This window comes from Salmo salar, chromosome ssa01, assembly GCF_905237065.1.
Source record: "Salmo salar chromosome ssa01, Ssal_v3.1, whole genome shotgun sequence".
In the NCBI taxonomy this organism is placed as follows: Eukaryota; Metazoa; Chordata; class Actinopteri; order Salmoniformes; family Salmonidae; genus Salmo; species Salmo salar.
In genome coordinates, this window is record NC_059442.1 from 76051982 (window position 1) to 76124070 (window position 72089).

Here is a 72089-nt window from a genome sequence, read left to right on the forward strand (position 1 = left end):
CAACACCTACTCATTCAAGGTTTTTTTTATATTTTAAATTTTTTAAAACAATTTTCTACAATTTTGAATAATAGTGAAGACATCAAAACTATGAAATAACACATATGGAATTATGTAGATTGCCAAGAATGTGCAAAGCTGTCATCAATGCAAAGGGTGGCTATTTGAAGAATCTCAAATATAAAATACATTTTGATTTGTTTAACACTTTTTTGGTTACTAGATGATTCCATGTGTTTTTTCATAGTTTTATGTCTTCACTATTATTCTACAATGTAGAAAATAGTAAAAATAAAGAAGAAAACGCCACCTAGCAATTTTATGAAGCCCAGATCGGTTTCCAATCTTCCAACCTAATAACTAGCTACCAAGAAGCCATTTATATCAAGTTACAGTAGCTAGTTTGTCTAACTATTTTAGCTGGCTTACCTGCTGGCAAGGTTGGTAGACTTTAGAAAAGCAAGCGATAACTAAATGTACTGTATAAGACTCACATTCCTTTCTATCTTTTACCCAGATTTTAGCAGAGATGCAGAGAAGCATATTTAGTTTCTTTAAAAAAAAATGACAGTCAGCTCAAGAGGTATGCTTAGATAGGCAGAAAATACACTTTTCTTTTTAACATAAAACTTCATGATTATGGCTCTAGATTGCAGGAATAAGCTGTTTAATTTTTTTTATTGCAAAATTCTCTAATTTATGGACGATGGACCTAACCCCCCCCACCACCCTTTGGACCACCCCCCCAGCCATCCTCAAGAAATTTGTGACCCCTTTGATTTTGGGGGTGCATGATGCCCCTGCCTGCCTTCCTGCCTTTGGAACAACAACTCCCATTGTTGGGGCAGAGACATGATCATCTTGTCATTATATACAGATCTCTTGTTACAGCCATTCGCAAATTGGAAAGGAAAGTTGGCAGGTGAACAGTGCACTGTTCAGATGCTGGCTTCCCCTAAAGTAAATTGATGTTTTGACAAAATTATATAATTACTCCTGTCCACTGGCATACCGGACACCCCCACAGCCCCATGCGCCCATCATCAACATTTATTTTTTTGTATACATAAATAACTTCGACAGTAATCTTCTAAAAAATCATTCATAAACCTTTTTTAATTTCCATATGTACTAGGAAGCTAAATGTTTCTTTATTGGGCTTCAAGAATGTGACTAATCAAAGTGCCTCAGGCCTCACAAAAATAAATAATTGAACTAATTGAACTGCTTAGGCTATTTGATGTGTATTTATTTATAAATTTTTTATAAATAGCAGATAAATCAGCCAACGTAAAACATTTAAACGTGTTAACCCTCGCAAGGCTGCAGGCCCAGACGGCATCCCCGGCCGCATCCTCAGAGCATGCGCAGACCAGCTGGCTGGTGTGTTTACAGACATATTCAATCAACCCTTATCCCAGTCTGCTGTCCCTACATGCTTCAAGAGGGCCACCATTGTTCCTGTTCCCAAGAAAGCTAAGGTAACTGAGCTAAATGACTACCGCCCTGTAGCACTCACTTCCGTCATCATGAAGTGCTTCGAGAGACTAGTCAAGGACCATATCACCTCCACCCTACCTGACACCCTAGACCCACTCCAATTTGCTTACTGACCCAATAGGTCCACAGACGCCGCAATCGCCATCACACTGCACACTGCCCTAACCCATCTGGACAAGAGGAATACCTATGTAAGAATGTTGTTCATTGATTACAGCCCAGCATTTAACACCATAGTACACTCCAAACTCGTCATTAAGCTCGAGACCCTCTCCTGTACTCCCTGTTCACCCACGACTGCGTGGCCATGCACGCATCCAACTCAATCATCAAGTTTGCAGACAACACTACAGTGGTAGGCTTGATTACCAACAACAACGAGACGCCCTACAGGGAGGAGGTGAGGGCCCTCGGAGTGTGGTGTCTGGAAAATAACCTCGCACTCAATATCAACAAAACAAAGAGATGATCGTGGACTTCAGGAAACAGCAGAGGGAGCAGCCCCCATCTACATTGACAGGTCAGTAGTGGAGAGGGTGGAGAGTTTTTTTTAAAGTTCCTCGGCGTACACATCACGGACAAACTGAAATGGTCCACCCACACAGACAGCGTGGTGAAGAAGGCGCAGCAGCGCCTCTTCAACCTCAGGAGGCTGAAGAAATTCGGCTTGTCACCAAAAACACTCACAAACTTTTACAGATGCACAATCGAGGGCATCCTGTCGGGCTGTATCACCGCCTGGTACGGCAGCTGCTCCGCCCATATCCGGAAGGCTCTCCAGAGGGTATTGAGGTCTGCACAACGCATCCCCGGTTGCAAACTACCTGCCCTCCAGGACACCTACACCACCTGATGTCACAGGAAGGCCAAAAGGATCATCAAGGACAGCAACCACCCGAGCCACTGCCTGTTCACCCCGCTACCATCCAGAAGGCGAGGTCAGTACAGGTGCATCAAAGCTGGAACCGAGAGACTGAAAAACAGCTTCTATCTCAAGGCCATCAGACTGTTAAACAGCCATCACTAACATTGAGTGGCTGCTGCCAACATACTGACTCAACTCAAGCCACTTTAATAATGGGAAAATTGATGTAATCAATTTATCACTTGCCACTTTATATCATTTATATTAGATAATGTTTACATAACCTACATTATTCATCTCATATGTATATACTGTACGCTATACCATCTACTGCATCTTGCCATCTTGACATATTAGATGTATCACTAGCCACTTTAAACAATGCCACTTTATATAATGTTTTCATAACCTACATTACTCATCTCATATGTATATATACTGTACTCTATGCCATCCTGATGTAATGTATCACTAGCCACCTTAAACAATGCCGCTTTATATGTTTTCATACCCTACAATACTCATCTCATATGTATATACTGTACTCCATACCATCTATTACATCTTGCCTACACCGTTCGGCCATCACTCATTTATATATTTTTATGTACATATTTGTATTCATTCCTTTACACTTGTGTGTACAAGGTAGTTGTTGTGGAATTTGTAGATTACTTGTTAGATATTACTGCATGGTCAGAACTAGAAGCACAAGCATTTCGCTACACTTGCATTAACACCTGCTAACCATGTGTATGTGACAAATAAATTTGATTTGATTTAAATAGAAGCTAAATACTGTAGGCCTATAGCTATCGATAGTAGGCTATACTATATAATGAAACAATTCATAGTAAATGTAACGGCTGTCTTCGTCGTCAGACGAAACAGAGAAGTCATCGTCTGAGAAAGTGGACCAATACGCAGCGGAGGATGTGTTCATCATTGAAGTTTAATTTACTAAAGAACACTACACAAAACAAAACAAGAAAACTGACAGCCAAACAGTACTGTCAGGTGCAAACACTAAACAGAAACAATTACCCACAAAACCCCAACGGAAAAACAGACTCCCAATCAGCAACAACACTCTACAGCTGTGCCTGATTGGAAGCCACATGGCCAAAATCAACTAAACAAACCAACATAGAAAAATGCACATAGAACGCCCACCCAATGTAACACCCTGGCCTAACCAAAATAACGAACAAAAACCCCTCTCTATGGCCAGGGCGTTACAGTAAACTAGTGTTTTGAGGGTGGACTGACTGTATTATTTGGCATTAACAGACTGGTTTTAAGAACAACAACTTTATATCCAAGCTGGGCGAGAGCAAGGACTGCTCATGCCATGCAGGTTCAGGTAGGTTATACAGGAAAGTTTTGTATTCTAAAAATCTTTTGGTTTCTGATAAGTCTGTTTCAAACATTTATTTTACAATCTGCAATGTTGTCACGATGCCTCTCCTGGTTCGGGCGGTGTTCGCCGGTCGACGTCGCCGGTCTTCTAGCCATCGCCGATCCAATTTTCATTTTCCATTTGTCTTGTTTTCCCACACACCTGGTTCTCATTTCCCTCATGTGTTGTGTATTTAACCCTCTGTTCCCCCCGTGGTATTGTTTATTGTAAGTGCTTGTGCACATTTGTTTGACTGGTGCGCGTCGGGTTATTGTGCCCATATTTTGTATTTCTTATGCCGTTGGTTTTACTATTAAACTGCTCCGGCTATTACCAAGTTCTGCTCTCCTGTGTCTGACTTCCCTGCCACCAGTTACGCACTGCTTACAGAATACCACACCAACCATATGGAGTCAGCAGGAGCAGGTGCCCCTGGTATGGGGAGAGAGGAGCGCGTCCAGGAGCAAGCGACGATGATCCACCGTCTTGGCGTCGCGATGGACCACGTCGTTCAGACCATGGACCGCTGGGAGAGACAGAGTTCATCCAGCGCCTCCACCAGCACAACCGGTGTTACCACTACTCGTCCCTGCTGTATCCGGTCCCAGTGGGATGCGTCTCGACCTTCCCAGGGAGTATGATGGGACGGCGGCACGGTGCCAGGGTTTCCTGTTACAGCTGGACTTATACCTGAGCACCGTTTACCCGGCTCCCTCGGGAAGGGAGAGGGTGTCCGTCCTCGTTTCGTGCCTCTCGGGGAGAGCTCTGGAGTGGGCTAACGCCGTATGGGGAGAAGGAGATACGGCGTTGGATAACTTCGAGGAGTTCACCCGCCGCTTCCGGGCAGTCTTCGACCATCCGCCCGAGGGTAGAGTGGCGGGTGAATGTCTCTTCCACCTGCGGCAGGGGACGAGGAGCGCACAGGAGTTCGCTTTGGACTTTCGGACGCCGGAGCCCTGATCGACCATTATCGCTACAGTTTGCGCGAGGACGTCCGTCGAGAGTTGGCCTGCAGGGACACCACCCTTACTTTCGACGAGCTGGTGGACCTGTCCATTCGGCTAGATAACCTGCTGGCTACCTGCGGACGTCCAGATCGGGGTCTGTCGCACTCTGGCGTCACCCCAGGTGAGAAGGCACCATTCTCACCCAGAGCCATTTGTTGCACAAATGTTTTTGTTCGTTACGTTTCCTGAATTTTCCCCGCATTCCCAGCATAAGGCGCTCGTCGATTCAGGCGCGGCTGGGAATTTTATAGACAGATCATTAGCCTATAGTTTAGGGATCCCCATCGTTCCTGTGGCAATGCCCTTCCCAGTTCACGCCTTAGATAGTCAACCATTAGGGTCAGGGTTGATTAGGGAGGCCACCGCTCCTCTGGGACTTGTGACGCAGGGGGGTCACACGGAGAAAATCAGTCTCTTTCTCATTGACTCTCCTGCGTTTCCTGTGGTGCTAGGTCTACCCTGGTTAGCTTGTCATAACCCCACTCATGGCAACGGAGGGCTCTCACGAGGTGGTCGCGAGAGTGCTCGGGGAGGTGCTTAGGGGTTTCCATAGGTGCTACTACGGTGGAAAGTCCAGACCAGGTCTCCACTGTGTGCATTCCCCCCGAGTATGCCGATTTGGCTCTCGCCTTCTCCAAAAAGAAGGCGACTCAATTACCACCCCATCGACGGGAGGATTGTGCGATAGATCTCCTGGTAGACGCCGCACTTCTCAGGAGTCACATGTATCCCCTGTCATAGGTGGAGACGGTGGCTATAGAAAGATATGTCGGCTGAGGCGGACAGGGCTTTTGGTCACCTGAGGGCTCTGTTTACCTCGGCTCCCGTGCTGGCCCATCCGGATCCCTCTTTGGCATTCATAGTGGAGGTGGCCGCGTCCGAGGCTGGGATAGGTGCCGTGCTCTCTCAGCGCTCGGGTACGCCACCGAAGCTCCACCCCTGTGCCTTCTTCTCGAGGAAGCTCGGCCCGGCGGAGCGAAACTATGACGTCGGGGACCGGGAGCTGTTGGCTGTCGTCATGGCTCTGAAGGCATGGATACATTGGCTTGAGGGGGCTAAACACCCTTTTCTCATCTGGACTGACCACCACAATCTGGAGTACATCCGGGCGGCGAGGAGACTGAACCCTCGCCAGGCAAGGTGGGCCATGTTTTTCACCCGTTTTGTGTTCACCCTTTCTTACAGACCAGGTTCCCAGAACGTGAAGGTAGATGCACTGTCCCGGCTGTATGACACAGAGGAGCGGCCCATGGATCCCACTCCCATACTCCCGGCCTCCTGCCTGGTGGCGCCGGTAGTGTGGGAGCTGGACGCGGACATTGAGCAGGCGTTGCGTACAGAGCCCGCTCCACTCGTGTCCCGCTGGGCGTCTGTATGTTCCGTCTGCTGTCCGTGACCGGTTGATCTATTGGGCCCACACGTCACCCTCCTCTGGTCATCCAGGCAGTGGTCGGACGGTGCGATGTCTGACTTGGAAGTACTGGTGGCCCACTTTGGCTAAGGACGTGAGGGTTTGTTTCCTCCTGCTCGGTGTGCGCCCAGAGTAAGGCTCCTAGGCACCTGCCCGTAGGTAAGCTACACCCCTTACCCGTTCCACAACGGCCATGGTCTTACCCGTTCCACAACAGCCACTGATCTTCCCCCATCACAGGGAAAGTCCTGCCGTCTCCTTCCTCTGCCCGGTCTCCCTACGGCTCTACAGATGGCGGAGGCCTTGTTAGCGCACGTCTTCCAGCACTACGGGGTGCCTGAGGATATAGTGTCTGATTGGGGTCCCCAGTTCACTTCACGGGTCTGGAGGGCATTCATAGAACGTCTGGGGGTCTCGATCAGCCTTACCTCAGGTTTTCACCCCGAGAGTAATGGGCAGGTCGAAAGTGTGAACCAGGATGTGGGCAGGTTTCTGCAGTCCTATTGCCAGGACGGGCCGGGGGAGTGGGCGCCGTTTGTGCCCTGGGCAGAGATGGCGCAGAATTCGCTCCGACATTCCTCCTCTAACCTCTCCCCTTTTCAGTGTGTATTGGGGTACCAGCCGGTTCTGGCACCGTGGCATCAGAGTCAGACCGAGGCTCCTGCGGTGGACGATTGGTTCAGGCGCGCGGAGGAGACTTGGGAAGACGCCCATGGTCACCTCCAGCAGGCCGCGCTGCGCCAATGGACCAGCGCGGACCGTCACCGCAGTGAGGCTCCGGTGTTCGCACCAGGGAACCGGGTCTGGCTCTCGACCCGAAGCCTGCCTTGCCGGAAGCTGGGTCCGTGGTTTTTGGGGCCATTTAAAGTCCTGAGGAGAGTGAACGAGGTATGTTACAGGTTACAGCTGCCCCCCGATTACCATATTAACGCCTCGTTCCATGTGTCTCTCCTCAGGCCGGTGGTGGTTGGTCCGCTCCAGGAGTCTGAGGTGCGGGAGGTTCCTCCGCCCCCTCTGGACATCGAGGGGGCGGAGGACTCCGTCCGGTCCATCCTGGATTCGAGGCGTCAGGCGGGGGGCCTTCAGTACCTCGTGGAGGGGTACGGTCCGGAGGAGTGGTGCTGGGTTCTGGTGGCAGATGTGTTGGACCCTGAACTGCTGCGGGAGTTCCTTCGCCACCATATCGCCCTGCGCCTCGCCCTCCGAGTCGTCCACAGCGGCCTCGGCTTCACTTCCCCCCCGATCTGAGATACCTACTGCAGCCCTCATCCTCCACATACAACACCCGTTCTGACAGTCACATTCTGTTAAAGGTCCTCAAAGCACACACATCCCTGGGTCACTCCTCTTTTCAGTTCGCTGCAGCTAGTGACTGGAACGAGCTGCAACAATCACTCAAACTGGACAGTTTTATCTCCATCTCTTCATTCAAAGACTCAATCATGGACACTCTTACTGACAGTTGTGGATGCTTCGTGTGATGTATTGTTGTATCTACCTTCTTGCCCGTTGTCTGTGCCCAATAGTGTTTGTACCATGCTTTGTGCTGCTACCATGTTGGGCTGCTGCCATGTGTGGGTTGCTACCATGCTGTGTTGTCATGTGTAGCTGCAATGCTATGTTGTTGTCTTAGATCTCTCTTTATGTAGTGTTGTGGTGTCTCTCTTGTCGTGATGTGTTTTGTCCTGTATCTTTTTTTTCTTCTCCCAGCCCCTGTCCCCGCAGGAGGCCTTTTGGTAGGCCGTCATTGTAAATAAGAATTTGTTCTTAACTGACTTGCCTAGTTAAATAAAATAAAAATTACAGTTATGACCTAAAGTTTTTTAGGGGGGTGCCTATGTCATACACAACACACAGCACATATAAGGGTGAACCAAATATTTATGGGAATGCCCAGCAACCTCTGGGAACTCCTGTGACTTGACCCCTGACCTCAGACCTTTTTAAAAAGCCTGTAGAGCAGGGGTGTTAAACTCATTCCATGGAGGGCCTAGTGCCTGCAGGTTTTTGGTTTGTCCTTTCAATTAAGCCGTAGACAACCAAGTGAGGGGAGTTCTTTGATAAATGAAAGTCACTAATTAGTAATCAAGTACAAGGGAGGAGCGAAAACCCGCAGACACTCGGCCCTCTGTGGAATGAGTTTGAGACGTGCTGTAGAGCCAGTCGCGGAGGTTAAGACCCTTATTAAGCTCCTCCTGTTCCAGCGGTCAGAGGGGGTCAGTACAGCCACAGTACAGTAGAGTAGCAGTATAATCTAATATATATTACTGTAATAGTGGGGTCAATACAGTAGTATTGTCTTATATCATATTAGTACAATAGTAGTTATAGTGGGCCACCTGTGCTGTGCGTAGGATACATACAGTATACAGTACATTTGATGCCTCAATATCGTCACACCCTTTTCAGGAAGAAGATGATTTAATATTCCGAATAAAGGCAGTCCTATTTCTTAAATATTGACCTTCTTGACAACCAGCCATACAGCAATTCAACACCACTATCATGCCAGTCTCTATCCAAAAGCATAACAGAGTATAGCCTAATTCCATAGAATAGAATATAGTTAACAGTGTAATTTCAGATCCCTAAATAAAAGCAGTGAAGAATTAACCTGGTCCTAGAGCTGTTTGTGCTGTCTTGTCATTTGGCGTGACAATAACCATAGGAATTGGCAAAACAGCACAAAGAGATTTGGGACCAGGTTAGTGAGGAATGGGATGAGTGAACAAAATGATAGCATCCTGATGGGCATTTAGGCTAATGTTGGCAGTGAAGCAGAAAGCTCCATTCATTTATGGAAATGTTCCAGTAAATGTCCATTACTTTAGACTCTGGGTCCTATTCACTAGGCACGCAGCGTATGTAAACGTGCTGAAACGTGGAGGTACCATCTGGAAACACTGGGAACAGTCAAACACTCATTTTTGTTTTACGTTGCTCAACATTTTAAAACGTTTTGCTTTGCGTGCCCTTATGAATACGACCCTGTAGTACCCCGTAACAGGGGCTCACCATGAGTTGTGTTCCACCACAGTGTGTGTGTGTGTTAGGTCATACTGAACAGGGCTGGTACAGTGATGTGATTGGACTGGGGCTGGTTAAAGGGCTTAGGGGTTGAAAACACACCAGACCAGGGGATTGAATCCTCCTCTCGTTAGTAGCAGGGAGACAGATATTGGTGAGTATTGTTTTTTCACAACTTACTCTATGCTATAGCTTCAACTAAATTTGATAATGTATTTAATGGATATTTGATCAATGGAATATAAATATTTATTGGGTTTTCATTGATGAAGGAGGAAGGCTAGCTTTTGCTGGATACATTTTAGTTGATGTTGAATTTCCTTTATCTAGGCTACAAGTCACATACATATTGGTTAATTAAAGGGGAATTTTTTTTTTTTACAATAGGTTGATTGTTGAACTTGACTGATTCTCAGCATCTACTGACCTGCATTGTCTTATGTCAGATAGGGCGTCAATTCCACCTGCACTGATCGGTTGAGGGACGAGCGTCGCGTAGGAGTGATGCGATCTGACTTAAGACAATGACTGATCTGTAGATTGCTCAAGAAGTGTGATTTAAGGAATTTCTTTGTTTAGTAGCATATTCTGTTTTTTATTAAACAAGATAACACTCTTGTATGTTGTTTTCCATTCCCGTCTTTGATAATCTCTTTTCAGTGTCACACTGAATGACTGTGCTTCATAGTAACAGGATTTAGCGTTACAATTAATGTCGATCAAAGTCAGCGATATAATAATATACCCCTGCTTTCAGAGCGCTACTGCAGTAACCTTTGATTATCAGCTCTGAAGGTCTGGGCTGTAGCTGGCATTGCTCACTGCTCAGAAACAACTAACTAATTAGGGCCAAGAATGTTAATGATTGGGTCCAGCAATTACATAACAAAACACCATAACAAAGCAGGGTCCATAGGATGTTTGTAACAGATACACACACGCATGCATGCAAACCTGCACACACACACTGTATTTATTGTGCTTGAGTGGACAATATATTTCAGGGATGAATAGGCTACTTTATTCTATTTTACTCCACGTATTCCTATCCCATTCACATCCTGTCTTGAGCCATATTTTTGCCCCCAGAGTGGTGTGAAGTGTCTGAGTGGGCCATGGTGACTGCTAACCAGGCTCTGAAGGCAGTAGGCCTGTTCATAGCTTATCTACTGAAGTCCATCACAGACCTGTTCCTCACCAAGCCTTTGTGGGCCAGCCTGAAGGTTCTGGAGGACACTGACCTAAGGGCCACCGGAGGAAGTAAGAATAGAGTCCAGAACACTGAATGTTTTATATCCAAATTAATAGGTAAAATAGTTAGTAAACCAGATATGTTTGTTTTAGATTACAGATCTCCTGGCAGCGTTTGACCTTGTATGGGGTCTCGTCATAGATTTGGCGAAGTAGGCTATATTTAACCCTTCTCTGTCTCTTTCAGTTCATGAGACATATAAGGCCAAAGCTCTGTGGGAGAAGACTGGGGCAGTGATCATGGTGGTACGACGCCCTGGATGCTTGTTGTGCAGAGAGGTGAGCGCTGTGGTTGTGGTGTCTCCTCTAGACTAGCTTGTCTATTTTATACTTTCACACTCCTGACAGCAGCCAGACTCGAGTGCTGATGTTTGTCCATGCCTCTCTCTCTCTCTCTCTTTCTCTGTCTGTCTCTCTGTCGCTTTGTCTCTTTGTCTCTCTCTCTTTCTCTCTAGGAGGCCATTGAGCTGTCCTCTCTGAAGCCCCATCTAGAGGAGTTGGGGATCCCTCTCTTAGCTGTGGTCAAAGAGAACATTGGCCATGAGCTGGACGCCTTCAAGACATGTTTTACTGGGGAAGTCTATGTAGACCAGAAGGTCAGTGAATAACTCATGAATTTACTAAGTTAAAAGTAGTTAACATTAACATGAGACGATAAAGTACACAGTTCCTTGTAAAATACATGTTTCCAGCGTTTGTTCAGTCACACTGCACACCTTTGTGCAATATATGATATAACATTTATTTCATCACATCTTTTCAAATATACATCCAACTGTAGATGTCAGCAAAGTACAGTATCCTACCAATGTCACTGTATTCCTCCATCTAATAACCAAACCTGTTTTTCCTCAGAGAGCGTTATACGGTCCTGTGGAGCGTTATATGTTCCTGTCTGCGTTGCTGCGTATCGGGGTGTGGAGAAGCCTGTGGAGGGCCTATAGGAAGGGCTGCACAGGAAATATAATCAAAGGAGAAGGTCTTGTACTGGGGGGAGTGTTCGTCATTGGGCCCGAAGATCAGGTAGGGCTATACTGCTTATACTGGGCACTCTATCCAAGCTATAACAAACAAAAGTGGAGATATAGTTAGAACTGATTAGAAATAGCAAGAATCGATCTGCAAATATGTGACCTATTTCATATGCATTGGATGTTAAAAAGTGCGGTACTAAAATAATTTGCAGCAGGTCTGTATAGTCACGTGAGCATATACAGGTAACTGCTAAAATAAAGGAAACGTCAACATTTTGCGCTGACGGAGATGGCAGCATCGCGACTAGCTCTTAGGAAACTTTGCAGTATTTCATTTTTTCTATGTACTATTTTTTTTACATTATTAGCTCAGGAAATGTTTTGTGTCATTACATATACTGGAACTATTGGATATTAGAGTGGCGGTAACTCCCCAGAACTACCAGCATTACGACCAGGAATAATACTTCCCTGGAGCAGATCCTTTGTTCACTCTCCCCAGAGCAATTAAACTTACTCCAGAGGCCGACCCAAAACATTGCCGGCGTAGGAGAGGCACTCGAGGCGGCCTGCTGGTTCGACTTTGGAGGCGTGCACACCACCCACCACTTCCGAGTATATTACTCACAAATGTTCAGTCTTTGGATAACAAAGTTGATGAGCTTAGAGCAAGGATTTCTTTCCAGAAAGACATCGGTGCCTGTAACATACTTTGTTCCACGGAAACATGTCTCTCTCGGGAGACTCTGTCGGTATCTGAAAAGCCATCAGGATTCTCAATACATCGCGCAGACAGGAATAAATATCTCTCGGGAAGCAGAAGGGTGGAGGGGTGTGTTTCATGATTAACGACTCATGGTGTAATTCTAGAAACATACACAAACTTAAGTCCTTTTGTTCACCCGACCTAGAATACCTCACAATTAAATGCAGACCATATTATCTTCCAAGAGAATTCTCCTCCGTCATCGCCACAGCCATTTACATCCTACCTAAAGCCATTAACCTTGACGGCCCTCAAAGAACTTCACTGGACTTTATGCAAACTGGAAACCACATATGCTGCATTTATTGTATCTGGGATTTGAACAAAGCAAATCTGAGGATTAGGCTGCCAAAGTTCTATCAACATATTGACTGTACTATTTGTGCTGCTAAGACTCTCGACCATTGCTATTCAAACTTCTGCAATGCTTACAAGGCCCTCCCCCGCCCTACTTTCGGCAAATCTGACCACGACTCCATCTTGCTCCTCCCGTCCTATAGGCAGAAACTCAAACAGCAAGGACCCGTTCTTCGAACTATTCAACGCTGGTCTGACCAGTCGGAATCCACGCTTCAGGATTGTTTTGATCACGTGGACTGGGAAATGTTCCGGGTAGCTTGTGAAAATAATCTAGATGTATACACGGATATGGTGACTGAGTTCATAAGGAAGTGTATAGGAGATGTAGTACCCACTGTAACTATTAAAACCTAGCCTAACCAGAAACCGTGGATAGATGGTAGCATTTGCGTGAAACTGAAAGCACAAACCACCACATTTAACCATGGCAAGGTGACTGGTAATATGGCAGAATATAAACAGGTTAGTTATTCACTCCGCAAGGCAATCAAACAAGCTAAACGTCAGTATAGAGATAAAGTGGAGTTGCAATTCAACGGCTCAGACATAAGATGGATGTTTTTTTTAACTAGGCAAGTCAGCTAAGAACAAATTCTTGTTTACAATGACAGCCTAGGAACAGCTGGTTAACTGCCTTGTTCAGGGGCAGAATGACAAATTTTACCTTGTCAGCTCAGGGATTTGATCCACCAACCTGTCAGTTACTGGCCCAAAGCTCTAACCACTAGGCTACCTGCCACCCCAGGTATGTGGCAGGGACTACAGACAATCACGGACTACAAAAGGAAAACCAGCCACATCGCCGAGGCCGACTTCTTGCTTCCGGACAGGCTAAGCATATTCTTCACACACTTTGAGGATAGCACAGTGCCACTGACGCAGCCCGCTACCATGGAGGCTGTCCTTCTCTGTGGCCGACCTGAGTAAAACATTTAAACGTGTTAACCCTCGCAAGGCTGCTGGCCCAGACAACATCCATAGCTGTGTCCTCAGAGCATGCGCAGACCAGCTGGCTGGTGTGTTTACGGGCATATTCAATCTCTCCCTGTCCCAGTCTGCTGTCCCCACATGCTTCAAGATGTGGGGACATGTTCCTGTACCCAAGAAGGAAAAGGTAACTGAACTTAATTGACAATCACCCCGTAGCACTCACCTCTGTCATCATGAAGTGCTTTGAGAGACTAATCAAGGATCATATCACCTCTAGCTTACCTGCCACCCTAGATCCACTTCAATTTTCTTACCGCCCCAATAGATCCACAGACGATGCAATCGCCATCACTCTGCATACTGAATACCTATGTAAAAATGCTGTTTATTGACTATAGCTCAGCATTCAACAACATAGTACCCTCCAGGCTCATCATTAAGCTCGAGGCCCTGGGTCTGAACCCTGCCTTATGCAACTGGGTCTTGGACTTTCTGACGGGCTTGATTACCATCACCTCCACTCCACTGATCCTCAACACTGGGCCCCACAAGGGTGCGTGCTCAGCCCCCGCCTGTCCTCCCTCTTCACCCATGACTGCGTGGCCAAGCACACTTTCAACTCAATCAAAAGTTTGCAGACAACACAACAGTAGTAGGCTTGATTACCAACGATGAAGGGACAGCCTACAGAGAGGTGAGGGCTCTGGCACTGGGTGCCTGGAAAACAACCTCTCACTCAACGTCAACAAAACAAAGGAGATGATCGTGGACTTCAGGAAACAGCAGAGGGCGCACCCCCCTATCTACATCGACGGGACCGCAGTGGACAAGGTGGAAAGCTTCAAGGTCCTTGGCGTACACATAACTGACAAACTGAAATGGACCACCCACACAGACAGTGTGGTGAAGAAGGCCTCAGGAGGAAGAAGAAATTTGGCTTGTCACCAAAAACCCTCACTAACTTTTACAGATGCACAATTGAAAGCATCCTTTCGGGCTGTATCACCACCTGGTACGGCAACTGCACCGCCCGCAACTGCAAGGCTCTCTAGAGCCATTCCGCTCTGACATCGTTTGTCCATATGTATTTAGTCTTAATTCATTCCTACTTAGATTTGTGTGTATTGGGTATATGTTGTGTAATTTGTAAGATATTACTCGTTAGATATTATTGCACTGTCGTTGTCACGCCTGCCCTCGCTCCCCCTCCCTGGCACTCTAGGGTGCCAGGCAACCCGTCTTTACATGCATCTGGCACCATCACTCATTGGACTCACCTGGACTCCTTCATGTGGTTGATTGCCCCTGTATATCTGTCTGTTCCTCAGTGGTGTTCCCTGTGTCCTCATTAATTGTTGTTATGTGTTCCTGTCCAGACGCTGTTCCTGTTCTGTTAATGTCCGTCAGTTATTAAACCTTCACTCCCTGTACCTGCTTCTCATCTCCTGCGTCAATCCTTTCAGTCGGAACTAGAAGCACAAGCATTTCGCTACACCCGCAATAACATCTGCTAAGTACGTGTATGTGACTGATAAAATTTGCTTTGATTTGAAGTGTCTTAATAGGGCTTTGGGCCACCATGAGCCGCCAGAACATCTTCAATGCACCTTGGCATAGATTCTACAAGTGGTCTGTAGCTCTATTGGAGGGATGCGGCACCATTCTTCACACCATTCTTCACACGAGAAATGCAATAATTTGGTGTTTTGTTGGTGGTGGAAAACGCTGTCGCAGGCACCGCTCCAGAAATTCCCATAAGTGTTTAATTGAGTTGAGATCTGGTGACTGACACACACACACACACACACACACACACACACACACACACACACACACACACACACACACACACACACACACACACACACACACACACACACACACACACACACACACACACACACACACTTTAAACCTCCTATGCTCTCCTCCCTCTTTCAAAGTCACTGAGATTCTTCTTCTAGCCATGGTAGACAAAATAACAGGCAACTGGGCATTTTTATACATGACCCTAAGCATGATGGGATGATGAATGCTTAATTAACTCAGGAATCACACCTGTGTGGAAGCACCTGCTTTCAATATACTTTGTATCCTTCATTTATCTCAAATTAGGATTCAGGTCTAGCGCAAGTATGTATCAGTGGGTGTGCTTTTATTCTGCTATCATTTACGCATGGTGTGCTCTTCATAACTTATTCCTGCTTAAACAATGACCACTTGCTGTACTTCCACAGATACCAGTTTTGAGACCCATGTCTGTTGTCCTTCTCTTCCCCATGCAGGGAATTCTGCTTGAGCACCGTGAGAAGGAGTTTGGGGATAAAGTCAACCTGCTGGCTGTACTCAGATCAGCCAGGAAAATTCAAGATTGCTTGGCTACTGCGAAATAGTTTACACAAACAGTCCCCATACAGTCTTTTTAATTGTATTTTTAAATCATCACTGTATGTATAATACATCACTGTGTGTTTATTTCATGAAAATAACTCATTTATTGTCCTTTTGCCATTGAAATACTCAGTCTGATCATGTGGGCATGTCGATACAAATTTAAATATATTTACATACACTGCCCTAATTTGCCAGATAGGATCGTCTGGACTATAGAGCCTACCTAACTTTTAACGTGGAGCGATTCCAATTTTCCACTTAATTTGTATTTAGTGACACATTTCCCCCCCTATTTAGTGACATGTTCACCCCCTGGTTTAAAAGCACATGCATGAATGGTTCTTTATCCATTTAACATGGTAGTTTTGGTTCTTTTATGCAGGAATGACTTTCCACTCACATGTGTTAGCCTCTCATTGTCTATGAGTATGCACTTTTGTGTAAAATGTATAATCTATAGTGAATGTATTTGTGCTACTTCACAGTATGTCTGTCAGTCTCTGTGCATAGAATTTTTACTTTAAATTGTACTTTTTTCTGGCATCCATAATCCTGTAGGTGATTTATACATAATTGAAATTGACCCAGCAGACCCACCCCCAAAACCAGCAGAACCTTTCCCGTTTTCATTGTGCTGAACCTGTCCTGATCTCATCCCTGGAAATGTCCTGTCAACAGTGCTGTGTTGTCCTGTGTACTGGTCTCACTACTGTCCGGTTGTTGTCATGGGACTGTGTGGGTGTTAATGAAGGTCTGTGTCTAAACTCTGAATGATGAGAGCTCAGGGCTGATGCTTACACACGCAGTCACACTGCTCAATGGACAAAGATAAGGCTCGCTACCAGGAAAATGCATGAACTGTTACAAAGCATTTGAGAATAATAAAGTATATATTTATTAAACCTTTTACTGTTGTTTGTGGGTTTTATGCCTACCGGCACTGCAAGTTGTTTACTAAATGGTTGTGTCATGGTTTTAAGACATACAAATAAACAAAATGTTCCACCTAATAAAATGGTTGTCTTTATTTTATATTTTTTGACCTACACACATCTTTATATATTATATATCTTAATTTTTTATTCGGTTTTACCTAGGTCAATCTGTTTTTACTGTTAAAAAATAAGGTTGATTAGTTGATTTATACCAATAGTCCATGTTATCTTGTGCGATTAGTTTTCCCTGCAGTGACTAATCCATGTATCTGTTTCGACTGATGCGCCTACCGCAAATTGTGATAATTTGAACTGAGACGTTTCTACTGCACTCTTCTCCGTCAACGCAATATTTGTGAGTATCATACCTTTTTACATACATTATAAAAAATATTGTTAAACATGTTGTTGCGAGCATTCAGCCCCATAGTATTTAAATTAGCAAGCTAACTTGCAAATGTCATCATGCAGCCAAAATCTAGCTTGCTAGTTTAGCTAACTCAGATAGCCAGCTAGTAGTAAGATGGCCACATGTGAAGTCAACAAACAACAGTGTCATTGCTATTACTGACTTCTAACGTTACTTGGCCTATTTAATGCATAAATCAAAGAATAGCATACTGTAATTTAGTTAGCTAGTAAAGCTCACTTTATAATACTACTTTCCACTCAACATGATTGTCTGTAGTGCATCCTCAAGGTTGCTTTATCATTATAAATAGGCTAGCTAACGTTAGCTAACTATGCCAAATTGCATGGTATGAGTTGAGCTCTGCAAAATTGTCTTGATAGGGTTTGCATGAAAAGCCTAATAAAAAAATGCCACTCCGTTTGAAATAAGCTGTAAGACAAGAAGGTACAGAATTCAGTCAATATTTAGATCTGTAACTAGCAAACTTGACATTTCATCTTTGTCATGCTAGCAATAGGCCCTATGTCCTCATTTTCATTGTCAATAACAATCCGTTTCTCCACTCAGTCACTGTAAGCTTAACTACTGATTTATACAATGTAAACATTCCTTTTCACTGTCTATCTACATGGTATACAAGGAATCCACTCAAGTCCAGTTCATGACAGCTGTCAGGTAATCTTTATTGGCTGCTGTTATCATTAGGGTTTAGTCCTTTGTCCTCTCTGAGAAGTTAAAGTCACATTGCAGTAGTTAAGACTGTCAAGTCGCAATGAAGTGCAGAACAGAGTACCTATCTGGGATTGAATGAGCTGAAGTTGAGGGGCATTTCTCGAGTGAGTGCAAACCTTAAGTGGGTGATTGATATATGAATCGATGTTTGAAAATGAAATGAGTTTAAAAATAATGACCGTACTTGAAGGTTTTGTGTAGTCTGGTTTCATATACTAATAACTATGCTCAATTGACTATACTGATGATTTATTGTTGTGTAGCCTACTGCTTGTAACATTGTATGTTATGGCCCATCTTGCTTATACAAGGGGAAAGGGGATTAGCCATGTTAGCTGTGGTCTGAGGCATTAGTGTGTGTGTGTGTGTGTGTGTGTGTGTGTGTGTTGAAGTGTGTGCGTCACGCATAACTGTATAACCACATACTGTGACTAGTACAGTACAGTTTGATAGTCTACTTAAGATAAAAAGTAACAAACTGAGCAGCTCACATGGTTTGTTTACTTATCCTGCATAAGTCATGTATCAGTTTAATTTTGAGGAAATGGAAAGTAGACGAGCAGGTTTGCTGTCATTCATTTGACAACGCCTAATGAAATTTGAGCTGCCATAACACTGTGGTTTGATGTGGCCTATAGCCACAGTTCTAGGATCAGTTTACCCTCCATTAATCATTGCAACACTGAGCTTAGATCAGCATCTAGGAGCAACTGAATTATGCTCAGTTAGGACTAGAGGTCGACCGATTATGATTTTTCAACACCAATACCGATTATTGGAGGACCAAAAAAAGCTGATACCTATTAATCGGATGATTTAAAAATAATAATAATAATATATATATATATATATATATATATATATATATATATATATATATATATATATATATATATATATTTGTTTATTTAAAAAAAAAAATGTCTGTTTATTTTTTTTATTATTATTTTTTTTTATATATATACACTGCTCAAAAAAATAAAGGGAACACTTAAACAACACAATGTAACTCCAAGTCAATCACACTTCTGTGAAATCAAACTGTCCACTTAGGAAGCAACACTGATTGACAATACATTTCACATGCTGTTGTGCAAATGGAATGGACAACAGGTGGAAATTATAGGCAATTAGCAAGACACCCCCAATAAAGGAGTGGTTCTGCAGGTGGTGACCACAGACCACTTCTCAGTTCCTTTGCTTCCTGGCTGATGTTTTGATTGCTGGCGGTGCTTTCACTCTAGTGGTAGCATGAGACGGAGTCTACAACCCACACAAGTGGCTCAGGTAGTGCAGCTCATCCAGGATGGCACATCAATGCGAGCAGTGGCAAGAAGGTTTGCTGTGTCTGTCAGCGTAGTGTCCAGAGCATGGAGGCGCTACCAGGAGACAGGCCAGTACATCAAGAGACGTGGAGGAGGCCGTAGGAGGGCAACAACCCAGCAGCAGGACCGCTACCTCCGCCTTTGTGCAAGGAGGAGCACTGCCAGAGCCCTGCAAAATGACCTCCAGCAGGCCACAAATGTGCGTGTCTACTCAAACGGTCAGAAACAGACTCCATGAAGGTGGTATGAGGGCCCGACGTCCACAGGTGGGGGTTGTGCTTACAGCCCAACACCGTGCAGGACGTTTGGCATTTGCCAGAGAACACCAAGATTGGCAAATTCGCCACTGGCGCCCTGTGCTCTTCACAGATGAAAGCAGGTTCACACTGAGCACATGTGACAGACGTGACAGAGTCTGGAGACGCCGTGGAGAACGTTCTGCTGCCTGCAACATCCTCCAGCATGACCGGTTTGGCGGTGGGTCAGTCATGGTGTGGGGTGGCATTTCTTTGGGGGGCCGCACAGCCCTCCATGTGCTCGCCAGAGGTAGCCTGAATGCCATTAGGTACCGAGATGAGATCCTCAGACCCCTTGTGAGACCATATGCTGGTGCGGTTGGCCCTGGGTTTCTCCTAATGCAAGACAATGCTAGACCTCATGTGGCTGGAGTGTGTCAGCAGTTCCTGCAAGAGGAAGGCATTGATGCTATGGACTGGCCCGCCCGTTCCCCAGACCTGAATCCAATTGAGCACATCTGGGACATCATGTCTCACTCCATCCACCAACGCCACGTTGCACCACAGACTGTCCAGGAGCATGCCCAGGTGTTGTAGGGAGGTCATACAGGCACGTGGAGGCCACACACACTACTGAGCCTAATTTTGACTTGTTTTAACCTCTCTAGGGTCGGTGGGATGAAATCGTCCTACCTACGTAACAGCCAGTGGAATCCTGTGGCGCGTTATTCAAATACCTTAGAAATGCTATTACTTCAATTTCTCAAACATATGACTATTTTACACCATTTTAAAGACAAGACTCTCGTTAATCTAACCAAACTGTCCGATTTCAAAAAGGCTTTACAACGAAAGCAAAACATTAGATTATGTCAGCAGAGTACCCAGCCAGAAATAATCAGACTACCCATTTTTCAAGCTAGCATATAATGTCACATAAACCCAGAAGACAGCTAAATGCAGCACTAACCTTTGATGATCTTCATCAGATGACAACCCTAGGACATTATGTTATACAATACATGCATGTTTTCTTCAATCAAGTTCATATTTATATCAAAAACCAGCTTTTTACATTAGCATGTGACGTTCAGAACTAGCATATCCGGTGAATTTACAAAAAATGTACTAAATTACTCACGATAAACGTTCACAAAAAGCATAACAATTATTTTAAGAATTATAGATACAGACCTCCTCTATGCACTCGATATGGCCGATTTTAAAATAGCTTTTCGGTGAAAGCACATTTTGCAATATTCTCGTGCACGCGCCTAAGCTCATTGTCCTCTGATCGGCCACTTGCCAAAAGCGCAAATGTGTTTCAGCCTGGGGCTGCCTCGATATCATTCAGCTTTTTCCCGGGCTCTGAGAGCCTATGGGAGCCGTAGGAAGTGTCACGTTACAGCAAAGATCCTCAGTCTTCAATAAACAGAGAGAAGAAGCTCAAGGAATGGTCAGAGAGGGCACTTCCTGTAAGGAATCTTCTCAGGTTTTTGCCTGCCATATGAGTTCTGTTATACTCACAGACACCATTCAAACAGTTTTAGAAACTTTAGGGTGTTTTCTATCCAAAGCCAATAATTATATGCATATTCTAGTTTCTGGGCAGTAGTAATAACCAGATTAAATCGGGTACGTTTTTTATCCGGCCGTGTCAATACTGCCCCCTAGCCCCAACAGGTTAAGGACATTGCATCAAAGTTGGATCAGCCTGTAGTGTGGTTTTCCACTTTAATTTTGAGTGTGACTCCAAATCCAGACCTCCATGGGTTGATAAATTGGATTTCCATTGATTATTTTTGTGTGATTTTGTTGTCAGCACATTCAACTATGTAAAGAAAAAAGTATTTAATAAGATTATTTCCTTCATTCAGATCTAGGATGTTATTTTAGTGTTCCCTTTATTTTTTTGAGCAGTGTATATATTTGTAATAATGACAATTACAACAATACTGAATGAACAATGAACACTTTTTTATTTTAACTTAATATAATACATAAATAAAATCAATTTCGTCTCAAATAAATAATGAAATATGTTCAATTTTGTTTTTATAATGCAAAAACACCAGTGTTGGAGAAGAAAGTAAAAGTGCAATATGTGCCATGTAAAAAAGCTAACGTTTAACTTCCTTGCTCAGAACATGAGAACATATGAAAGCTGGTGGTTCCTTTTAACATGAGTCTTCAATATTCCCAGTTAAGAAGTTTTAGGTTGTAGTTATAGGAATTATGACGCGTCGACTATTTCTCTCTATACCATTTGTATTTCATATACCTTTGCCTATTGGATGTTTTTATAGGCACTTTAGTATTGCCAGCCTAATCTCAGGAGTTGATAGGCTTGAAGTCATAAACAGCACTGTGCCTCAAGCATTGCTAAGAGTCGCTGGCAAACGCTGTAAAGTGCTGTTTGAATGAATGCTTACGAGCCTGCTGCCTACCACCGCTCAGTCAGACTGCTCTATCAAATATCAAATCATAGACTTAATTATAATAAACACACAGAAATACAAGCTTTTGGTCTTTTAATATGGTAAAATCAAGAAACTATCATTTTGAAAAGACGTTTATTCTTTCAGTGAAGTACGGAACCGTTACGTATTTTATCTAACGGGTGGCATCCCTAAGTCTAAATATTCCTGTTACATTGTACAACCTTCAATGTTATGTCATAATTATGTAAAATTCTGGCAAATTAATTATGGTCTTTGTTAGGAAGAAATGGTCAACACACAGTTCACAACGAGCCAGGCGGCCCAAACTGCTACATATACCCTGACTCTGCTTGCACTGAATGCAAGAGAAGTGACACAATTTCCCTAGTTAATATTGCCTGCTAACATGCATTTATTTTAACTAAATATGCAGGTTTAAAAAAATACACTTCTGTGTATTGATTTTAAGAAAGGCATTGATGTTTATGGTTAGGTACATTTGTGCAACGATTGTGCTTTTTTCTCGAATGCGCTTTTGTTAAATCATCACCTGTTTGGTGAAGTTGAAGAAGACTGTGATTCGATGGCAAATTTTAACAGGCACCGCTTTGATTATATGCAACGCAGGACAAGCTAGTTAACCTAGTAATATCAACCATGTGTAGTTAACTAGTGATTATGTGAAGATTAAATATTTTTTATAATATAAGTTTAATGCTAGCTAGCAACTTACCTTGGCTCCTTGCAGCCACAAGGTCCTTTTGATGCTGCACTCACGTAACAGGCGGTCAGCCTGTCACGCAGTCTCCACATGTATTGCAATTTAATCGGCGTTCAAAAAGGCCGATTACAGATTGTTATGAAAACTTGAAATCGGCCATAATTAATCAGCCGACCTCTAGTTAGGACACACCTTCAACTTCACAGTAATTGATATCGCTTGCCTCACCCAGACAACACTGACGAGAGTGAGAGTTTTACACACACAATGAAACAACTTTTTCCTTTTTTTGTCAACAATACACATTTAAACTACATGTCCCCAGACTGTCTCTGAAAAGAGAATAAAGACGTCTTTAGCCTACTGTTGGAACCTCAGTCACTGCTTCCTAACAGTCATTGGTATGTGCACCCCATGCCATCTTTCAAACGCAAATAATTTGACGCTCACGGTAAAGGCTTCTGTTTTTTAGTTGTCTTTACAGAGAATGGCTGAGGGTGAGTTGTATTAGTCAGAGAGTGTGTGTGAGCTCTGGTAGGCTGTGTTTTTACATAGTCACAATGGCCAAATGTTTAGGCCCTAAGCTACAGCCCCAAGTGCCAAGGGCTATCTCAGACTCACAACAGCCAGCCCTCTACCACCCCTACAGCCAGACTCCTCTCTCTGAGAATCCACACTGCTGCCTTTTACCTCAGCACAGACTCATCCAGCCCTGACACTAACAAGCCCAAATCAGGCAAGGAGCATTACATTATATCTCTCTAGAGACACATACTGTAAACATCCCTTGACTTGTCTCCCAGTTATTATAACAGTCCTAGATCAGTGACCCTTTTTCTACATTGTAGAATAATAGTGAAAACATAAACTATGAACAGTCTTGAAGGCAAGGGTGGCCATTTTTATTTTTTTAACACCTTTTTTGGTTACAACATGATTCCATATGTGTTATTTCATAGTTTCGATGTCGTCACTATTATTCTACAATGTAGAAAATACTAAAAAGAACAAAAAATCCTTGAATGAGGGTTTTGACTGGTACTGTAAATTAGGAGGATCTTCACAGGGTAGTGAAAGGTGATTAGCTTGATGCTTCTTTCCAACAAATATTGAGTCTTATTCTGGTGACATGATGATCAATGTTTTTGTTTGTCAAAATGGAAGCCAAGCAATCTCGCTCTTTTGTCCCTAATAATTTCATCGTTTAAGTAGCCTAGTTGTTGGCTAAAGCGCATGTGGAAAGACCAGAGTGGGCACATTCACTATACAACACAATTTTTTTTACTTGTATTTTTTATTCAGTATATGGGAATTTAACAGCAAAAGTTATTTTTATGTGCACTATGTCATCACACACAGCTTTTTATCCGCAACAAGTCAATTTGATGGAAACAGATTTCTGGTGAGAAAATGCACATTTAGTTTTTATGCAGATTTTCGAGTATTTGCATGAAAATCTGTCGCTTACTGGATGGAAACCTAGTTACTAACGGTAAAGTCCCATGAACTGACTAAACGAGAAATCGTAAGTGTGGCCAACCAGAGTGTGGCCCCCTCACTTCTCTAGGTCTGATTCCTCTCAGTTTCTTCTTTCCTAAGAACAATATATTTTGTAAATCGACTCTGATAATCATGTTTGTCTATGTCTTCTCCTGTCTTTGTCTGCAGTGTTGTCCTCTGTCTTCGAGGTGGAACTGTTTGAGATGGGGATTTGGTCTCTGGGTCTGGGGGCCTTAGGAGCAGCCATCGCAGGGATCTTCCTGGCTAATACTGAACTGTGTCTGACCAAGGCTACCCAGGCCTCGTTGGAATACCTGGAGGACGCAGACCTCCACTCCACTGGAGACGGTACGAGGGCCCAGGTTCTCCTATTCTACCACCACATAGAAGCATTGCACAGGCCATGAATTTAGACCAACGACATGACAAACAATTTAAACCGTTTTCCAAACCTTAACCCTTGATGGTCAGTCAAAGTTACTTTGTCTCAGGAAAGGTGACGTCACGGTGCAAGGCTAAAACCAGCTTCCTTCCTCGACATCGGCAGAGCTAGTCATTTACATTGATGAATTCATAAAAATATATATATATTTCAGTCCATATGTTCACAAACAATTTAAACTTGCATCCCAAGTGAAAGCCTCAATCTTTGTATTATCCTATATAGGTTATTGTAATGTGGGTAAGACGTGCTGTACTGTCCACAAGCTAAATCCTCGCCCATACATGGTAGGCTATATAACTCCCGCAAAACGCTTTGAGAACCCCCAGTGAAAAGCAGTCTTTAAATGCAGACCATTATGAGCTAGCCTATCCTATGCAATTTTCCCTCCGCATGTAATAAGGGCTTAATGTAAAGAGGGAACATGATGTAAAACTGTTACGCTCTCCTTACTAAGTACATTTATCCATAGTTTAACCCAGTCTTTATACAGTACCTTAAGAAAGCATTCACACCCCATAACTTTTTCCACATTTTGTTGTGTTACAGCTAGAGTTTAAGATATTTCCTTGTCACTGGCCTACACACAATACCCCATAATATGAGTGGAATAATGTTTTTTTAAATGTTTACAAATGATTGAAAAATGAAAAGCTGAAATTTCTTGAGTCAATAAGTATTCAACTTTGTAGTTATTCCATAATATTAACAGAATTACAGAATTAAAATAGTCCAAAACGTGTCGTTTTGCAGCAAGGCACTAAAGTAAACTACAAAACATGTGGCAAAGCAATACACTTTTTGTCCTGAATGAAAAGTGTTATATTTGGGGCAAGTCCAAATCAACACATTACTGAGTACCACTCTCCATATTTTCAAGCATAGTGGTGGCTGCATCATGTTACGGATATGCTTGTAATCAGCAGAATGGAGCTAACAGAATGGAGCTAAGCACAGGAAAAATCCTAGAGGAAAACCTGATTCAGTCTGCTTTCCACTAGACACTGGGAGATGAATTCACTTTTCAGCAGGACAATAACCTAAAACACAAGGCCAAATCTACACTGGTGTTGCTTACCAAGAAGAGAGTGAATGTTCCTGAATGGCTGAGTTACAGTTTTGACAAATCTAGTTGAAAATCTATGGCAAGACCTGAAAATGTTTGTCTAGCAATGATAAACAACCAACTTGACAGAACTTGATGAATTTAGAAAATAATAATGGGCAAATGTTGCACAATTCAGGGGTGGAAAATGTACCCAGAAATACTCTGTAATCGCTGCCAAAGGTGACTCTAACATGTATTGACGCAGGGGGTTGAACTCTTATCTAATCCAGATATTAGTGATGTATTTTTCAAAGTTTTTTTTTTAAATGTTATAATTTTTCTTCCACTTTGACATTACAGAATATTTTGTGTAGATCGTTAACAAAAAAATGACAAATCAATTTTAATCAATACTTTAACACAACAAATGTTGAAAAAGTCAGAGGGTTGTGAATAATTTCTGATGACACTGTACATGTAACACTGCAGGCTTGGAGTTCTTCTTGGTTATGTAGTCAGGGAAAACTCTGGGCCATACGTTAGGGCCCAGAGGTATTTAATGTACAGTTGAAATTGGAAGTTTACATACACTTTAGCCAATACGTTTAAACTCAGTTTTTCACAATTCCTGACATTTAATCCTAGTAACAATTCCCTGTCTTAGGTCAGTTAGGATCACCACTTTATTTTAAGAATGTGAAATGTCAGAATAATAGTAGAGAGAATTATTTATTTCAGGTTTTATTTCTTTCATCACATTCACAGTGGGTCAGAAGTTTACATACACTCAATTAGTATTTGGTAGCATTGCCTTTAAATTGTTTAACTTGGGTCAAACGTTTCGGGTAGCCTTCCACAAGCTTCCCACAATAAGTTGGGTGAATTTTGGCCCATTCCTCCTGACAGAGCTAGTGTAACTGAGTCAGGTTTGTAGCCTCTTGCTCGCACATGCTTTTTCAGTTCTGCCCACAAATGTTCATTGGGATTGAGGTCAGGGCTTTGTGATGGCCACTCCAATACCTTGACTTTGTTGTCCTTAATAAGCCATTTTGCCACAACTTTGGAAGTATGCTTGGGGTCATTGTCCATTTGGAAGACCCATTTGCGACCAAGCTTTAACTTCCTGACTGATGTCTTGAGATGTGGCTTCAAAATATCCACAGAATTTCCCTCCTCATGATGCCATCTATTTTGTGAAGTGCACCAGTCCCTCCTGCAGAAAGGCACCCCCACAACATGATGCTGCCACCCCCGTGCTTCACATTTGGGATGGTGTTCTTCAGCTTGCAAGCCTTCCCCTTTTTCCTCCAAACATAACGATGGTCATTATGGCCAAACAGTTCTATTTTTGTTTCATCAGACCAGAGGACATTTCTCCAAAAAATACAATCTTTGTCCCCATGTGCAGTTGCAAACCGTAGTCTGGCTTTTTTATGGCGGTTTTGGAGCAGTGGCTTCTTCCTTGCTGAGCGGCCTTTCAGGTTATGACGATATAGGACTCGTTTTACTGTGGATATAGATACTTTTGTACCTGTTTCCTCCAGCATCTTCACAAGGTCCTTTGCTGTTGTTCTGGGATTGATTTGCACTATTCGCACCAAAGTACGTTAATCCCTAGGAGACAGAACGCGTCTCCTTCCTGAGAGGTATGACGGCTGCGTGGTCCCATGGTGTTTATACTTGCGTACTATTGTTTGTACAGATGAACGTGGTACCTTCAGGCGTTTGGAAATAGCTCCCAAGGATGAACCAGACTTGTGGAGGTCAAACATTTTTTTCTGAGGTCTTGGCTGATTTCTTTAGATTTTCCCATGATGTCAAGCAAAGAGGCACTGAGTTTGAAGGTAGGCCTTGAAATACATCCACAGGTACATCTCCAATTGACTCAAATTATGTCATTTAGCTTTTCAGAAGCTTCTAAAGCCATGACATCATTTTCTGGAATTTTCTAAGCTGTTTAAAGGCACAGTCAACTTAGTGTATGTAAACTTCTGACCCACTGGAATGTGATACAGTGAAATAATTTGTCTGTAAACAATTGTTGGAAAAATGACTTGTGTCATGCACAAAGTAGATGTCCTAACCGACTTGGCAAAACTATAGTTTGTTAAGAAGAAATTTGTGGAGTGGTTGAAAAACGAGTTTTAATGACTCCAACCTAAGTGTATGTAAACTTCCGACTTCAACTGTATGTGCTCTGTCTAATGTATGTACTGTGTGTGTGCTGTAGATGAGAAGACCATGAAGGCCAAAACTCTGTGGGAGAAGACAGGAGCAGTAGTTATGGCTGTACGACGGCCCGGATGATTTTTGTGCAGAGAGGTGAAGTAGTGATGATACTGATACTTTACAGTGTAGTCAGCTTTTTTAATTATTTCGGAGATGGTCTTAATTCAAATCTGTATTCCACACCATATGTTATGTAGATTCCACTGTATGCATTAGGATACATCTGCAGGCCTAAATTCCAAGTAAACAAGGCCCCATCCTCTTATTTCGAATTGTACTAATTGTGTGTGTAGGAGGCCTCTGAGCTGTCCTCTCTGAAAACCCAGCTTGAGGAGCTTGGTGTCCCTCTGGTTGCCGTGGTGAAGGAGAACATCGGCACAGAGATCCAGGACTTCCGACCGTACTTTGCTGGGGACATCTATGTAGACGTGAAGGTGAGACTGACCTGACGCTCTATGGGTGCATCTCAATAGTTTAACAAACGCTTCCTCTCCTCCTTTCCTTCATCTGCACTGGCCTGAAAGAACTGTGAACATGTTTGAATAGATCACTACATAGGCCTGCCATGAAGGAGAGGTACTGAACCATTTGTAGATCAGGGTATGTGAGCGGAGCGAGGAAGCGAGGTTCCTAAAGGCTGGAGCTTCAAGCCTTCTTGCTTGCTCCAATTTCGTTCCAGTAGCACTCACTTCACGAGCTCAGGGCATGCCCTGCCCAGCATGCATTTGTAGTCTACTTGTGTGCAGCCCCTTGGTTTAGCTACTGTCATGGCATTTGCTAAATATTTTCATAAAGAAACTGATTTACAAAAATGAGGATCAAGGGCAAGTGCAGTGATTTAGTGTCCTAAAAATCATTGTGGAATCTGAAAAGACACGTGTCCCGAAAGCATGATGGTATACTTACTATGTGCACATGCTAAAAGAAAGGAACGAGTTGGGTAGATAACGAAGTGTGTCATTGTAGCATAGTATTTATAAACTAAAAATCATATCTCAAACATTTTATTCAATGTTTGTTCTATTATCTATACAATTGGCTATAATTGATTTTGGAATATTCTCCCATTCAAGGAGCTTTCTGTTTTGAATGGGTTATTTTGCCTAAAAACCTTTTTTAGGCCTACCTATAGAAAAATGGAAAAACAAGTCTGCATCTTTGTCCAGCCTGGCAAGGGTGGCCAAAAGAGTGTCTAGCATCCCCAGTGGCTCGTCAAGTGTAGAGAGGATATTCTCCGCTGCCGGCCGGCTCTCCAGGCACCATCGCATGAGCCTCTGCCACAGACGGGCCAAACTCATGTTTCTAAAAATGAATTCAAAGGCGCTAAGTCATTTTTTATGTTAAATTTATATTTAATTCCAAGTAAGTCACAGCCTATATGCGCAATTTAGACTATAATGATTGAATACAATAGTATATGTTTATATGCTGAGCGCTTTATGTCCCTATCAGACTTTTGTGTCAGAAGGTTATAGCCTTGAAATAATAAAGCTTAAATAATTTATTTTCGTTCCATCTTAGGCTGCCTGTCTGGCTCCTCACCTATTTAGTGTTTATATGATGTTTAATATGACATGTAGCCTATTTGAAATGTGCGCTTCATACATTCACCTTTTCATGTTTATTCAAATACATTTCTTTCAGATCCATATGGTTTGGTTTCAATACTTCAAAACCAAATATTAGGTCCAGGTAGTCACAAAAATATATGGGTGTTGGTTAAATTGTGATTTTTAATGATTGGAGCGGCTTTAAAAAAATAAATATTTGTGAGTGCGGAGCGGCAGTTGGAAAGGACAAGGAGCGGAATTTGCAACCGCTCAACTTCGCTCACATGCTCTGGTGTAGATATAATATGCCCATGGTCTGTGCCTGACTTTGTTTTGAGTTTTATTTTCTCCAAGGATTGATTGATTTGCTCGTGTCCGTTGCAGCATCGCTTCTACGGCCCACTACAGAGGAAGATGGGGGGGCTGGGCTTCATCCGTCAGGGGGTGTGGCAGAACTTGATGCGGGCCTGGAAGGCCGGTTACCAGGGCAACATGCTGGGGGAGGGCTTTGTCCTGGGAGGCGTGTTTGTCATCGGAGCGGGGAATCAGGTACCACACCACACACAGGGCTGTGCATCTGGGCTCAGCCACAGCTGGGAATCATTGATTGGAGCTGTTAGACTCAAACTGCCAACACATACCGGGCACAACCACTTTATCTGTTATCAACTCCTTAGTAATCAGGACAATATGGATACAAACATGATTTAATGAAAACGAATGGACAGAGAGCAGCATTGTTGTGAGCTTGTTTGGTATTATGTATGTCCCTTTTTAAATTAATGTTGTCTTTTTTCCTCAGGGTATTCTTTTGGAGCACAGGGAGAAGGAGTTTGGCAACAAAGTGGAGAATGAAGATGTTTTAGAGGCTGTGAAGAGAATTGTGCCAGTGCAATAGATTGAGTTTTTGTTAGTAGCATTAGATCAACACTGATAGAGGCCTCAGACACAACAACTTTATTTCTTGTATTTGACTTCTCAATTCCCTTCAAAACTGAACCTTATGCAAACAACAATACAAGTGTTCTTGAGTTTTGTATGATTACAAAACATTTGATCTAGAAAAGGGCATTTTCTGTATCTGTCATCCTCATGCACTAACATTTGAGTTCTCAGATTGCTAGCTCCACCTATCATAGGACATCATATGAAAGGTGTCACTTCCTCAATAAAAATGTGAATGTTCTAGTATGCTCAGGTGAATAATCTTCACTGCTCATTAGCTCCTACGCCCTTAACTTCCTGCACTCATTAGCCCATTGGAAAATGAATGTGAGGCTTCTCTTTTCTCTAGATGTGAAAACTCCCAAATTGTACAAACTAGATGTGTTCTATAGCCTAAAGGCCTTGGTCAGGTCATTATTGTAAAAGAGAATGTGTTCTCATGTCTTACCTGGTTAAATAAAGACATTCTCAGTCAGGGACCTTACAGCATGCACTAAACTGTGAGAAGACTTGTACATTACTCATCCTTTGGGAAAGAGAAGTAGATCTACAACGATGTGTTTCATGCTTTTTATTGATGTCGGAGTCGAACTCAACTTGAGGAATTCATGGTTCTCTATGCCAGTGTTTCCCAACCCTGGTCCTCGAGAACCCCCAACAGTAATAATTTGTATTGTAACCCTGGACAAGCACACCTGATTCAACTTGTCAACTAATCATCAAGCCCTCAATGAGCTGAAGGAGGTGTCTTTGTCCAGGGCTATAACGAGAATGTGTACACAAGGACCAGAGTTGGGAGGCACTGCTCTATGCATCTGGATTCTATGTGTTTCATGTTTACCTGTGAATGAATGTGTTACCTGTTCAAGGTAGTCAAGCGTGACTTGTGTGTGGTCTGTGTTATTAATGAAGACCTGACTGTAAACTCGGCAACGAGGGGAGCAGGTTCGATATCCAAACACACACTGCCTCAATATACTCACCAGGCGGCCAATGTGCCTGTAACAGGTCTGTATGTGTGAAAATGCAAAGCACAATAAACCCTAGACCTCGTCACACCATCCTCTTGTCTCTTTTCATCGGACCGACAGGATGACTTGGCTTATTGTATTGGGTAATGATGCCAGTGTTGCTGCCACCAGTCTTTTCACACAGGTTACTGGGTGAAAAAAATATATTTTTAGAAAGTTATACATTCAGAACATCCCTTTCATAAGGTGTTTCCATAACACACAGTCACACCGTTCATCTACTTATGTAGCTCTCATTTTCTTTTTCAATCCCTCCTGTTTTTACTGGCTTTTGGACAAATGCATTCTACGAAACAGGTAGAGTTTACCTCAGACCATGGTCAGTGTTTGTGTACTATAGGAGGTGCTGTAGATGACCTGTAGGACCACTCCTTTGTTGGAAGACTGCGGTCTATAAACATTGAGCAATGGGGAGTGCGTCTCACCCTAACGTCAGTGCCGTTAACACATTAAGCAGGGCGCAATGTTGTGGAACATTCAGATAAAAATAAATCATTCTTCATTTCAATCACTTTATTCTATAGCTCTGAGTAAATACATCTTACATAGTTCAGGTGTGACATAACACTTCCAATAAAATAAAACATGGAGAGGGGGGAAAAACAATGAGGTAGTGACTTCCAATACTGACAACTACATTGGTATTGAACAACAGTGAGTTACTGTATGTGGACACACATTGACATGAAACATCCATAACATTCATGGAGTGTAGCAACGTCATAGATTGTCTTCAGTGTTGTGCCTTCAATATGCGGCTGAGACCATATTCTATGACATGCCGAAGCTAACCTAGAGATATATTTAACATGAAAGTTATTGCATGAGGATAACCTGGTAGATGCTAGTCAAATAAAGCTTAAGCAAACTTAAGAAGCTCTGCTTTTCCAACTTTATCAACCCCGTCTTTTCCATGGTTAGGTTTGTAGCTGTGTGTGATACACAGCACATCTTTGCCTTGACTAAATGAATAGTACAATCAATCGCAAGCCTTGCATGTTTCTATCAGCACGATCTAGCTCTAGGTTCATTTTTGTTCTAATCACATTTCCTTGCCCTCTCCACCAAAAGGACCAGAAAACAACTAAATGGCAGTGATTAAATAAATAAAGCTAGCAGCTGCTGGATAACTAACTTACTATAAACTCATAATAGTAAGCTGTGACTTTGTTTATATCATAGGCATTGTCAAGCACATTATACAAACAATACATATATTTTCAATACATTTAAAAGAAAGAGGTACCCTACACCCCCACCCTTTACATTGGTTACTACATAGCACCCAATTGCAGGCCAATTTTACCCAAGATACAACAGAACCCCCCAAAGCCCCAAGATACAATAACGATGGGGTGTCCTTATAAAGTAATAGGCGAGTGAATGAGTGAGTTTTACAATGGTGTCAACTTGCTCATGAAATACATTTTATATTCAATTATGGACATAAAAATTGAATTAATGTGACTTGTGGAATATCCATTTACTCTGCATGTGTGCTTATGTACAGTACAGATGAACCAGTATCTACCAGGATTTCAATTCAATCAATTGAAATGGAACTGGCTCCAACCCTGGTATTTACAGTTGAAAGCCATGGCATAAATGTAGCAATGTTTACTGTATGGCCGTAATAACACTGTGCTGCGGTGCATCTGATTGTCTATGGATAATGATAAACATTTGCACTAAAAAGTATGAGGAATCTAGCCTGGTTCCAGATCTGTTTGTGTTATCTTGCCAAATTCTATGTTCACTGTCACACTAAACAAGACGGCACAAACAGAACCGGGACCAGGCTATGTGGAGTCATTCCTAAAAATAGAGCAATAGAATAAAAAGTCTGTGAGAGGAGGAGATTCATTCATGACCACTGACGTCCATTACAGTGAAATGTCTTGTTACAGACCCTTAAGAATCACAAATGTCTTCATTGCACGTCTCTCAATTAAATATCTGATTTAATTGAGAGACGTGATCTACAACTACCAAGCACAGTGGGATGGTATGCATGCCATAGAGTACCCCAGTATGAGTCATAATACCCATAAAACCTAGCGGTTAAACGGAACTGGTTCCAATCGTTAAAATAAGGGCTGTGATCCGTGTAGGCTTACACTGGCATGATGTTTTGATAACTATGTAAATCTCTCTCAGACAATAGTCGCCTGTATTTACCCCCGAAAACTGAAATGCTAATGTGGCTATCATAAAGAACTACAAATGCCATGATGATCTGGATGAGCCAGCCAAATCGAGGCAAATGTAAGAATCTCTGGATTAACTATCTAATGTTAGCGTCAGCTAGAGATGATGTGAAGGAGCTTGCAGGTATTTGTCGTTTTGCATGTCTACTTTGACGCTAATTAGCATTTTTGAATCAGAGTAAATAGAGACAAATAGATTGATCAAAGTCACCTTGTCTGAGAGATGTACATGGTTATTAAAACGTCACGCTAGGGTAAGCCTGCACAAAACACAGCCCTTATATTAAATGTTTCTAAAATCCCCTATGAGAAAAATGAATGGTGAAAAAACAATTGGAACCATATCCCTGTTTGACCGCTAGGTTTTATGACACCTCAACTGTGGAGCTCTATACTGACTTTGACAGAGGAAAATGTGATCTATAACCTGACAAGACAGCAAAACAAATCTGGTACCAGGCTTGGTGACCGAGCCTTACTAAAATCAACCGGGCCCATCCTGATGGGTGGTTTTGACTAATACATTCAAAGTCAACTCTCAGACACACAAAAACACAATGGAAATGTGTAATAGTTAGTTGGTCTAACTGCCACCTAGTGAAGAAATGTAGCACCGCACCCTGAAGTTTAAAATCGAATACATCTCTGCTATTTATTCGTTAAATCTATCCTCTATATCCCACAAAAATGTACCCGTATAGGTTTGATCAGGGATGCTCCAACTAAGCCCAGTTTTTCCACACGGGAACTAAAGGTCCCAGCATTACTTCCAGCTGTCCTATAATTGATTGATGATTCATTTTAGCTCAGGGGTTTAAGACAGGTGTCTCAAATGTTATGACCTCGGGCTGCATTTCCTAATACAACCACGGGCCACATTAAATCAGCTTAGGAGGCACATTTTGTCAGCCGGCCAGTAGTTTCAGACCCCTGGTTCTCACAACTTTGCTTTTGTTTCATGACATTTAAACAATATTATTTGGTATACACATCACCACAACTAATCTAACCCTGACATCATACAGATTGGGATTCATGTACCCTTGCCTCTTATTGCATACATTGGAACCACCATGCGTCTAGGTCTGTACGGCAGCACTGCAAGCCAACTCTTCTTACCCTTCTCTATTGTAACAGAAGAATGAGCAGTCTAAAGAGGGACCAGGAGAGTCACAAACTGAGAGCGGGGGACAAAACATTAATAATATCCTTATTACTTTAACATTTAGACACAATACAGTACAAAACAGACAGGGTTACTAGGGTGAGAGGGGTTGGACAAGGTTATCTGGTGGGACAGTGTGTGTGTGTGTGTAAGTACACTTCCAAGGGCAGTGGTGAGAGAGGGAAGCTTTGCTAGTCAACTGGTTAATGTTCATTAGGGCACACTGAAGCAATACATTTTGCAATGATAAACAAAACCCTGGTAGACCCAAAAAGGAATTTAATAGCAGGTCAGTCTATATTGTGCTCATAAACCAACTGTTGTATTTTACTACAGACTACAGTTGAGCCAACTTGAGGGAGTGGATATCTAGCAGATTCAATTTAACTATTTTCTAATTCCAAGTCATGAATGGTTTCAGTGCACACAGCTTAAAGGGTACGATCTCAAATACAATGGAAAAAACAAATACACCTTGGGGAGAAAAAAATCTCTCTGGGATTGAAAACGAGGGGCGATCTAGTTTGGGGTGAATTGATAGAATTTGTCATTCAGTAAGAATTTGTCATTCAGTAACATTCAATAATTAAACACCCACAACCCCAGGGAGGATAAACGCACAATTATTATTTTTTAAATCAAACCATAGTCTGTTTGTCAATGTAGCAGTATAAGATAACCGTCTGTCACACTACGCTCGCCTGTGTTTCATTACTTCGAAGAGGCTTTCTCCCCTTGTCTCCTTTCCTGCATCTATTCTGAACAAAAATATAAAACACAACATGTTGGTCCCATGTTTCATGAGTTGAAATAAAAGATCTGCAGGAATGTCCACCAGAGCTGTTGACAGAATTGAAAAGGTCATTTCTCTACAATAAGACACCGCCAACATAGTTATAGCGAATTTGGCAGTACGTCCAACCAGCCTCACAACCACAGACCACGTGTAACCACGCCAGCCCAGGACCTCCACATCATGCTTCTACAACTGTGGGATCCTCTGAGACCAGCCACCTGGACATCTGAGGAGTATTTCTATCTGTAATAAAGCCCTTTTGTGGGGAAAAACTGATTCTAATTGGCTGGGCCTGGCTCGCCAGTGGGTGGGCCTTGCTCCCAGTCATGTGAAATCCATAGATTAGGGCCTAATTTATTTATTTCAATTGACTGATTTCCCTATATGAACTTTAACTCAGTAAAATTTTTGAAATTGTTGCTTTTATATTTTAGTTCAGTGTACAATCAGAAAAATCTGACTGGTAGGCTTTCACCACTTATTCCATCATTTCAGACAAGGAAGCAACTTTGTAGGACTGAGACGCACCCCTAACTGTCACCTCTCCCAAATAAAAAAATAAAAAAGCCTAGAACATCATAAACAAACAGGTAAATTAAAAAATATGCATAAATATAATATTCTCTTTGACCTTAGTTGTTCCCACTGAGCTGTAGTAGCGGGGTCCAACCAGCAGATGAGGATTATCTGTGGTGGGTGTTATTGTGTGGTCCTAAAGGCCTTTGTTGAAGAAGACCGTAGTAGTGTGGGGACTGCTATGTAGTATCCTCTCCTGAAGATCTGTCTCCAGGCTGCTCACAGCCATAGAACTACAGAGAGAGAGGGGGAGGGAGAGAAAAGGGTCCAGAAACAGAGAGAGAAAAATACATTGATTATTAGAGCGTACAATCTCTTTATGTTAAAGAAAAGCAGATCCACTGTCTATAGCTAAGGTATGTAACATATGGCCATACTTTACCTCTTCTGTGGGAAGAGGGCACAGCACAGAGGAGTTGCAAACACCAGGCTGAAAGAGAGAAAAGGAAGTTTTGTAAACAGCGCAATACAAGCAGTACGCGGAATACAATCGTGACGTGCAGTATTCATGTTATGGTTAGTTTTTTATGAAACCAACTGACAGTATATAGACATTACACTGACAGTATTGAAGAGCTTAACAAGCTTGGTCCAAGATCTGTTTGTGCTTACTCATATGGTCATTGACAAAACAGCACAAACAGATCTGGGACCAGGCTAGAGATTGTGGATCAACACAGGATATCAGACACGACAAAACACAGAAGCCTGGATTTCCACTGGCTTCTCATGACACCAAACAAACAAGTACCATATTTTACATGGCTGAACCCCACACATAGAATGACACTATTTAATGATGTGGTTTGAACTCCAAATAGAGGGTAGGCTTAGTACAACAGTGGCTACATGCCACAGATTATCCTCCACACTGACTGTATGTAGTACCGGCTCCAGTAAACCCACTGACTGTTGAGAGCATGACAGGCATCCATTCGTCTCTTGTAACATTACCTTCATAAAGGCTTTCTTCTCCAGGGCGTTCATTATCACAGGTGGGATAGCTGTGGACAAACCGAGAGAGAGAGAGAAAACAATGAGGACTTTCAAGAGGCAACACGTATTTTATTTTATAAAATGCGTTTTTTTTTGGCTGAAATGCATTCTGGAACAGGTGAACATTCATGTGCCTTAAACTTGTTTGCCATCTGTAAATACGAATACAATTGTTAAATCGCAAGCCTAGTTGGTTTAGCCACAGAAAGACAGGAAACTTCCCGCTAGTCATGATTGGCTGAGATAATGGATCGGCTGGACATGGCGAGAGAGAGGAGTTCGGATAGGTCTGCCATGTAACACGCTTCAGTCAAACATGAGCTGCTCAGTATGTGTAGATAATCCTTGCTACCGCAGCTTTTTTGAAAGATATTACCTTAGCCATGGATAACTGCAAAAGTGTTGCTACTGCCCACAACAACACTGTTGCCATGAATTTAGCCGGCGCTATCTACAAAGATCAGTGGGGAAAAAGTTGTGATGGACTACTTTCTGCACACGGTCAGTGTGAACCTGTGTGACTTGACACAACGCGGACCAAACAAGCTGTACAAACGAAATGGAAACACAGGACGTCTTAGTTAGCTAAAGGGTTTCCAGTATGCCATGAAGCGTTCATCCACGTATATGGGTAAGTACATTTTCAGATATTATACGTTTCTAATTTAGTCAGAAAGTCATTTTCATTGCAAGTTAACCTGTTAGGGCTAGGGGGCAGTATTTGCACGGCTGGATAAAAAAATGTACCCGATTTAATCTGGTTACTAATCCTACCCAGTAACTAGAATATGCATATACTTATTATATATGGATAGAAAACACCCTAAAGTTTCTAAAACTGTTTGAATGGTGTCTGTGAGTATAACAGAACTCATTTGGCAGGCAAAACCCTGAGACGTTTTCTGACAGGAAGTGGATACCTGATGTGTTGTATTACCTTTAAACCTATGCCATTGAAAAACACAGGGGCTGAGGAATATTTTGGCACTTCCTATTGCTTCCACTAGATGTCACCAGCCTTTACAAAGTGTTTTGAGTCTTCTGGAGGGAGATCTGACCGAACAAGAGCCATGGAACGATGATGGCCCATTAGACACCTGGCGCGCGAGTTCATGTTGGGTACCCTCGTTCCAATACGTTAGTTATAAAAGAGAATGCATTCGTCCACCTTGAATATTATTCATGTTCTGGTTAAAAAAGGCCCTAATGATTTATGCTATACAACGTTTGACATGTTTGAACGAACGTAAATATATTTTTTCCCCTCGTTCATGAAGTGAAGTCCGGCGGGCTTAGATCATGTGCTAACAAGACGGAGATTTTTGGACATAAATGATGAGCTTTTTTGAACAAAACTAGGGACGAACCGGCTCATGACGGCTGGAAGGCGCTGGGGAGAGACGGAGTTTGTTTCAATGTTGATTTTTCATGGAGCTAAAATGCAAAGCGAAGCGTAAATCATCTTGAACTAAGATGATCCAGAGACAGTCCAGTACCTTGGCTAGAGACTTGAGTCCCAGGGCTGTGACTACAGCTCCTGTGGTGGCACTGATGTACGCCGCAGCCAGCTGACTGAGAGAACATAGGGGCACACATTTACATCTTAGCATCTTACTAAAACAATTTACTGAGCCTCAATAATGTTCCTGTTCCAAGCATTTACCAGAATCTAGTCTTATCTAATACACAGATAGAGGTCTCAAGTCACATTGCACATGGTCACAATGCATACGGAATACATGCATTCAAATCATAAGCAATATTTATTGCAAAACTTGACAAGTCAGGCAGACATGACAATGTACAATTCAGGAATCTCTCCACAGTAATAATGACTTAAAATGGTCCACAGTCTCTACATGCTCTTTCCATATAAACTGAGAAGCACCAGCATCGCTCATTCTCATTCCGCATGTGTCCTGGTTAAAGTAGGTGCATCTCAATAGTCTAAAGTGCCACCCTTTCCATGTCTCCTTCCCTTTATCTGCGCTGATCTGAAATAACTAGACAGGTGAAATCTTCTGATAGTGGAAACCCATGTTGCTTTCACCGATCATGTGTTTTCAGATCGGAGCACATGAAAGAGAGAAAGACGCTAGACTATTGAGATGCAGCCCGGATTTGTAGACTCTATACCAGGGGCTGGATGTACAGTATTAAACATATCAGAGCTTTCAGTTCTGCCTTTTAGATCACAATGCATGAGATTACATGGACAGGGGAGACATGATCCTAGATCAGCACTCTTACCCTGAAGCGCTTGATGCATATGGCCCCAGACCAGACACATGTATGCTAATGCCTTGCTTCCTCTATCTGCTGCAGACAGTGAAGCAGGGTTACAGCTACAGCCTTTCAGGTGGAATGGAGGAGCATGCTGAACTAAAGAATGGGTTATTATACCGCTGTAAGGGGAGTGTAGTGGACTGGGGTTCCACTGGCTAGCCTCTGCTTTGCCCTGCAGGACAGTAGGCCTCCATACAGAGCTAGGCTAGGGGTGCACCTCAATAGTCTACTAGGGTCTTCTCTCCCTGTCTCTTTTCCTTCATCTGCACCGATGGAAAAAGAGAAGACAGGTGAAAGCAACAGCAGGGAAATGTTATGGGATTTGCTCCCTATCTATCCATGTCCATTCAGATCAGTACTGATGAAGGAAAGCAGATGAGGAGAGGAAGATACAGTAGCTAAGGCTATGAGATGCACCATAGTACTAGCCAGTTACAGGTACTGTAGGGCTGGTTTAGTAATGTGGTTGTGGTGTAAGTGGTCCCAGTCCCTACTTGGTGGTGAGGGCAGCGTCTCCACTGCGGTTGCTGTAGTTGACCACAGCGTTGAAGGACTGGTTCACCCACTGCCAGAATACAACAGCTGGAGTCGTCCTGGAGGAGAAGAGGTTCAAGAGAGGTGAGGAGAGTGGAGGGGAGGAAAGAGGGTCAAAAGGGGTGAGAGAGGGGAGGAGAGAAGGTGAGCGATGTTAAAGGGATAACAAAAAGGGGAGATAAAAGGGAGGGGATATGGAAAGGCGAAATTATGTAAACATGGGAGAGAGGGTAGGGAAAAGGCAAAGACGAGATTAGAAGAGGGACAAGGAAAGTGAGAATAAGCATGAATAATTTCTGATATTTCATTCAGGCAGATTGTTTGAATTTCTCAGAGAAAACAAAGCTAAATCACGACTTGTAAAACAGCTAAAAATGTAACTTTCCACGTCCGTGCAGTGTTTACATAATGGTGTTACAGTGTGACTTAAAAAAAATGTAACCTATATTTTAGCAGGGAAATCCCATTGAGACCAAGGCCTCTTTTTCAAGGGAGCCCTGCATGTACACAAATTAGAGGTCGCCCGATTATGATTTTTCAGCGCCGATACCGATTATTGGATGACCCAAAAAGCCGATACCGGTTAATCGGCCGATTTAAAAAAAATGTATTTGTAATAATGACAATTACAACAATACTGAATGAACTTATTTTAACTTAATATAATACATCAATAAAATCAATTTAGCCTCAAATAAATAATGAAACATGTTCAATTTGGTATATCCTGTTAGGGATAGGGGGCAGTATTTACATGGCCGGATAAAAAACGTACCCGATTTAATCTGGTTATTACTACTGCCCAGAAACTAGAATATGCATATAATTATTGGCTTTGGATAGAAAACACCCTAAAGTTTCTAAAACTGTTTGAATGGTGTCTGTGAGTATAACAGAACTCATATGGCAGGCAAAAACCTGAGAAGATTCCTTACAGGAAGTGGCCTATCTGACAATTTCTTGGGCTTCTTCACTCTCTTTATTGAAAACTTAGCATCTCTGCTGTAACGTGACACTTCCTACGGCTCCCATAGGCTCTCAGAAGGCGGGAAAAAGCTGAATGTCTTTGCAGCCCCTGGCTGAAAAACATTAGCGCCTTTGGTAAGTGGTCTATCATAATAATCACCATAATCATATTTACTATTATAAAAGTTTGATTACCTTTTGTTGTCTTCGTCAGAATGCACTCCCAGGACTGCTACTTCAATAACAAATGTTGGTTTGGTCCAAAATAATCCATCGTTATATCCGAATAGCGGCGTTTTGTTCGTGCGTTCCAGACACTATCCGAAATGGTAAAGAAGGGTCGCGCGCATGGCGCAATTCGTGACAAAAAATTCTAAATATTCCATTACCGTACTTCGAAGCATGTCAACCGCTGTTTAAAATCAATTTTTATGCCATTTTTCTCGTAGAAAAGCAATAATATTCCGACCGGGAATCTCCTTTTCGGCAAACAGAGGAAAAAAATCACAAAGACGGGGGCGGTCAGGTCACACGCCTAAGCCCAGAGTCCCTTGATCGGCCACTTGAGAAAGGCGATAATGTGTTTCAGCCTGGGGCTGGGATGACGACATTCAGGTTTTTCCCGGGCTCTGAGCGCCTATGGACGACGTAGGAAGTGTCACGTTAGAGCAGAGATCCTTAGTAAAAGATAGAGATGGCAAAGAAGTTCCAGAAATGGTCAGACAGGCCACTTCCTGTAAAGGAATCTCTCAGGTTTTGACCTGCCATTTGAGTTCTGTTATACTCACAGACACCATTCAAACAGTTTTAGAAACTTTAGGGTGTTTTCTATCCATATGTAATAAGTATATGCATATTCTAGTTACTGGGTAGGAGTGGTAACCAGATTAAATCGGGTACGTTTTTTATCCAGCCGTGTCAATACTGCCCCCTAGCCCTAACAGGTTAATCTATAATTCTTTGAATGACAATATAATATTTTACCAATGTTTTCGAATAGTAATTATTTAATTTGTTGTGCTGATTGACTGGCGGTATTGGAGGGAAAATATTTCCTCAACATCAACGCCATAGTAAAACGCTGTTTTTGTATATAAATATGAACTTGATAGAACAAAAAAATGCATGTATTGTCTAACATAATGTCCTAGGAGTGTCATCTGATGAAGATTGTCAAAGGTTAGTGCATAATTCTAGCTGGTTTTCTGCTTTTGGTGACGCCTGTCTTTGCATTGACAAAACATTACACATAGCTATTTTCAATGTACTGTCCTAACATAATCTAACTTTATGCTTTCGCCGTAAAGCCTTTTTGAAATCGGACAACGTGGTTAGATTAAGGAGATGTTTATCTTTCAAAGGGTGTAAGATAGTTGTATGTTTGAGAAATTTGAATTATGACATTTAATTGTTTTCAAATTTGGCGCCCTTGATATTTCACCTGCTGTTGATAGGGTGTACCAGGGGTGGGACACTTGCGCGTTGGACTAGTTAACCGTAAGGTTGCAAGATTGAATGCCCGAGCTGACAAGGTAAAAATCTGTCGTTCTGCCCCTGATTTTTTGGGATTGTTTTTTACCTGTTCTGTATCTTATGCTACACACAAATTGTATTTAACATGTATTAAATTGAAAACGGAATACACCCTAGTAGTACCTGTAGAATGTGAGCATGCAGCCGGTGATGGTCATGTTCATGGGGACCTGGGCAGACATGCGTCCCATCACCACCATCTTTTCGCCGGTGTCAGGGTGGAAGGCAGAGTCATAGATGTACTTGGCTCTCCACAGCTCATCTTCTGTCAGACCTGGCTTTACCACTCCTAACCTGGACACAAGTACATCAAACTCTTTAAACAATGAATGAATGAATGATTGACACAAATTCAGCATAAAGCCTAATATAAGTACATCCGTTGTTTTAAAGGAATGTGCCCATTTCTGCATTTGTTTATAACAAAGACACAGCTTAGTCTTACATATTTATTTTTGTGTTTTCAGTTCATCTCTGGTGTAAGGGAGAAACCAGTAGTCCAGATGTTCCAGCCTACAGGCCAAGCCTAATTAGTTGTCTGTCTGTCAAATGTTGTTTGTTTCTTTCTCTTATTATGCCGTGGGGGGAATCAGGTTATGACAACAGCTAGCTAACTTCTTGAACTCTTCAGTTCAGAGACACTGCTATAGATTGTTTCCATGCTCGTACATGTCGAGCCACAGAATCAATAGATTTTTGGTTTGATGCTTCCAATAATGTAAAGGAATTCCTTCCCAGGCACCACACACCCCATTGTACAGAGAGAAGAGGAGTGATGCAGTGGCTTTCCAAGGTATCATCATTTTCCTTCCCAAGACCTCACCCCTCCATCTATACCTGTAATTCTCCACAGTGACCCATGTGTTCTCAGCATCTCCCTTGACAGCAGTTCCACCCACCCGTTCCGCCACTTTATCCTCACCCATCCTTCCCTCTCCTCCCACCGTACCTGTATTTCTCCACAGTAACCCGTGCATCCTCCAGGGTCTCAGAGGACTTTAGAATGTTCCTGGGGTCAGTGACGAAGAAGAAGTGCTGGGCGCGGCCCATGAACGTGCTCTGGTCCCATCGTGGCTCCTTGATGTTAATGTCCAGGGACAGATCTCCAGACATCCTTGTTTTACTTTGGGACCGGTTAACAGAAACATATGTTAGTTAGGCATGAGTTTAATTCTCTGCACATTTGACAGACATTCTTCAGTGACATTTTGGAGGGGGGGGGAAATGGACAAAAAGAAAGACAAAATAGACTTTATGGAGAAATTCAACATAATTCTAAAGATAAGTCCTCCTCCCCAGCTAGGCCTAAGCCTTGATAGCACGGTAAGCTCCCTATCTCTCTGATTCATTTATAGCTCTCACTTCCTCTGTGGCCAAAACAATCCTAGTCTCCACCAAAATCATAATACAGGAGTGTTGAATACAAAAAGTCAGGCCTTATACAAATTCTCTGACGAATTAGATTGCTCCGAAATGCATCAGAATAATTAGTCTAAACATTATTGAAGGGAATTACATTGGCATCCTGAACCTTCTTTTAGCATTTTTGGCCTTAATTCAACCTGAATTAAAAAGATGACCAGTCCAGCACACAGTTTGCAAATAGGCCTAAGTCTTTTACATGCACATCTAGGCTATGCATCATCTGACCAAGGCTACATCAGAGCCTTGCAGTACACCAATACACAAACTGAGGAATGGAAAGCCTAGCTTTCAGCCACTAGAGTTATCATGATGTTTGGTTTCCTAGGTAATCAGATGATAAACAGAGGTCTTTCTAGCTGAAGGGTCTACCTGCAGACCACGTTTACTACATGCCACGCCCACTACATGCTTCGCCCACTGTGTGTCACTTAATACATGCCGTGCCCACTGCCATTGAGGCAACTAGCTAGCTAGGACACTGGCACAGTGTCCTTCACCCCCACCTGCCGAGTACTGCTTTCCCGCAGTTATTTTAACGTTGTGGCGATCACTACCCGGTATAGCCCTTGATCATGACACTCAGTTCCATTGCATTACACATTGGACGAAGGTGTCCTCTATACGGGGTAGTCTTGTTAAGAGCCCAGACGCTCAATCTGGACATTAACATACGTGGCTTGCGGTATGGTTTTGGAAGCATTAGGACCTTATTTTTCATATCAGTGAGAAATGATTTTAAAAACTAAAAAAGTTAAATTGATACACACATTGATAGGGTTAGGGTTGATGTTCCCACAAGGCCATATCTATACAGTGCATTCGGAAAGTATTCAGACCCCTTCCCTTTATCCACATTGTTACGTTACAGCCTTATTCTAAAATTGATTAAATTATCCCCCCCCCCATCTACACACAATACCCAAAATGACAAAGCATAAAGTGTTTTTTTTTAGAAATGTATTACAATTAAACAGAAATACCTTATTTACATATGTATTCAGACCCTTTGCTATGAGACATGTGCATCCTGTTTCCATTGATCATCCTTGAGATGTTTCTACAACTCAGTTGGAGTCCACCTGTGGTAAATTCAATTGATTGGACATGATTTGGAAAGGCACACACCTGTCTTTATAAAGTCCCACTGTTGACAGTGCATGTCAGAGCAAAAACCAAGCCATAAGCCATGACGCTCCGAGACAGGATTGTGTCGAGGCACAGATCTGGGGAAGGGTACTAAAACTGTTTGCAGCATTGAAGGTCCCCAAGAACACAGTGGCCTCCATCATTCTTAAATGGAAGAAGTTTGGAACCACCAACACTCGAGCTGGCCACCCGGCCAAACTGAGCAGTCGGGAGAGATGGGCCTTGGTCAGGGAGGTGACCAAGAACCTGATGGTGACTCTGACAGAGCTCTAGAGTTCCTCTTTGGAGATGGAAGAACCCTCCAGAAGGACAACCATCTCTGCAGCACTCCACCAATCAGGCCTTCATGGTAGAGTGGGCAGATGGAAGCCACTCCTGAGTAAAAGGCAGATGACAGCCTACTTGGAGTATGCCAAAAGGCACCTAAAGGACTCTCAAGACAATGAGAAACAAGATACTCTGGACTGATGAGCCCGGACTTGTCTTGAACCCAATCGAACATCTCTGGAGAGACCTGAAAATAGCTGTGCGGCGACACTTCCCATCCAACAAGACAGAACTTGAGGATCTGCAGAGAAGAATGGGAGAAACTCCACAAATACAGGTGTGCCAAGCTTGTAGCATCATACCCAAAAAGACTCAAAGTGTAACAGTTCTGCAACGACAGATGCTGGGAGACGAGAAGCAAGTACAGGGTGTAGATTTAACAATAAGTAGACAAAACAAGAACAGCGCCTGGACAGGAGAAACATAACATCAACGCTGACTCAATGCTCGGGGGGGGACTATTTAATCCATGTTAGAATAAGGCTGTAATGTAACAAAATGGAAAAAGTCAAGGGGTCTGAATTCTTTCCGAATGCACTGTATATGCACAAGGTGTAGCTCTTGAAAAACAAATCAGTTAAAATAATTTTGGGGGTGGGTGGGATGTGGAGGGTTTAGTTATGTTATTCTAATAAAAGTTATTTAACCACAGCGTTTTTTTGTTCGTATGGCTCTCAATTTTGCAATAGAATAAAAAGTAAATTGTCCAAGTGAAAATGCTAAACTGTAAAATGCACATAGAATATTTGTTTGACTGAAAAATGCAAGACAGGTTAGAATTATTATTTTCCTAATTACTATAATTTTGATTGTTGATAGTATTGTAATTAGTTAATAATAAAATATGGTTTAAATATAATCAAGGCTTGTAGGAAACAAACACCAAGACATTTGCTTGTTATTATGCTTTTATCTTCCTGAGAATAGTGCACAAATAAATATCCACATTCTGTAAATGAGAATTGAGTCCCATGAAGTGGCGGGCGTCGATACGTTCATTGTTGATCAATAGAATTAGACGAAGTAAAATCAGAGACGGTTCGCCAATGCGTTGATAACGTGACCGATAATTTATTTTTACGAGACGACGCACTCGTTAAGACTAACAAAAGAAATTGGGTAAAGTACATGGACATGTGAATTCATTTAATTTCGTTTTAATGGAAACGCATATCAATATGCGTTTACATTAAAACAAAATTAAATGATGGAGACATTATTTTACATGGGCGTATCGATGCCCCCTATTGGACGCTATTTACGTTTTTTTCCATAAAACACATTATAATAGCGTCCGATGTGTCGCATCGATATGCTACTGTAAAAATAACTGTACCCTAAAATTACAAAGTGAACCCAAGGCAAGCTTTAATGCAATAACGCATGTGATTGGTGCCTGACACTCACGACAAGTAAAGGATAAAGGAAGACCAAGCTAGAAGTGTAACGTTACCTACAATTTTCAGTATATAGTAGATGGATACAAATCAACCTGCATCTCGCAGTGATGTGAGTGCAGTTGACGTTATCAAAATAGGAAGCTAACGATAGCATGCTTAAGTTTAGGTAGCTAACGTTTGACCATTTCAGTTTGCTTGTCCAATATTGTAGCATGTGAGGCTGACATACACTGTCTTGATATAAATTACTATTTTGTGAACGAACATGGTGACTTCTTACTATGTGCAATTAAAAAACACAACCCCTAAATAACTAGATGGCTAACTTCTAGCTAGCGCACGTATAAAAAAGAGAAAACGACCGAACGTTAGCATCTTCCGTTAGCTCGAGCTAGCTACACATTTACAACATGTAAAATACTGCCAATAAAATCACCAAAACATACCTAGTTTCAATGTCAAGCTGTGCTCATTCTACACACCTTGCAGAGACCTGAAAAACAATGACTTATTCTTTGGGATTTCGTTGGCGGATCCCATCCAACTTTTAGGTGCATACACCGCCACCTACTGTACGGGTGTGTGAGGCCATTCACGGCCAACAGTGAGGGGGAAAAAGTATTTGATCCCCTGCTGATTTTGTACGTTTGCCCAATGACAAATAAACGAACAGTCTATAATTTTAATGGTAGGGTTATTTGAACAGTGAGAGACAGAATAACAACCAAAAAATCCAGAAAAACGCATGTCAAAAATGTTATAAAATGATTTGCATTTTAATGAGGGAAATAAGTATTTGACCCCTCTGCAAAACATGACTTAGTACTTGGCGGCAAAGCCCTTGTTGGCAATCACAGAGGTCAGACGTTTCTTGTAGTTGGCCACCAGGTTTGCACACATCTCAGGAGGGATTTTGTCCCACTCCTCTTTGCAGATCTTCTCCAAGTCATTAAGGTTTCGAGGCTGACGTTTGGCAACTCGAACCTTCAGCTCCCTCCACAGATTTTCTATGGGATTAAGGTCTGGAGACTGGCTAGGCCACTCCAGGACCTTAATGTGCTTCTTCTTGAGCCACTCCTTTGTTGCCTTGGCCGTGTGTTTTGGGTCATTGTCATGCTGGAATACCCATCCACGACCCATTTTCAATGCCCTGGCTGAGGGAAGGAGGTTCTCACCCAAGATTTGATGGTACATGGCCCCGTCCATCGTCCCTTTGATGCGGTGAAGTTGTCCTGTCCCCTTAGCAGAAAAACACCCCCAAAGCATAATGTTTCCACCTCCATGTTTGACGGTGGGGATGGTGTTCTTGGGGTCATAGGCAGCATTCCTCCTCCTCCAAACACGGCGAGTTGAGTTGATGCCAAAGAGCTCCATTTTGGTCTCATCTGACCGCAACACTTTCAGCCAGTTGTCCTCTGAATCATTCAGATGTTCATGGGCAAACTTCAGACGGGCATGTATATGTGCTTTCTTGAGCAGGGGGACCTTGCGGGTGCTGCAGGATTTCAGTCCTTCACAATGTAGTGTGTTACCAATTGTTTTCTTGGTGACTATGGTCCCAGCTGCCTTGAGATCATTGACAAGATCCTCCCGTGTAGTTCTGGGCTGATTCCTCACCGTTCTCATGATAATTGCAACTCCACGAGGGGAGATCTTGCATGGAGCCCCAGGCCGAGGGAGATTGACAGTTCTTTTGTGTTTCTTCCATTTGCGAATAATCGCACCAACTGTTGTCACCTTCTCACCAAGCTGCTTGGCGATGGTCTTGTAGCCTATTCCAGCCTTGTGTAGGTCTACAATCTTGTCCCTGACATCCTTGGAGAGCTCTTTGGTCTTGGCCATGGTGGAGAGTTTGGAATCTGATTGATTGATTGATTGATTATGTGGACAGGTGTCTTTTATACAGGTAACAAACTGAGATTAGGAGCACTCCCTTTAAGAGTGTGCTCCTAATCTCAGCTCGTTACCTGTATAAAAGACACCTGGGAGCCAGAAATCTTTCTGATTGAGAGGGGGGTCAAATACTTATTTCCCTCATTAAAATGCAAATCATTTTATAACATTTTTGACATGCGTTTTTCTGGATTTTTTCATTGTTATTCTGTCTCTCACTGTTAAACCTACCATTAAAATTATAGACTGATCATTTCTTTGTCAGTGGGCAAACGTACAAAATCAGCAGGGGATCAAATACTTTTTTCCCTCACTGTACCTAATTATATTATTTGATACAATATTATAAACTGGGTGGTTCGAGCACTGAATGAAGATTGACTGACAGCTGTGGTATATCAGACCGTATACCACGGGTATGACAAAACGTTTATTTTCACTGCTCAAATCACGTTGGTAACCAGTTTATAATAGCAATAAGGCACTGAGGTTTGTGGTATATGGCCAAGAATACCACGGCTAAGGGCTGTATCCAGGCACTCCGCGTTGTTGTGCTTAAGAACAGCCCTTAGCCATTGTATATTGGCCATATACCACACCTCCTCGAGTCCTATTGCTTAAATAACAAATTGGGGAAAAGGAAAATTGCCCTACCACCTATTAGCCCTCTCTAAAAAAACAAAAACCACACATTCCAGTATTTTACCTTATCTAGTCCTACTCCAAACGACTAGATAAGGTAAAACACCCCCTGCAGCTGTTCTGCAGTAAATCCTTGCAATCTAAAGTACTTCTCTACCGCTACCACCACAACCTCTATTTTCTGTGACTTTCGATCCATTTCTGCAGTACAATTAACAACAATGGCTATGAATGCTAAAAATCCCACTTTACTGAAGCTCATATTATTCCCATCACTCTCTTGATCTCTGCCTACTCACAGGAATCCTCTCAGGATCCCTCACCCTGTACCCATGCGTCAGCATACGGCACTTTCTGTACTACTCTAACCCTGGCAACCTCAATCTGCCTTTCTCTCACCGGACATCTCTGATCTCCAGCCCCATGATCACCCCCACAACTAACACACAATTGTCTCCACCAATGTGTGTACCACACATTCCTTCGTCTCATGACCATTGTGGCTGCTTCGCGTGATGTATTGTTGTTTCTACCTTCTTGCCCTTTGTGCTGTTGTTTGTGCCCAATAATGTTTGTACCATGTTTTGTGCTGCTAACATGTTGTGCTGCTGCCATGTTGTGGTCATGTTGTGTTGCTACCATGCTGTGTTTTCACATGTTGCTGCCATGCTATGTTGTCTTAGGTCTCTCTTTATGTAGCGTTGTGGTGTCTCTCTTGTCGTGATGTGTGTTTTGTCCTTTATTTTATTTCGTATTTTTAATCCCAGGCCCCATTCCCGCAGGAGGCCTTTTGCCTTCTGGTAGGCCGTCATTGTAAATGAGAATTTGTTCTTAACTGACTTACTTGCCTAGTTAAATTAAAAACATGCCCTCCTGCACACCTTACACACTGCTGCACTATGCCCATAACCTTGACACCTAAAACACTGTAATATTTTCAGAACATATACTTTCACGGGTTACCTGACACTTCCTACCTTGACCTTATCTGCTAAAGACTCTGCATCAAAACTCAGCATGACATATAATTTCTTCTCTGTTTCCCCACCGTATCTACATCTCACCAAACAGCGGTGTCACAGACATTGGGAATCTTCACTTTCAACTGCTCCTCAACACTTAATGCCACCCCTGTTAATACTCCTTTCAACGGCGCCCTGCTCCGGAGAGCAAAGCGCTAATCTCGTAATCCGGAGTGCCCGCTCCCTCTGGGCTGAGGAAACACAAAAAATAGAGTCCACTCGAGTTACCTAACCCAACTCAACAGTCCCCAACCTCTCCTCCACCCAACCTTACACCACATATGTATCAACCAAAAAGCCCGAATCCAATCTCTCGACAAATCTCACTCCCACTGTGCCAAAATCATCCTTATCATCCTTGGGACGAGGCCTGAACTCAGCAGTCCTCACCGCAGGTACTTCACTCTCAACAAGTTCCATCTCTGATCTACTGGAGCACGTATTCCTGTTTTTGCACTTGATGCCCACCGTCTTCACCTCACTATTTCCCTCTACACTCAACTTCTTCTCAGCAGTCATAACTGCACCTGCTACCACATTTAATTAATCCTCACTCTCGTCATGTTCCATTTCCTCCTCAAGCTCTTCCAAAATTTCTGGGCGATCCTCCATTCCATATTCACTCAAAACATATTCTATATCGCTCCTTTTTTTCTTGTCCATCATCTTCTCCTTCACCAGATCTTCCAGAAGGCCTGTGTAATCCCCCACTCCATGTTTATTCCTAATATGCTCCACTTTCTTCCATATTTCCTTCCATACTCCTCTCTAAGCATTTAGCTTCTTTCTCCTACTTCTTCTTCTGTGGGTTTTATGGCAGACTACAACCCAAAAAGGTGTATTACCGCCACCAAATGGACAGGGTTGAAAAAAGGTAAAAATAACACCCATACAAGAAAGTTTTCTCTAACTTAATCTACCCAAAATAAAAAAACATATTGACAAAACCAAAACCCCCAAACTCCCACTTCTTCCTTCTTTCAAATCTCCATACAGTATCTCCCTTCTCAGGCTCTATGACCTGAGAGGGTGGTATGGCTTGTGACAATACTCCATGCAACTCCTCTGCTGAGAAGTCTTTCAGTCCCAGGAACTGTTCCACCGCATCCACAATGATATCTATTTTCCTGGACTTCCTCTCCACCTTGGCAGTGCCATTAAACACCATAGCAATAAAGGCCACAAAGTCCACCTTAACCTTTAACATATCTGGGTCCTGCTGTTGAACGGCAACCCCTGCAGCCTTCAGTGAAGGCCTAGCCACCACCATGGACTCTTCAGGAGCACCATTCGAACCCTTTTAACGGCATATGACTTTAGCCACCTCATTCTCTTTCTCTTTCACCCTTGTTGGGCATTCCAAAGATGTGGCTTCATGGTTCCCACCACAATTGCAACATGTCACATTTTCATAACTTTTAAAACACATGATAAGATCTTTTCCACAACTTGAACATCTTGGCTTCTCCCTTCTGCAAACACTTGAAACATGTCCAAAAGCTTTACAATGATCACACTGCATTGGTCTTGGAACAAATGCTCTGAGTTTATATATCCCATCTGCACTTTAGTAAGGAGAGACTCCAAATAAAAAAAGAACAGATAAGACTCTTCACTTTTTCTTCATTCACCACATGATTCATCCGAGGAGCATCAATCATTCCAGGAATATTTTTCATCTCTACCACATCGACTTCCCACGAAACTCCTTCTTCTTTGGTATTATGGTGTTCGCATCAATTTATATGTGCATTCCGCCAGCTACTGTGCGAATGGATAATAATTACCCCGCATAATTATATATATATATATATATATATATATATATATATATATATATATATATATATATATAACAACACTTCTGCTTCTGCCATCTCAACCTCCGTCTGTCTGTAAGCTGACTCACCTACGAACCATCCTCACGATGACCTCTGATAGTGCCGCACCAGTTGATGTACACAATCCCAGTCGATCTATCCCCAGGGGTACGCGCAATGCCGTCGGGGATACTCCAAATAAAAATGTGATATATATTTTTCTTGCCTGAGTAGCCTCGTTTCACTGCCAAAAATAAAATTAAACCATCTAGTGTTCAGCGGAATAACAACACAATGTCAAATACAGGTAGCCTAGACAAATAATTAACATCCAATCACATTAACCTTTACTCTCTCGCGGGAATTCCACTAACAGTCCGTATGTAGCCAAACAAAGATGCTGCTCATTCCGTTTACTTGAAAATTGATAAATGGTTAAAAAAAAGTAAGGCCCGCGTCCATAGACACGTACCAGCTCTACTGGTAGTACTGCTACTACCAGCAGTACTACACCTGCACCTGTCGACAACACAAGTTGTTCTGCTTCCACGAGCACATCCAATGCTAGCATCAGTAATTCTACATGTGTTGTTAGCCCTGCTAGCATGGACACTGAGGGTTGTGAATCTGATGCAGCCGAAGAGCTACTGTCCCCTTACCCGGGAAAGCACCGAACAACAGACAGGGACGTTGGACCATTGAAGAGGCGCAAATATGATGAGAACTACATTGATTTGGGGTTTATTTATATTAGGAGTAGTGCCTTTCCTCAGCCAGTGTGTCATATGTGCAAAAGTACTACCTCACAACTCAATGAAACCTCCACTCTTGCACAGACATTTAGAAACAAAATATGCCAATTTGAAAAGTAAGCCATGGGAGTTTTTTGAGCGAGAGTTAAGACGACTTTCGAGTAGTAAGACATGTATAAATGCAACAGATACCATTAATAAGAAGGGGCTTGAAGCGTCTTATATGGTGAGCTACCGAGTGGCTAGGACAGGCAAGCCCCATACTATTATGGAAGACTTCATTCTTCCTGCTGCCGCGGATATGGCTGGGACAAATACAATTTGATTCGATTTTTTTGACAATGCTGGGGGAAAAGGCCCAAAAAAGTATACAGACAATGCCTTCATCAAACAACACTGTTTCATGACGCATCACTGACATGGCAGGAGATGTTTTGAAACAATTATTGCTTCGCATACAAGCCAGTGAATTCTATGCGTTACAGCTGGATGAGTCAACAGACGTGGCGGGCCTGGCACAGCTCCTGGTATATGTCCGTTACATTTATGTGGGGTCAGTTAAAGAAGATATCCTCTTCTGCAAGCCACTGGAAACCAGGACAACAGCAGAGGATATTTTTTAAGTACTGGACAGCTTTGTGACATCAAATGGACTTTGGTGGTCAAGATGTGTTGGTATCTGTACTGATGGTGCAAAAGCCATGACAGGGAGACATAGTGGAGTGGTAACGTGCGTGCAAGCAGTTGATCCCGACGCCACTTAGGTACACTGCAGCATCCACGGAAAGGCTCTTGCTGCCAAAGGAATGCCTGACAGCTTGAAAGATGTTTTGGACACAACAGTGAAAATGGTTAACTTTGTTAAAGCAAGGCCCCTGAACTCTCGTGTATTTTCTGCATTATGCAATGGTATGGGCAGCGACCATGTAAAGCTTTTATAAAATACAGACGTGCGCTGGTTATCAAGGGACAAAGTATTGACACATTTTTATAAATTGAGAGACGAGCTTAAAGTTTCCTTTACTGACCATAATTTTCACTTGTCTGACCGCTTGCATGATGACGAGTTTCTCACAAGACTGGCCTATCTGGGTGATGTTTTTTCTCGCCTGAATGATCTGAATCTAGGATTACAGGGACTCTCCGCAACTATATTCAATGTGTGGGACAAAATTGAGGCTATGATTAAGAAGTTGGAGCTCTTCTCTGTCTGCATTAACAAGGACAACACACAGGTCTTTCCATCATTGTATGATTGTTTTGTGTGCAAATTAACTCAAGCTTACGGACAATGTCAAATGTGATATAGCGAAGCACCTGAGTGAGTTGGGTGCGCAATTACGCAGGTACTTTCCCAAAACGGATGACAAACAACTGGATTCGTTATCCCTTTCATGCCCTGCCTCCAGTCCACTTATCGATATCTGAACAAGAGAGCCTCATCGAAATTGCAACAAGCGGTTCTGTGAAAACAGAATTTAATCAGAAGCCACTGCCAGATTTCTGGATTGGGCTGCTCTCAGAGTATACTGCCTTGGCAAATCACGCTGTTAAGACACTGATGCCCTTTGCAACCACATACCTATGTGAGAGTAGATTCTTGGCCCAACTAAATACAGGCACAGACTGTATTTAACGTGAACCAGCAAAACAATAAACAAAACACAACGAACAAACAGTATTGCAGGCTACTCACAGCTATGCAAAATCAACTTCCCACAAAAGACAGGTGGAAAAAGGGCTACCTAAGTATGGCTCCCAATCAGCGACAACGAAGTACAGCTGTCCCTGACTGAGAGCCGTACCAGGCCAAAACACAGAAATACAAAAACTAGATAGGGAACATAGAATGAACATAACTCCAAACACACAAAACAAACACCCCCCTGCCACGCCCTGACCAAACTACTATAACAAATAACCCCTTTTACTGGTCAGGACGTGACATTAGAAGCTTCTGATAGACCTATTGACATAATTTGAGTCAATTGGAGGTGTACCTGTGGATGTATTTCAAGGCCTAACTTCAAACTCAGTGCCTCTTTGCTTGACATCATGGGAAAATCAAAAGAAATCAGCCAAGACCTCAGAAAAAAATGTTTGACCTCCACAAGTCTGGTTCATCCTTGGGAGCTATTTCCAAACGCCTGAAGGTACCACGTTCATCTGTACAAACAATAGTATACAAGTATAAACACCATGGGACCACACATCCGTCATACCGCTCAGGAAGGAGACGCGTTCTGTCTCCTAGAGACGAACGTACTTTGGTGCGAAAAGTGCAAATCAATCGCAGAACAGCAAAGGACAATGTGAAGATGCTGGAGGAAACAGGTACAAACGTATCTATATCCACAGTAAAACAAACCCTATATCGACATAACCTGAAAGGCCGCTCAGCAAGGAAGAAGCCATGAAACAGAAATAGAACTGTTTGGCCATAATGCCCATCTTTATGTTTGGAGGAAAAAGGTGGAGGCTTGCAAGCCGAAGAACACCATCCCAAATGTGAAGCACAGGGGTGGCAGCATCATGTTGTGGGGGTGCTTTGCTGCAGAGGGACTAGTGCACTTCACAAAATAGATGACATCATAAGGAGGAAAATTATGTGGATATATTGAAGCAACATCTCAAGGCATCAGTCAGGAAGTTAAAGCTTAGTCGCAAATGGGTCTTCCAATGGACAATGACCCCAAGCATACTTCCAAAGTTGTGGCAAAATGGCTTAAGGACAACAAAGTCAAGGTATTGGAGTGGCAATCACAAAGCCCTGATCTCAGTCCCATAGAAAATGAGTGGGCAGAACTGAAAAAACGTTTGTGAGCAAGGAGGCCTACAAACCTGACTCAGTTACACCAGCTCTGTCAGGAGGAAGGGGCCAAAATTCACTCAACTTATTGTGGAAACTTGTGGAAGGCTACCCGAAAAGTTTGACCCAAGTTAAACAATTTAAAGGAAATGTTACCAAATACTAATTGAGTGTATGTACACTTCTGACTCACTGGGAATGTGATGAAAGAAATAAAAGCTGAAATAAATCATTCTATCTACTATTATTCTGACATTTCACATTCTTAAAATAAAGTGGTGATCCTAACTTACCTAAAACAGGGATTTTTTTACTAGGATTAAATGTCAGGAATTGTGAAAAACGGAGTTTAAATATATGTATGTAAACTTCCGACTTCAACTGTATGTAAGATGACTAAATAAAGAGCAAAATTATTGATTATTATTATTATTATTGTATTATTATTTGTGCCCTGGTCCAATGATTGATTGACAATTTATTTAACAAGTTAACAGAAGATGCTTTCAGTCACAACTGAGTTTATAAATACATTTTAAACTGGGTGGTTCAAGCCCTGAATGCTGATTAGCTGTCAGCTGTGGTATATCAGACCGTATACCACGGGTATGACAACATTTATTTTTACTGCTCTAATTACCAGTTTATAATAGCAATAAGGCACCTTGGGGGTTTGTGGTATAAGGCTAATATACCACGGCTAAGGGCTGTATGCAGGCACTCCGCGTTGCGTCGCGCTTAAGAACATCCCTTAGCTGTGGTATATTGCCTTATTGCTTAATTATAAACTGGGTGGTTCGAGCTCTGAATGCTGATTGGCACCCCCTCGTGACTTATTGCTTAAGTAGACTACTAGCCTACATTTCCTTCATTATCAGGGATCATATACTACTGTCATGAGATGGAATTACTCAGACAGACGATGGCAGTATAGCACCAATACAAGATAATAATATATTCTACCTCTGTCACCCAGGAGCAATAGCCATGTAGTCTAGTCAATTACAATAAGTATGTTATCTCATTAAGTATCTCCTTAAAGTGTCAATCAGCAGTTAAAACAATAATAACGCGTACTCCACACCGGGCTGGAGAAATGTAACCACTCTCAAATTCATAGACAGAGTTATGGATGCAAAGACTGGCCACCCTTGATATTAACATTTTAGTTTTAACCATGTTTTGAAGCTATATAGTGTTTTTTTACATTAACTTTGTTTCCAAACATTGGAGTGAAATAACTTATATTTTGGGTTCTGATGGGGTATGACAATTTAACTGAGCTCATGAGTCATTTATAAGTTATATTCTTCAAGAATAATTCATTCATAAGTCCAAAAACATATGAAGCAACTGCAGATTGCCCCTTTAACGAAGCAGGTGAACAGCAATTATGTGACTTTAGTAGTTTCAGTTTGTTAAAGTCTCTCTAAGATCTAAAAGCACAGGGAGTTTTTTCTTAGTAGCCTAACTAAGTTATTCTAGATAGTTAGTTAGTTACTGTGTGAGTCAAACAGCTTGTGTGTTTAGTGCCTATAAGCACCTCAATATTTTTTTTTATTATTTGCTACTTTGCGAGCCTTATAATATAAGCAGTGGCATAGACACCTGGCTAGGTGTTACAGTGTAGGATTAATTAATACCCAAGACAATTGTCACTGTCCAGAGCAAATGAGATGGCACTAATGTGTCTTAAGCCATCCGCAGGTGTCCAATGGTATGGGAGAGGGGCGGGCTCATGCATGTCTATCTGTGTTAGTCACAGGTGAGGTCACAGAGCACAACATGGTGACAGGTAATGTTATTGTTAAACTTAGCTGCATAGTTTGCATGCATGTGTTGATGGGGAGTGTGTGTGCGTGTGTTTAACTTTAGCAAACTGTTTAGGTAGACTATTATTATTTATTTATTTAACAAAGAACTAGTTTGATACCGAGCCAAAATTGTTGGTATCTTTTGTGTGCCTCTGTTGCATCTCTCTGACCTGTTAAGGATCCTCTTTAGGTCCATGTTAAGTATCCGTGAGCCTAATTATAAAGTGGTCTTGATATGAATCCCTTCATGGGCTTCATGTCGTTCGTCATTGCGCTAATGGTTTATATGCTGAAGTCACCTTTTAAGTTATTCCTATACTAAAATAACTTTTGACTAAATTGGACTGAATTGTCTACGAACTTCTGAAATAGCAAAGCCAATATAAGGTATGTCATCAGTACTATTAGAGAGGGGGCTCCTTTTGTGGGGCAGGTATTTAGCCAAGAGTAAAGCTTTAATTGTTATTTTTTTAGCTTTGTTTGTTTACGTAACCCGTTGCTCGAGCACTGTCCAAGGTGCTGAAGTGGAGCTGCTGAAGTGGTGCGCTGCGTGTGAACTCCATTGGGCGAATGCTACAAAGGAATTGTCTACACAAATTGTGTCTACACAAATTGTATCTACTTAGGTGCAGGACTTATTCTACCTTCATAATGACAATCAAAAGTAGTTGTGTATACTTGAATAAATCAAATAATCTATATTTGGTGACAGGTAAAGTGTGTCTCAAGTGAGAAGCTTTTTAGAAGGTGAGCAGTGTTTGAGATACCTCGCATTATGAAACCGTACTCCACGCTATGTCCCCTTTATCTTTTTAATAAAACATGAATGTTTTCGGGGCTGTTGATATCCGACTACGTCCCGTGGGAAATCATGGAAGGTTTCTTTTACAGAGCGGTGCCCAACGACGTCTCGCTTCATAGATGGGTGAGCGGTGCGCTGGGACAGCATGGTCGAGGAGAATGGACTCAAAGGCCACTGTAGCAGACATCTTGGCCCCGGCCGCTGGACCGGAGGAAGTGGACGACCCAGTTGGAATGGCAAAAGAAGGACATCTTTCTGGATTAAAAGTGACTGGTCTTGAACGGTGACTGCCATGGATGTGCCCGAAGTTCATTAACAGACAGCTCATTTTGACGTCTACAAACAAACCCAAGGATGCACTCACTTAAGGATACAAATATTGTACTTTTTCAGTCCCATAACTGTGCCTGGATGAAATACTTTGGGAGTGAGGGAACTTAACTCTTGATTGATTGATTGCAACCTGACTAGTTTCCATAACTTATTTATCTCCTTTAACTAATGGATTCAATTTTATAATTTAGTTTTTTATGTCTCTACTAGCCTAATGTGGCTTTTGGACATTTTTGTATTGGACTTCACTATTGACAAGCAGTAATGGATGGATTTTTTTTACTTGTTCCCTCTGTTTAACTCTTGATTGATTGATCCAGCCAAACCACCCCCTCACTCCCCTCTACCTCTCCTCCCATCCCCTCTGCATCTCCAGGCAAGTCCCTGGTGTGGATGAGTGTGGGAGGGGGAGTAGGCCTCTCGCCATGGCTCACTCCTCTGACTACCACAACCATAGGGAAATGACCAATGGGCGAGGACATCCTCTCCCCCACCCTCACAATGGAGAAGGCTACCCTTACCCCCACAATCATAATGGGGGAGACCACCTTCACTCTCACAACGGGAGAGGCCACCCTCACTCCCACAATGGGGGCCATGGGGGCCAGGCTGGGGGGTCCCACTCGACAAACCGCTACATGCAGAAGAAGCATCACCGCCACAGGGGAGGCAGGTCCTCACCCATGGGCAGAGTCATCCTCATCAACTCTCCTGTCGATGGTAATAATTTTACTGTGTCTACTCCCCCTCCCACAGTAACACAGTGTTGTATGAACTCTTAAGTCCACAAAACTAAAGCCTGCTGAGCTGAAGATCCTTCATTAGTTCAGGACAATAATACATTTACTTACAACTCCCATATTTCTTCTGTAGCCAACTTGTTGTCAGTACAGTGTATCTACTGCATTGGATCTCAGAGTGCCTGTTCCCTCTTGTTTACAGGTGGGGATGACTGTGAAGACCTCCACACAGTGACAGTAGATAAGAGTGCAGACGGCCGTCTGGGATTCAGTGTTAGAGGTGGTTCAGAACACGGACTCAGCATCTTCGTCAGCAAGATAGAGGATGACAGCGCTGCAGGTAGGCCCTATAACAGAGGGAGGGAGGTGTGTGTGTGTTGACCCCATAATGACCCCTGTTTGTCTTGCAGAGCATGCAGGCCTTTACGAGTGTGTTTGTGTGAGTATGCGTTTGTGGGCTTGCGTGTGTGCATGTGCATTTGTTTGTGTGTGTGTGTGTTCCTACAGTTGAAGTTGGAAGTTTACATACACGTTAGCCAAATACATTTAAACTCAGTTTTTCACAATTCCTGACATTTAATCCTAGTAAAAATTCCCTGCTTTAGGTAAGTTAGGATCACCACTTTATTTTAGGAATGTGAAATGTCAGAATAATAGTAGAGAGAATGATTTATTTCAGCTTTTATTTCTTTCATCACATTCCCAGTGGGTCAGAAGTTTACATACACTCAAATAGTATTTGGTAACATTGCCTTTAAATTGTTTAAGTTGGGTCAAACGTTTCGGGTAGCCTTCCACAAGCTTCCCACAATAAGTTGGGTGAATTTGACAGATCTGGTGCAACTGAGTCAGGTTTGTAGGCCTCCTTTCTCGCACATGCTTTTTCTGTTCTGCCCACTAATTTTCTATGGGATTGAGGTCATGGCTTTGTGACTCCAATACCTTGACTTTGTTGTAGTTAAGCCATTTTGCCACAATTTTGGAAGTATGCTTGGGGTCATTGTCCATTTGGAAGACCCATTTGCGACCAAGCTTTAACTTCCTGATTATGTCTTGAGATGTTTCTTCAATATATCCACATAATTTTCCATCCTCATGATGCCATCTATTTTGTGAAGTGCACCAGTCCCTCCTTCAGCAAAGCACTCCCACAACATGATGCTGCCCCCCCGTGCTTGCAAACCTCCCCCTTTTTCCTCCAAACATAATGATGGTCATCATGGCCAAACAGTTCTATTTTTGTTTCACGAGACCAGAGGACATTTCTCCAAAAAGTATGATCTTTGTCCCCATGTGCAGTTGCAAACCGTAGTCTGGCTTTATTATGGCGGTTTTGGAGCAGTGGCTTCTTCCTTGCTGAGCGGCCTTTCAGGTTATGTCGATATAGCACTCGTTTTTACTGTGGATATAGATACGTTTGTACCTGTTTCCTCCAGCATCTTCACAAGGTCCTTTGCTGTTGTTCTGGGATTGATTTGCACTTTTCACATCAAAGTACGTTCATCTCTAGGAGACAGAACACGGCTCCTTCCTGAGCGGTATGATGGCTGCGTGGTCCCATGGTGTTTATACTTGTGTACTATTGTTTGTACAGATGAATGTGGTACTTTCAGGCGTTTGGAAATTGCTCCCAAGGATGAACCAGACTTGTGGAGGTCTACAGTTTTTGCTGAGGTCTTGGCTGATTTCTTTTGAATTTCCCATGATGTCAAGCAAAGAGGCACTGAGTTTGAAGGTAGGCCTTGAAGGTAGGCCACAGGTACACCTCCAATTGACTTAAATTATGTCAATAGGCCTATCAGACGCTTATAAAGCCAGCTTCTAAAGCCATGACATCACTGGAATTGTGATACAGTGAATTATAAGTGAAATAATCTGTCTGTAAACAATTGTTGTAAAAATTACTTGTGTCATGCACAAAGTAGATGTCCTAACCGACTTGCCAAAGCTATAGTTTGTTGACAAAAAATTTGTGGAGTGGTTGTGTCGCGAGAATTTTCAATCCCAATGATAATAATTAACAATCAATTAAGCTTTTGACCAATCCCCAAGGTTTGTAAGACCCTAGGTGTAATAATAATTAGGCAAAGACTCAGCTTATGCAAAAGGTTCGTACAGTTTATTCACGAGAACGTTCTAAAGTCCACAATACAAAGACATGCCATTTTATAACTCACTCCCTACTTATGCACATACCTCCACACAAACAGTAGATAGCCTACGCACATACATACACACGAACAGTAGGTAGGCTGTATCCTTCTCCATAGTTTTCACCACGGTTTATCACTACCAAGCTGGCAGTTCCATCCCCCCGAGATTAGAGGAACCTTGAAAGGACTCCCTGTCGTATCGTACATTTCTCAGAGTTCTAGCCAGGTCAGGTCATACACAGTTTAATTGTTCTCGGTATCTTCTTAGTCACACACACACACCACACACACACACACACACACATTTCTCTCCCTCACATGTCTCTACCGAACCTTATTGGACTTACATTTAGTACTTTAATTCATTATACATGTTACAGAATAGAATGATTACATTTGTCTAATTAATTATTCATTATATATGTTACTTAATGTCATAATTACGTTTCATGGTGGAATTGTTTGGTCATTACCTTTAAGCATATAAATTCCCTTATCAGGTTGAAAAACAAGTTTTAATGACTCCAACCTAAGTGTATGTAAACTTCCGACTTCAACTGTATGTGTGCGTGTGTATACATGTGTATGTACTGTATGCGTCAGTCAGTCTGTGCTTAAATCCCTTCGTCTCTCCCCTCCAGAGCAGGCAGGTCTCTGTGTAGGGGACAAGTTGGTGGAGGTGAATGGTATCAGCCTGGAAAGCATCACTATGAGCAGTGCTGTGAAGGTCCTGACAGGGAACAACAGGCTGAAGATGGTGGTGAGACGTGTGGGGAAAGTCCCTGGTATACGCTACTCCAAGGAGAAGACTACATGGTGAGAGGGCCTAGTGTAGTGTAGTGTACTGTACTGTTCACTCTTAGAAAGAAATATGATATCTAGAACCTAAAAATGTTCTTCAACTGTCCCCATAGCAGAACCATTTGAAGAACCATTTTTGATTCCAGGTAGAACCTCTTTGGTTCCAGGTAGAACCCTTTTGGGTTCCAGGTAGAACCCTTTCCACAGAGGGTTCTACATGGAATCAAAAAGAGTTCTACCTGGAACCAAAAAGGGTTCTACCTGGAACCAAAAAGGGTTGTCTTATTGGGACAGCCGAAGACCCCTTCTGGAACCATTTTTTCTAAGAGTGTACTAAACTGTTATATTATGTCACGTCTGTACTGCTCTGTACTGTTATGTGATGTAGTTGGGCAGTTCCTAATGTAATGGTTAGTTGAGACAGGGACATGTGTGTAAATGAGTAGTTGTTAATCAGCATTCAAGTTCAAGTGCAACCTGACTAGTTCAAGCCACCTGAAGCACTGGAGTGGAGTGAGCGAAGTATGGGTAATGAGACAGGCTGGTATCATAGACTAGACGTAACATTGTAAATGAAATCCAAATGAGTATGATATGTTACGTTTGGTATGGTCACATAAGACAGAAAGTTATTTAAGGAAAAAACTAAAAGAGGGTGGTTGGTCGGGGTAAACACGAATGTCTAGCATCCCAAAGGTTGAATGTTCAATGTCATTATGGACAACTTTAGCATTTTAGCGAATTAGCAACTTTGCAACCACTTACTACCTTTTAGCTACGTTGCAACTACTTAGCATGTTAGCTAACCCTTCCCCAAACCCTACTTAGCCCTAACCTTAACCCCTAACCAAGCTAACGTTAGCCACAAAATTGGAATTCGTAACATATCACACGAAATGGATGATGGACATCCATACATCAACAAATAAATGCATACATGTACCATACCAAACGTTACATGTCATACTAATTTCAGTGTCCCAGACTTTCATTTACTATGTTACATCTACCCCTGAGTCAAGGTTTCAGGCAGGAGACTACCTGATGCATATAATCAGTACAACAACAACACTATACAGAGCACAGGAGGTTGGAGGTACCTAAATTGGGGAGAACGGGCTCGTTGTAATGGCTGGAGCGGAATTAGTGAAATTGTATCAGATACATCAAACACATAGTTTCCATTTGTTTGATTCAATTCTATTCGCTCTGTTGTAGCCTTTATTATGAGTCGTCCTCCCCTCGGCAGCCTCCACTGTTACATAGTTAGTGTCACATGGTTCCATATAATATGTATCCGGTTTTGTGATACCGAGTGTATCGTATGCATCAACAGTGTGTTAAATGCATCATGATCCTTTTGAAATTGATCCCATTAGGCATATGGTTTGTGAATTCTTTATAAGTATTACGTTTTTCATAGTAGAACAGCTAGTATTATATCTCTGGTCACATCAGTATGATGCGTCACCACTAGGTTATCTTGCTGCTGAGGGATCTTGGTTTCATGGTGCACGGCTAGATGGATTTCCTCTATGACTATGGCTATTTGACTAATTGATAGGAAGGACAGAACTCACTGGGGAATGGGGCTGCTGCTGTGTGTGTGCGCATGTGTTTGAGTGTTAGTAGGTGAGGAGGGAGGTGAAGTATGTCAAATTAAATCTAATTTGAGGGGGGGGGGCAATGCAAATAGTCTGGGTAGCCATTTGATTAGATGTTCAGGAGTCTTATGGCTTGGGGGTAGAAGCTGTTCAGAAGCCTCTTGGACCTACACTTGGTGCTCAGGTACCGCTTGCCGTGCGGTAGCAGAGAGAACAGTCTATGACTAGGGTGGCTGGTGTCTGACAATTTTTAGGGCCTTCATCTGACACTGCCTGGTATAGAGGTCCTGGATGGCAGGAAGCTTTGACCCAGTGATGTACTGGGCCGTACGTACTACCCTCTGTAATGCCTTGCGGTCGGAGGCCGAGCAGTTGCCATATCTGGCAGTGATACAACCAGTCAGGATGCTCGCGATGGTGCAGCTGTAGAACCTTTTGAGGATCTGAGGACCCATGTCAAATCTTTTCAGTCTCCTGAGGGGGAATAGGTTTTGTCGTGCCCTCTTCACGACTGTATTGGTGTGCTTGGACCATGTTAGTTTGTTGGTGATGTGGACACCAAGGAACTTGAAGCTCTCAACCTGCTCCACTTCAGCCCCGTCGACGAGAATGGGGGCATGCTCGGTCCTGTTTTTCCTGCAGTCCACAATCATCTCCTTTTATCTTGATCACATTGAGGGAGAGGTTGTTGTCCTGGCACCACACGGCCAGGTCTCTGACCTCCTCCCTATAGGCTGTCTCGTCGTTGTCGATGATCAGGCCTACCACTGTTGTGTCATCTGCAAACTTAATGATGGTGTTGCAGTCGTGCCTGGCCGTGCAGTTATGGGTGAACAGGGAGTACAAGAGGGGACTGTGCACGCAACCCTGAGGGGCTCCTGTGTTGACTATCAGCGTGGCGGATGTGTTGTTACCCATCCTCGCCACCTGGGGGCGGCCCATCAGGAAGTCCAAGAGCCAGTTGCAGAGGGAGGTGTTTAGTCCCAGGGTCCTTAGCTTATTGATGAGCTTTGAGGGCACTATGGTGTTGAACGCTGAGCTGTAGTCAATGAATAGCATTCTCACATAGGTGTTCCTTTTGTCCAGTCGGGAAAGGGCAATGTGGAGTGCAATAGAGATTGCATCATCTGTGGATCTGTTAGTGCGGTATGCAAATTGGAGTGGGTCTAGTGTATGTACATATCTGTGTGTGTTTGTATGTACAGTATGTTTATGTACATATCTAGCATGTGTTTGTTTCTGCAGGGTGGATCTGATCCAGAGGCGTATGGTAGTAGAGGAGAGTGGTCGTACTCCTTCAGATGCCAGTTCAGACAGTGTTCTCCGTAGGATGGTTCACCTCTACACAACCTCAGACGACTACTGCCTGGGATTCAACATCAGAGGGGGCAAAGAGTTCGGACTGGGCATCTATGTCTCTAAGTACGTGGTCCTGGGGAAGTTACAGGTTGTGAAGGTTTATGTTCCCACCCATCACTAGATTAAACTGCTCAAGCATACAACACTGTTGCTCTCAACAACAACAAAATACAGTGGAGATACCTTTGTTTGTAACATGTAAATATATTCAGAATTGACTTGTGGGAGACGTGAGCAGCCCTTAATTGAATCTGAACTCTAACTACTGGATGGCAACTATCAGAGAACAATGTTAGAACAACGTTAGAAGCTCAGAGCAATACAAAACACAACTCAAAACAACCGGCCAACTCCATGACACATCTTCCTTGACTTCTCTGTGTATTGTGATCAGGTTGGACCCTGGGGGTCTGGCGGAGCAGCACGGCATCAAGATGGGCGACCAGATCCTAGCGGCCAATGGGGTGAGCTTTGATGGCATCACCCATAGCAATGCCGTGGAAGTTCTGAAGAGCCACACCCACATCATGCTAACCATCAGGGTGAGAGAGAAGACTCATCTTTGACTGCGTTCCTAGTGGCACCCTGTTCCCTTTATAGTGCACTACCCCTGTTGGGACGCAAACCTTTTCTTTAGCTATCTATAGTGCTTTCACCTATCCAGTCCTATCAGATCTGTGAAGTGGAGTGAACTAGCTAGGGCAGATGAAAGGGAACATCTTTCTGAAGTGAAACACAGCCATTATAAGTGCATCTAAATAGTCTAAAGTTGCCTCCACTCCTTGTCTCCTCTCCATCATATACACTGATCAATACTGTTCTCCTAAATGCATGTACATCAAGGTTGAAAGTGGTACACACTAACGTTTCATATGAAACATGTACTCGATGTTCAATAGGTTAGATCCATTTCATACCTAACAGTTGATCACGTGGTGCTCTAAGTACTCTGGCACATTAATGGATGTTTCAGTGCGTTAAACAACACCGGCTCTTCTTGCGCAGGGGAGTGAGACAGCATAGTAAAGCAGACAGCTGGCACCTGGCCCATGCATTCCTCTGTGTTTGTGTGTGTACCTGTGTGTGTGTGTGTGTGTGTGTGTATGTGAGTTTGTGTGCACGCCCAGCCCCTCACATTCCAGTGGGCTCACTTTACTCCTCTCATCTCGGGTTCCGTGCGAGAAAAAACGCCAGGGACGACGTTCATTATTTACAAGGCAGCAAGATCAAGTTATAATCAGCAGAAAGCCTTGTTTTATGTCTCTCCTCTGCCCTGCGCTAAACCCCATTATGGCTCAAAATTACACACATAGGAGCCGGGTTAGTTTGCTAAACGCCCCCCAACACCTGCCCAGACCAAGGCCATTGTGGAGGCTCTCAGAGGGGGTCCACTGTGACTTCCGCCTGACCTGAAATGGTGGCTTTCCTTTGTGGTCTTAAGTGTAGGGATCTTAGAAGTGGTCAAGTGAGACTTGTGTTTGACCTAAAATGGTGCCCTGTTCTCCATGTGGACCTGTGCTGAGTAGCAGTATGGTGAGAAGGCATAAGCTGCCCTGGAGAGGTGGTGAATCTGGTGAGTGAGTGTCTGCCATCTTGGGTCAGGGCTCAAGTTTTTCCCTAGTGCTGTGTTTCTGTATTAATACAGGACGTGTGTGTGTGTGTGTGTGTGTGTGTGTGTGTATTTGTTTACACATCTGCATGCGCGTGTGTGTGTGTGTGTGTGTGTGTGTGTGTGTGTGTGTGTGTGTGTGTGTGTGTGTGTGTGTGTGTGTGTGTGTGTGTGTGTGTGTGTGTGTGTGTGTGTGTGTGTGTGTCCTCATGTGGAATTGCAGTGAGGTCCGTCAAGTTCCTAAGGGTCACTTGTCCTTGTAGCACCCACACACTTTCACTGAGCGGAAGGTCACATAGGCCCCAGAGCTAGAAGAAACTTCTGTGAGACTCTGTAAAGGTCATGAAATAGAGGCTAGTCTACTTATATCCTGTCCTCAGAACACCTATCCTAGGGTAAACACATCCAGATATCCACATAAGGAGTGAGAACTGAACTTCTGATAAAATATTTATAGAAATGTCGTGTGTGATGATGATGAGTATGATGGAGAGAATAAGGTGGAGGATGATGATGATAATGATGATGATAGAGAACGAATATGATTATGATGATGATGATTGTGATGATGATCTGATGTTTATCTTCATCCTAACAGGAGGCAGGAAGATACCCTGCATACAAAGAGATGGTGGCTGAATACAGCTGGCTCAGCAAAAGTATGTATCTCCCTTCTTAGTATGCTACTCACACACAGACAATCCTGAATGTATAGTATACTAATGGAAGTACAATGAGCTAATAAGTAACATGAAAGGATTCAAACGTAGAAAATAAAAAATAAGTACATTAAACGCTTGACCTCAATGTTTTATTTGAATATTCCATTCATTTCATGAAAGCTTCACCAATTCTAGAATCCCAATCTCCAATTAAGACTCTGCCAGATTCTACATTACATGACATTACATAACGTGTCAATCTAAAGTAGAGCACCGGCTACATCACATGTACTTTAACTAAATCCCTCTGCGGTGTTCTACTCAGTCCCCAGATCTGATCCTCTGCTTTTTTGCTTAATATGAGTGGGTCTGAAAATAGCCCCAGATTAGTGCTGTGTGTGCTCAGAGACAGAGCAGTACTCTGGGTTGGGCACGGCGTGTTACGACAGGTTGGTGGCTGGGTGGCAGGATGGGTTTGTGTCCCAAATGGCATCCTATTCCCTATTTAGTGCACTTTTGACCAGTGTCTATAGGGCTCTGGTCAAAAGTAGTGCACTACTGTATATAAGAAATAGGGTGCCATTTGATACATACTCTCGGTGTATTTAGGTTGCTGGGATCTAAGGCTACTGAGTCGTTTCTGGGTTTTATATGATTTTTCCTGATGATTCATGTAGTTGAATTGATTCTCTGGATTTACTGTAGTTAAAGCCAATGGGATTAGCTAACACAGCGGTTTGTTGTTTTAAAGTTTTGAAAGTCTCTGAAAAAGTGTTCCATTGAAAAAGTTTGGTTACTTTTGGATCCCGTGACGGGGTTAGCCTCAGTTGCTGGTACTGCTATATCTGTCCAGGGATACTGCCAACCAAAAGTTTGAAGAGATGCTTGGCATAGCAGCTAGCCTATCTGCTAACTAGCTCTCAAGCTAGCAAGGTTTCCTTGACAGATTGAACACACGCAGTTAGCCCTTGTGGCTGGGACAGCAGATTGTCCCAGGCTTGTGGCTGTCTGAATCCCTGCTGTTTGCTGCTGTTTAAATCTTCCCTGTGACCTGCCCTGTCTTCTGGAACTGCATGGAGTACCAGAATTGGCATGCAATCCTACCATGGCATCCAAAGCCAAAGGTGGGAGTCATGGAGGGGACAGTATTTCTCTATCACAGGTGAAGGATCTTTTAAACAAACAAAAAGAGTTCTACAAGCAGTTGTTACAACAATAGGAAAATAGCTTCAAGAGCTTTGTCCAAATACTGATGGACTCAACTAACAAAATAATAGACAATCTGACCAGAGAGGTCCAGGACCTTCAAGAATTGTTTGCAAGGAGAGGATGTCCTGAAAGAAACTTGCAGCAAGATGACAAAAAACTGTAAATCCTCTCGCTGACATCAGCACTCTCTCTGTGAATCATTATTAACAATGCCTGGAAAAAATGACTATCTAAAGGGACAATCCAGGAGGAATAACATTGTTCTGAATGACATACCAGAGTCTTCACATGAGAGCTTGACCGAGTCTGAGGAGAAAATACGAAAGAATGATCACTGAAAAGCTGCCGATGGATCATACGAAGATTGAGGTGGAACGCGCCCACAGGTCTGGAAAACATGTAACCAGCCTAGGTGACAGACTGAGGCCGATAGTGGTCAAGTTCCGGAGGTTTAAGGACAAGATGGCTGTTCTGGAGAGAGCCAAGAACTTGAGAGGAACCAACATCATCCTCAACGAGGACCTCTCTGAAGCTGTGTGCCAGAGGCGGAAAGAACTTATCCCAACTATGAAAGCTGTCAGAGAGCATGGGAACATTGCTAACATCTGCTACGACCAGCTCATTGTCCATCCTCCCTCCAAAAAGCCTGGGAGGAATGAGAGAGACAAGCCTCAGGGTCAGTAGCTTCAGCCCAACATCTCACACACACACACACACACACACACACACACACACACACACACACACACACACACACACACACACACACACACACACACACACACACACACACACACACACACACACATTTATTTTGTCTCGTCTCCCTTTTATGTTTATCTCCAATAAGCTACCAATGCAAGGGCTAAGAATAGCCATATTAATATATGTAGCCTTAGAAATAAGGTTCATGAAAAAAAATGACTTGCTAACATCAGATAACATTCAAATACTGGCCATCTCTGAAACGAATTCCTTTGATACAGCAGTAGCAATACAGGGATATAACATCTACAGAAAATACAGGAATGCCCATGGTGGAGGTGTTGCTGTATATGTTCAGAGCCATATTCCTGTAAAGCTTAGAGAGGATCTAATGTCAAATGTTGTTAAAGTGTTGTGGTTGCGAGTTCACCTGCCTCATCTAGAACTTCTTATTTTGGGGTGCTGCTATAGGCCATCAAGTGCTTACAGTCAGTATTTGAATAATATGTGTGCAATGCTTGATAATGTGTGTGATGTTTAATAGAGAGGTCTATTTTCTGGGTGACCTGAACATTGACTGCTTAGCAACTAGCTATCCTCTCAAGATGAAGCTTCTAACTGTGACTAGTGCCTGTAATATGACTCAGGTTATCACTCAACCAACTAGAGTGCATACCAATAGTGTTGGATCAGATCGTCACTAATGCTACAGAGCTTTGCTCCAAAGCAAAATCAGTTTGCATTGTCTGTAGTGACCATAACATTGTGGCAATAATAAGGAAAGCCAAAGTGCCACAGGTTGGGCCTAAAGTCATTTATAAGAGATCATAGAAAATGTTATTTTGTTGAAGATGTAAAAAATGTATGTTGGTCTGATGTGTATGAGGAATTGAATCCAGATGCAGCACTGGAAGTATTAAAACAAGTATTAATGCTAATTGTTGACAAGCATGCACCTGTTAGTTTCTTATCCGCGAGAACTATTAGAGCCCCCTGGATTGATGATGAATTTAAAAAAAGATATGCTTCAAAGCAATTATGCCAAAGAGGTGACAAAGAAGTCAGGATGCTCAGCTGATTGGTTGACATGATGTAAATTGAGAAATATTGTGACTAAACTTATATTACCAAGCAAAGATAACTGACATAAAACACAATGGAAAAATACTTTGGAGTACCTTAAATGATGTCATGGGCAGAAAACCCGATTAATCTCCATCGTTCATTGAAGTTGATGGGTCATTTATAACAAAACCTTTTGATATTGCCAATAATTTCAATGACTATTTCACCGGTAAAGTGGAAACTCAGAAGTGAAATGACAACATTGAACAGTGAACCATCATATTTTTGTATAAAATATCTAAAAATGAAAGTGAAGGATTGCTGTTTGGAATTTGGTCAAGTTCGTGTGGGAGAGGTGGAAAAACTATTGTTATCCATCAATAATGATAAGTCACCAGGTATAGACAACAGTGATGGGCAACTATGGAAAATGGAGGCAGACTCTATTGCCACTACTATTTGCTATAACTTTAACCAAAGCCTAAATGAGTTTGTGCCACAGTCGTGGAAGGAAGCTAAAGTAATTCCACTGCCTAAAAATAGTTAAGCACCATTTGCTGGCTCTAACAGCTGCCCAATCAGTTTGCTGCCTGCGCTTAGTAAACTGATGGATAAGATTGTGTTTGACCAAATACAATGTTATTTTTCAGAGAACAAGTTAACTACTGACTTTCAGCATGCAAATAGAGAAGGGCACTCAACTTCTACTGCACTGACTCTGATGACTGATGTTTGATTAAAAGAAATGGATAATACGATTATAGTTGGAGATGAATTGTTAGATTTCAGTGCAGCCTTTGATGTTATTGATCATACATTTTTATTGAAAAAACTTTATATCACCTGCCATCACATGGTTGGAGAGTTATTTATCCAACAGAACCCAGAGAGCGTTCTTCAATGGAAGCTTCTCTATCATAAGATATGTACAGTGCAGTGTCCCAGGGGGGCAGTTGCCTTGGGCCATTACTCTTCTCAATTTTTACAAATGATTTGCCACTGGTCTTACATGAAGCTAGAATGACTATGTATGCAGATTCCACATGTCAGCACCCAAAGCCAGTGAGCTCACTTAAAGTCAGCATCAGAGTGGGTGATTAATAATAAATTGGTCTTAAATACATGGTATTTAAGACTGGTATGACCATTGAGCAAGGTGAGGAAGCTAAACTCCTGGTGTATGATATTGGATGGTCAATTATCATGCCATATTGACACATTTCTTGTGAAGATGGGGAGAGGTATGTCTGGTATAAAAAGATGTTCTGCTTTTTGACACAACAATCAACTGTACTAGTTGTTTAGGCTCTGGTCTTGTCCCATCTTGATTACTGTCCAGTAATATGGTCAAGTGCAGCGAAGAAAGACTTAGCCATGCGCAGCTTGCTTAAAACAGAGCCCTTAACTGCACATACAGAACAAACATCAATGACATGCTTGCCAGTCTTTTCTGGTTGAGGGTTGATGAGAGATTAACTGCTTCTCTTCTAGTTTTATGAGAAATATT

At 42.6% G+C, this 72089-nt stretch overlaps 4 protein-coding genes across 4 annotated transcripts in view; 3 read left to right on the forward strand and 1 right to left on the reverse strand.

Moving 5' to 3' along the window:
* The first annotated feature begins 9180 nt into the window (after window positions 1-9180).
* On the forward strand, window positions 9181-16786 carry LOC106613558 (peroxiredoxin-like 2A). Its single transcript, XM_014215953.2, has 6 exons — window positions 9181-9363; window positions 10299-10469; window positions 10648-10739; window positions 10916-11056; window positions 11316-11483; window positions 15776-16786. The coding sequence occupies exons 2-6, from the start codon at window positions 10325-10327 to the stop codon at window positions 15881-15883; spliced, it is 654 nt and encodes a 217-aa protein (XP_014071428.1). The 5' UTR covers window positions 9181-9363; window positions 10299-10324; the 3' UTR covers window positions 15884-16786.
* A 311-nt stretch (window positions 16787-17097) lies between these two features.
* On the forward strand, window positions 17098-30414 carry selu (selenoprotein U). Its single transcript, NM_001193547.1, is given in 6 exon segments — window positions 17098-17174; window positions 24355-24534; window positions 27907-27998; window positions 28199-28339; window positions 29840-30004; window positions 30258-30414. Coding segments are annotated over 5 exon segments (639 nt in total). The 5' UTR covers window positions 17098-17174; window positions 24355-24389; the 3' UTR covers window positions 30354-30414.
* A 1515-nt stretch (window positions 30415-31929) lies between these two features.
* On the reverse strand, window positions 31930-47387 carry LOC106611551 (sideroflexin-1). Its single transcript, XM_045722587.1, has 8 exons — window positions 47235-47387; window positions 43440-43613; window positions 42614-42784; window positions 39952-40050; window positions 38668-38743; window positions 37130-37179; window positions 36558-36605; window positions 31930-36408 (listed from the first exon to the last, which is right to left on the reverse strand). The coding sequence occupies exons 2-6, from the start codon at window positions 43601-43603 to the stop codon at window positions 37165-37167; spliced, it is 525 nt and encodes a 174-aa protein (XP_045578543.1). The 5' UTR covers window positions 43604-43613; window positions 47235-47387; the 3' UTR covers window positions 31930-36408; window positions 36558-36605; window positions 37130-37164.
* Window positions 47388-59100: 11713 nt separating this feature from the next.
* Window positions 59101-72089, forward strand: part of pdzd7a (PDZ domain containing 7a) — a 45326-nt gene continuing 32337 nt past the window's right edge. Inside the window, exons 1-6 of the mRNA XM_014211854.2 lie at window positions 59101-59395; window positions 59618-59755; window positions 62210-62384; window positions 65219-65395; window positions 65727-65874; window positions 67540-67600. Of these exons, the coding sequence (XP_014067329.1) occupies window positions 59101-59395; window positions 59618-59755; window positions 62210-62384; window positions 65219-65395; window positions 65727-65874; window positions 67540-67600 (994 nt within the window). The remainder of the gene's footprint in view (window positions 59396-59617; window positions 59756-62209; window positions 62385-65218; window positions 65396-65726; window positions 65875-67539; window positions 67601-72089) is intronic.

Coding starts and splice junctions, on each gene's coding strand:
- LOC106613558 (XM_014215953.2), top strand. CDS start 10,325: ATGGTGACTGCTAACCAGGCTCTGAAGGCAGTAGGCCTGTTCATAGCT. Junction 10,740..10,915: donor GATGCTTGTTGTGCAGAGAG/GTGAGCGCTGTG, acceptor CTTTCTCTCTAG/GAGGCCATTGAGCTGTCCTC. Junction 11,057..11,315: donor AAGTCTATGTAGACCAGAAG/GTCAGTGAATAA, acceptor GTTTTTCCTCAG/AGAGCGTTATACGGTCCTGT.
- LOC106611551 (XM_045722587.1), bottom strand. CDS start 43,603: ATGTCTGGAGATCTGTCCCTGGACATTAACATCAAGGAGCCACGATGG. Junction 42,785..43,439: donor GTTACTGTGGAGAAATACAG/GTACGGTGGGAG, acceptor ACTTGTGTCCAG/GTTAGGAGTGGTAAAGCCAG. Junction 38,744..39,951: donor GACGCTGCCCTCACCACCAA/GTAGGGACTGGG, acceptor ATGTTCTCTCAG/TCAGCTGGCTGCGGCGTACA.